The 72,089-nt window shown below is 34.6% G+C and overlaps 11 non-coding genes across 11 annotated transcripts; 8 read left to right on the top strand and 3 right to left on the bottom strand.

Annotated features, from left to right (window-relative positions):
* The first annotated feature begins 26,829 nt into the window (after positions 1-26,829).
* Positions 26,830-26,902, top strand: TRNAA-AGC (transfer RNA alanine (anticodon AGC)). Its single transcript has one exon. It is a non-coding gene; the product is annotated as a tRNA-Ala (tRNA).
* A 2,124-nt stretch (positions 26,903-29,026) lies between these two features.
* On the top strand, positions 29,027-29,099 carry TRNAA-AGC (transfer RNA alanine (anticodon AGC)). The gene has a single exon. It is a non-coding gene; the product is annotated as a tRNA-Ala (tRNA).
* A 1,203-nt stretch (positions 29,100-30,302) lies between these two features.
* On the bottom strand, positions 30,303-30,375 carry TRNAA-AGC (transfer RNA alanine (anticodon AGC)). The gene has a single exon. It is a non-coding gene; the product is annotated as a tRNA-Ala (tRNA).
* A 4,778-nt stretch (positions 30,376-35,153) lies between these two features.
* TRNAA-AGC (transfer RNA alanine (anticodon AGC)) lies at positions 35,154-35,226 on the top strand. The gene has a single exon. It is a non-coding gene; the product is annotated as a tRNA-Ala (tRNA).
* Positions 35,227-40,570: 5,344 nt separating this feature from the next.
* Positions 40,571-40,643, bottom strand: TRNAA-AGC (transfer RNA alanine (anticodon AGC)). Its single transcript has one exon. It is a non-coding gene; the product is annotated as a tRNA-Ala (tRNA).
* Positions 40,644-41,063: 420 nt separating this feature from the next.
* On the top strand, positions 41,064-41,136 carry TRNAA-AGC (transfer RNA alanine (anticodon AGC)). Its single transcript has one exon. It is a non-coding gene; the product is annotated as a tRNA-Ala (tRNA).
* A 3,571-nt stretch (positions 41,137-44,707) lies between these two features.
* Positions 44,708-44,780, top strand: TRNAA-AGC (transfer RNA alanine (anticodon AGC)). Its single transcript has one exon. It is a non-coding gene; the product is annotated as a tRNA-Ala (tRNA).
* Positions 44,781-48,482: 3,702 nt separating this feature from the next.
* TRNAA-AGC (transfer RNA alanine (anticodon AGC)) lies at positions 48,483-48,555 on the bottom strand. The gene has a single exon. It is a non-coding gene; the product is annotated as a tRNA-Ala (tRNA).
* A 2,569-nt stretch (positions 48,556-51,124) lies between these two features.
* On the top strand, positions 51,125-51,197 carry TRNAA-AGC (transfer RNA alanine (anticodon AGC)). Its single transcript has one exon. It is a non-coding gene; the product is annotated as a tRNA-Ala (tRNA).
* Positions 51,198-55,831: 4,634 nt separating this feature from the next.
* Positions 55,832-55,904, top strand: TRNAA-AGC (transfer RNA alanine (anticodon AGC)). The gene has a single exon. It is a non-coding gene; the product is annotated as a tRNA-Ala (tRNA).
* Positions 55,905-62,862: 6,958 nt separating this feature from the next.
* On the top strand, positions 62,863-62,935 carry TRNAA-AGC (transfer RNA alanine (anticodon AGC)). The gene has a single exon. It is a non-coding gene; the product is annotated as a tRNA-Ala (tRNA).
* The last annotated feature ends 9,154 nt before the right edge of the window (positions 62,936-72,089 follow it).

Here is a 72,089-nt window from a genome sequence, read left to right as displayed (position 1 = left end):
TGGTCGAAACCCGGGATATTTGCTTAATATGAATTCGTGTCAGGTTATTACCTAGTAAACGTCCGATATTAATGATTTTAACTTACAAAATTATGTATTTTCTGACTACTCGGTAATCCGGACAATTCGATAATCCGGACATCGCCAAAACATGTGGTGTCCGGATTATCGAGACTATACTGTATATACACACATTTATAAATGGTGGTGGTTTATTGAAAGCAACAACAGACACATAGGTACATAAAAAATTCCAAAGAAATACATAACAGACTTCAATAAAAGAAAAACTGAATGAAATAATTTATAAAAAGTCACACTTTTAAAAAGAAAATATTATATAGAAACATCGTTGAACGCTTCTCTTTAGTTGTGAAATAAAACACATTTTCCTCAAAGTTGAAATCATCAACGGGAAATTGGCATCTGGAATCACATGATTATATAATGAAATAAATAGGTACATCCATATTTCAAATATGTATACATATATGTATGTATATGAAAAGTGTATGTATTGATGTAATTACCAATATTAAATGCGATTTTTTCCTTGTCCAATAAAATATTTTCATTCCTTCTTTCTTTTTGATTCAATGATACAATTTCCAATTATAAAATGTTTTGGGCAATTAATTTACTAAAAAGCACAATTTATTTAAGAAAATACAAAACACTGATTTATTCACTCACTTTACCGTCTTTACTCTTTAGTGTATTTAGAAAACTGAAAAAAGAACAACATAATTAATACCATTGGTTAACAACAACAAAGCACGAAACACAGCCGCGAGAGCCCTCTTGTTACTCTCTTTGAAAAAAATCCTCTCCACCCATATGTTGGTACCCAAACAAATAAAATTGAGATATGTTACAAAATTATGTTTGGATCCAAACATTTATTTGTTGGCAATCACTCCCAAACAAATATTTGTTTGGATCCAAACATATTTCTAACATATATTTTTTTGCGTGCGCAGTTCTTATTTCAGCAGTATAACTTTTTGAGGGACATTCGAGGTGCAAATACGCAAATCAATGAAATCATTTCGTCGGTGTCATGCTTTAGTATTCCATGCGCCATTTGGCTGTTTTGAGATAATCGCATTTTAATGTTTTGCGTCACAACTGCGTGGAGCTGGCTAAAGCAAATATTTATATTTTTGACTTGAAATATTAGTGTTCTATATACTAGAACATATTTGCAAAAATTTAGAGGAATTTGTAGTGGAATATGAAAGTTATAGAGATTTTTGTAAAAAAAAGAATTTTGGTCGATTTGTTCCATATCCGCACTTATGACACAAATGTGAAATATTGTAAATCACATGGAACAAAGTGACAAAAAATTTCCATCTTTGCCTCAATAAATTAAATACTTCTAAATCGAAAATTAAAATTCTGATTTTTGAAATGTGTTTTTAAACTTGTAAGTTTTTAAAATATTAATTTTATAACTGAAAAAAGTTTATGCTTTCCCGTCGAGTCGTAGATATCTCGTAGGAGAAAGCCGACTAGAAATTCAGAAAGAGCATACCGGAAAACCCTAGAAACCACCTGTATCTCAAAAAGTCAAAAATGGCGTATGGAACACTTAAGCATGACACCGACGATTTGTCTTTATCTCCGTAGGGTGTTTCTTCTTTCTGACACCCCTGAAATAGTGCCCGTGGGACCAATATAAAGGCCTCGGGTTATAATCGGTTCGCTTTATTGCTTACGTTATTTCTGGTAGATGACTAAAAGGCAACCTTGTTCCAATTTGCTCGGCCGTTCTTTATTCTTGTACCAGAAATTACTAAAGACAGAATACCATGATGCTTATGTACCCAGGTCTTAAGTAATTGACTTTTGTATCTTCATTACGTTATCAAATCATTCCCCGGTTAAAATGCCGATAGATTTTTAAAGTGTAAGAAGTAAAACAAATCAAGTTTTTTTAGTTATTTCTTATTTTACATTCGAAAGATATAGAGCAAAGTACAAGCACACTCAAAAAGTGACAAAATTCACACCACAACAATCTCATCAAACCAAATCAAGTTTTTTACTTATTTCTTATTTTACATTCCCCTTTTTGTTCAACTCGCCCTCGTAAAGTAGATGCTACATTTCATTCCAATGTTTATTTTGATGACTTCACAAAAATCTACATAATCGGATGTATTGAAATGAATTGATTGTATTGACAGTTTTTAAAGTCCATTTCACAATACCAAAAAAAGCAGAAAATAAAATTAAATTGAAGTCTCGGCACATGAGAATGCATTTTATTCACACAAATGTGTGACTTTTTTCCTCAGTTAGTGGTGAAGTGCTTATACAAAACTTGTTGAATGTAATATGAAACTTTCTTTAGATCATAAAGAACTTGTTTGTCTGAAACGATACTGAAAATTGATAAAGTCAATAAAAATAGAATTATTACCATGTTTCATGCGTTTAAATAGAATATTCAAAACAAAATTATCACCGACTTTTAAAAATAAATAGAAATTGCCAATCACTTGATACCCTACAGAATTACATCTGAAGCTGAACCGTCATCGCTGCAAAAACCTCTAAGTTTTTCAATATGTTTTAGTGTTTCAATATGTTTTACCCTCAGCCTATGAAACTTTCATCTACGGACCGATCGAACGTATTTAGGGTCTTTTCCGAATTTTTTGGCCCTTTTTGGACATTTGAAATTGCCGAGAAAAATGTGGATTAGGATTAAAGTTCAAAAGTGTAGCGGAAGAGGTACCTAAAGGAATTTACCAACATATTCCATTATGGAAGTGTATCTTATTTTGGGAATCATATATTTTCAATATATATAGAACCGACTACTTATTTCAGTGGGTTATCGTATAACTTTTGGACCAGTATGCCAGGAAGCATGCAATTACCTAAGCCCCAGATATATCCAAACACATTTTAGGTTTAAGGTCGTACTTCATGTGAGTTTTGGCAAAATTGTCATACAAAGCATCATTTTAGAAGAATGACGCCAAAGACAAAAATGTTCTCCGCTAAATTTCACTATAAGTCACTAAAGAAATGAAATCTCTGTTTGTATTACATACCAAGGAAATATCGGTATCAATTTTGCCAAAATACCAAGAAACTAAAATAGTGTTGCAAGCTTCTACTTAACTCAAACATTTCCAAAACTGTAGAAATGAGTTTTGGAAATGTTTGAGTTAAGATCACTTGGAATCCTTGCACTTTAAGTGTATAATGTCTTTGGCAGCTTTACTGACAAGAGTGCGAGGAATATTTTTCTTAAAAAAATTAACCCTTGGTCGAGTCATAAAAGGGGTCTTTATGGTCCCTTTTTCCACAAATCTTTAAAATCTCCTATAAAATGTGATCGAATCAGATCAAAATATTCTAGAAATTTGTTCGCCATAAAATTTTACTACAGGTCCTAGAATACATCAAAACTCTTAATTGTACCCAAACGCCAGAAAGTGACCCTATCCTATATTCTGACATTCTGGATCAAAGAAAATTTTCACATATCTGCAAGACAAAATATCACATAAAAAAGTGCAAATATGTGCATGATGTTTCGATGGAAATTAGTAAAAATTCCCTTTTTATGAAATGATAAGTTACACTGCCCAACTCGATCTTACTCATAACTATTTTCATCGTTTTTTGTGAAAATTGATCTTAAAAAAATAAACAAACACGAACATCAATTATTAAAAAAAGCGCACTTCATTCGCGACACTGAATGTTTTAAATTCGTTTCACATACCTTTCATTACAATTACAAAAAAAAAATTAAAACCGTTGTTTATTTTGGATATTATAAGGTTTTAATACTTACTTACTTAGTTGGCCCATTACAGAACATTTGTTCCATAGACCGAACTAAGAAAAGATCTCCATTCCTCTCTGTTTTTCGCTTGACTTTTTGGAATACCGCGCCTTTCCATTTCTTCATCCACTTGTATGCTCCATCGAAGCTTAGGCCTGCCGATTCTGCGTGCACCGCCATGTGGCATGTATTCATACGCCTTTTTAGCGGGTTCATCCTCGCTCATTCTCATGATATGGCCTAGCCAACGCAATCGTTGCATCTCGATACGTTTAACTATATTCATGTCTTTGTATAGCTTATATAGCTCGTGGTTCATTCGACGTCGATATTCACCGTCAACGTAAATCGGCCCGTAGATCTTTCGAAGAATTTTCCTCTCAAACACACCAAGCACAGCCATGCTTCGGAGCCATACATTAGCACGGGTAGTATCAGCGTTTTGTATAGTGTTATTTTTGTTTGACGAGATGTGGCTTTGTTTTTAAATTGCTTACTTAGACCATAGTAGCATCTGTTGGCCAATACAATTCTTCTTCTTATTTCACAACTGATGTTGTTTGTTGTGTTTATGGCAGTGCCGAGGTAGACGAAGTCTTTAACTACCTCAAAATTGTAGGTACCAACTTCCACAGTTGGTCCGAGCTCTATGGACGCTTTGCGCGTCGACACCATCAATTTGGTCTTTTCGCCGTTTACAGCCAGACCCACTTTCGCAGATTCTGCTTCGACCTTCCTAAAGGTATCAGTTACTTCCTTTACTGATCGTCCCATGATGTCTATGTCATCAGCATAGGCAAGTAACATGTGGCTATTGGTGTAAATTGTGCCATTTCTTTTGACATTTGCATCTCGTATTACCTTTTCCAGCAAAATGTTGAAAAGATCAAACGAAAGGCTGACTCCTTGTCTGAAACCTCTTTTGGTACAAAATTCTTCGGAGAGGTTCTTTCCAATTTTAACTGAGGACCTAGTATCAGTTAAAGTCATCTTACCAACCCGGATGAGCTTTGCGGGGATACCAAATTCAGACATTGCGTGGAATACCTTTGATCGGTGGGGACTGTCGAATGCTGCTTTTTAATCGACAAAAAGGTTAAATGTGTCGAGCTGCATCTCTTGGGTCTTCTCTAGGATTTGCCGCAGGGTAAATATCTGGTCAATGGTGGACTTGCCAGGTCTAAAGCCACATTGGTATGGTCCAATTATTTCGTTGACCATTGGCTTTAGTCGTTCGCACAATATCCCTGACACTATCTTATAGGCAATAGGGAGACGACTTATGTCCCTATAGTTAGAGCATACAGTCTTATCTCCTTTCTTGTGGACAGGGCACAGGATGCTCAGGTTCCAATCGTCGGGTACGCGTTCTTCCTGCCAGATGGTGCTAACTAGCTGATGCATACACCTTATCAGCGCGTCGCCTCCGGTTTTAAACAGCTCGGCTGGTAAGCCATCGGCTCCTGCTGCTTTATTATTTTTCAGCCGGTTGATTGCTGTTTTTACCTCATCTTGGCCGGACGGTATACATTCTATATCATCTTCTGGGATTGGATCTGTGGTATCATCGTCTTCGCTACTATTGGATACCAGCAGATTGGAGAAATGTTCCTTCCATATCCTGAGCACGCTATCTGTATCTGTTACCAGATTACCTTGCTGGTCTCTACAGGAGGATGTGCCTGTACCAAAGCCATCTGTTTGATGTTTCACTCTTTGGTAGAATTTTCGGACTTCATTTTGGCTCCTGTACATCTCGATTTTTTCACACTCCCGCTTTTCCATTTCTCTCTTTTTCTTGCGGAAAAGACGTTTCTCTTCTCTCCTTTTCTCCCGATATCTCTCTCGTGCGCTACGCGTTGCTACTGATTGTAAAGTAGCACTATATGCCGCATTTTTCTCTTCGGTAGCAGCACGACACTCCTGGTCATACCATGAATTCCTTTGTGGAGGTCTCTGGAATCCAAGTATGGATATTGCGGCTGTTTTCATGGAGTGGGCAATATGTTGCCATTGTGTTGTTATGTTATCGGGACAAGGAGTGCTCGCGTTAAGCAATTGGGCTAGTTGAGTGGAATATGCTGTGGCTATCTGTTGTGTTTGCAGCATATCGATGTCCAACTTCCGCGTTGTATCTGTTCGTGCTTTATTTGCAACGTTTAGACGGGTACTTACCTTTGCTGCAACAAGGTAGTGGTCCGAATCAATGTTTGCGCCTCGGAACGATCGTACATCCAACACGCTCGATGAATGCCTTCCATCTATCACAACATGATCAATTTGATTACTTGTTATTTGATCTGGAGACAGCCAGGTGCCCTTATGAATATCGAGATGATTAAATCTGGTACTGCTAACTACCATGTTTTTTGCAGCTGCAAAGTCTATCAGCCTCATACCATTGACAGATATTTCACTGTGGAGACTGAATTTCCCGACTGTTGGGCCAAAGATATTCTCCTTTCCAATTTTTGCATTAAAATCGCCTAGAATGATTTTAATGTCATGGGCAGGGCAACGGTCATATGTTTCTTCTAAGCGCTCGTAAAATATATCTTTGGTCTGTTCGTCCTTTTCTTCAGTGGGAGCATGAGCGCAAATAAAGCTGATGTTGAAGAATTTAGCTTTTATTCGAATTGCAGCAAGTCTTTCATTCACTGGGGTGAAGCTGGAGACCAGATGTTTTAGTCTCCGACTAACTACGAATCCGCAACCAAACTCATGCTTTACGTCATGGCAGCAATAATACAGTGCGTCACCTTTAGGTGTTGTTGTGACGCCTTTCCCAATCCATCGTATTTTCTGTATGGCAGTAATATCGGCCTTGTACTTTTCAAGTACATCTGCCAATGCGAAGACTGCACCTTCTCTATAAAGAGTGCGAACATTCCAGGTGCAGATTCGCAGATCATGGTCCTTAAAACGTTTGCGGGGTTCGTCAACTTCAGAGGGGGTTGTTTTTCTTATCTTTCGTTTTTTTATAGTAGGATGTTTTTTCTAGGGGAGGGTTACTAACCCGACGCCCAAACCCAAGTTTTTAACGTTCTTATGGGTGAACGCGCGGCACATGTTAGCTCACTACCTTTAACGGGTGTTAAAGGCAGTTCCCCAGGTGACACCACGGGGAGGTCAGTGTCCACTTGAGATGAAAGAGGGACCAAGATAAATCCTGGGCATTGCCATGTTAAAGCCGGTCAAGACCGTTGCTTGGTATCATTCATCCCCTACGTCACCCATAAGGTTTTAATAAACAACTTATATATTGAGATTTTTTTTAAAATAAGGTCTTTTGGACCTGCTTTGATACCCACTTACTAAACAATAAACGTATATATTTTTCCACAACTACACGCATTAGACTCCTATAAACAATATTTGACACTATTTAGTGTAAATTGATAATTTTTTTTTTTTATTTTTGGCCAGGTTTTTCGGATAATTGGCCTCCGTGCTATGTAACGAATATTTTTGAATTGTCGAAATCAATTAGTGATATATGGTGTTAAATGGTGAGTCTAATTCATCTAAAATTATAGTCAATACAGAGTGAATCTTCAACAATATATAGTTACATTCTTAAGTCATTAAAACTACGTACACTACTCTAGTAAGTAGTTTCCATTTCATCGTTACTTAAGCAACTGATACATATTTCGAATTCAATTTAAAATAAACATGTTACTAAACTATTTGCAAACAAAATAAACACATCCCATTTATTTAAATGATGAAGTCACTCCTATTCAATTTATTTCTATTTCTATTAAACTCCAACATGAAAATATTCATTGCTAGAATATGATAAGATAGTCATCACTACTTTACCTTGGCATGCTGAAAAACAATCATCACATCATCATCGTCGTAATACTATCATAGCAATAAGCTGATAGAAGGGAAAACGATAAATTCGATACGTTATCATCGTCATCGGCATCACCGGTAGTTGAGTATGATATTTGCCTTCCTTGTGTCGTCGTATGAGTCGCATTCGAATGCTTTTGGGGAAAACAAAGTTTGCCTAACAGACAAAAAATACTGATACAATCAACAACTCTTCCGCTGGTTTTTTTTTCTATTTTTGCTTCTCCTGTGCTTGTAAACTGGTTGTTGATGGGGGAGTTCGTTGTCGCTGCCACAGCAAAACTGTGCCATTTTATCGGTATTAAGTTCATGAAATTGACATTGATGATGATTATGGGGAGTAAATAGAATTGAAAATGTGTAAAAATTTCACAGAACGCTTCGGCAAAAAAAAGAGCAATTGTCAACAGAAAAAAACGTAATTCGCACACAGACATATGTATACATGAATGTGCGGATTGTCTGGTAAACGATTCGTATGCCACAATAACCCAGTGAACATAGGGGTTGATGCCCAAGTCTCTATAATCGCATATTCAGCCTTTTACATTAGGGGAAAGTACCAAATGTTGAGATCGTACAATTATCTGCATTCCCTTCCAGTCGAATACAGAAAAGGTAGAGGTTAAACAGTTCCGGAGATATAACGCCACTTTCGAAGCCTCGACTTCTTGGTCTTGAATTCCACGTACAAATGGCGTCCACACATACAATTGATAATCGAACGTTTGATACTTAACCACAGGGTAGTCTGCACGATGTCCTCAACCAATGTGGAGTGGTTGACAGTATCAGAGGCATTTGATAAATCGAGTACCACCAATAATATCATATAGCACGGCTTGTTCTGATTAAGTCATTGACTAATACGTGTGGAGATAGCGTACCGCGCTGTTGTAGTGATGCTTTTCTTCCGGATCCCTTACTAATAATCGGCAACCTCAAGAGCAACAAAAGCGAAATCGGTATGTACGATTCACCTTTGCTATTATCCTTGCCTGGTTTCACTAGCTGGACACAGTCCGCATTTTCTAGACTTAAGGAACTGTGTGAGTGGCTAACAACAAGTTGAGAACTTCAGTGATATACTCAACTCCCGGCTCATCCGGATGTTTCAGCTGTACTAGGAGATACCACATTTGCAACTCATTCATTGCAAATTGTGATGGTTCCTTCTCGGCAGGAGGAAATGTAATGTGATTCTCTTCGATTCAAATAACATGGTCAGTCGGTCGGTAGTGATATGACCGTTGCCTAGAATTCACCTATTCCAGCTCCTATGTTGCGTCGGGTTAGTAACCCTCCCCTAGAAAAAAGCAGCCTACTATGAAAATGCGAAAGAAAAGAAAAACAAATCCCTCTAAAGTTGACGAACCCCGCAAACGTTTTAAGGACCATGATCTGCGAATCTGCACCTGGAATGTTCTCACTCTTTATAGAGAAGGTGCAGTTTACGCATTGGCAGATGTACTTGAAAAGTACAAGGCCGACATTACTGCCATAGAGGAAATACGATGGATTGGGAAAAGCGTCACAACAACACCTAAAGGTGACGCACTGTATTATAGATGCCATCACACAAAGCATGAGTTTGGTTGCGAATTTGTAGTTGGTCGAAGGTTGAAACATCTGGTCTCCAGCTTCACCCCAGTGAATGAAAGACTCCCTGCAATTCGATTAAAAGCAAAATTCTTCAACATCAGCTTTATTTGCACTCATGCTCCCACTGAAGAAAAGGACGAACAGACCAAAGATATATTTTACGAGCGCTTAGAAGAAGCTTATGACCGTTGCCCTGCCCATGACATTAAAATTATTCTAGGCGATTTTAATGCCAAAATTGGAAAGGAGAATATCCTTTGCCCAACAGGCGGGAAATTCAGTCTCCACAGTGAAACATCTGACAATGGTATGAGGCTGATAGACTTTGCAGCTGCAAAAACATGGTAGTTAGCAGTACCAGATTTAAGCATCTTGATATTCAGAAGCCCTCTGGCTGTCTCCAGATCAAAGAGCAAGTAATCAAATTGATCATGTTGTGATAGATGGAAGACATTCATCGAGCGTGTTGGATGTACGATCGTTCAGAGGAGCAAACATAGATTCGGACCCCTCCCTTGTTGCAGCAAAGGTACGTACCCATCTAAACGTTACAAATAAAGCACGAACAGATACAACATGGAAGCTAGACATCGGTAAGCTGCAAACCCAACAGATATCCCCAGCATAATGCACTCAATTAGCCAAATTGCTTAATGAAGGCACTCCTCGTCCCGATAACATATCAGCACACTGGCAAAATATTGCCCACTCCATGCAAACAGCCGCAAAATCCATACTTGGATTCCAGAGACCTTCACAAAGGAATCCATGGTATGACCTGGGGTGTCGTGCTGCTACCGAAGAGAAAAATGCGGCATAAGAGGCTACTCTACAATCAGTAGCAACGCGTAGCGCACGAGAGAGGTATCGGGAGAAAAGGAGAGAGGAGAAACGTTTTTTTCCGCAGGAAAAAGAGAGAAAGGGAAAGACGGAAGTGTGAAAAAATCGAGATGTACAGGAGCCAGAATGAAGTCCGAAAGTTCTACCAAAGAGTGAAACATCAGACTGATGGCTTTGGTACAGGCACATCCTGCAGTAGAGACCAGCAAGGTAATTTGGTAACTGATACAGATAGTGTGCTCAGGATAGGGAAAGAACATTTCTCTAAACTGTTGGTATCCAATAGTAGCGAAGACGGCGAAGATACCACAGATCCAATCCCAGAAGATGGTATTGAATGTATACCGCCCATCCAAGATGCGGTAAAGACAGCAATAAGTCGGCTGAAGAATAATAAGGCAGCAGGAGCCGATGGCTTACCAGCCGAGCTGTTCAAAACCGGAGGCGACACGCTGATAAAGTGTATTCATCAACTAGTTAGCACCATCTGGCAGGAAGAAAGAGTACCCGACGATTGGAACCTGAGCATCCTGTGCCCAAGAAAGGAGATAAGACTGTATGCTCTAACTATAGGGACATAAGTCTTCTCCCTATTGCCTACAAGCTAGTGTCAGGGATAATGTGCGAACGACTAAAGCCTACGGTCACTGAAATAATTGGGCCACCATTGACCAGATATTTGCCCTGCATAAATTCCTGGAGAAGACCCAAGAGATACCACCTTTTTGTTGATTTCAAAGCCTCCTACGTTCAAAGGTATTCCAAGCCATGTCTGAATTTGGCATCCCTGCAAAGCTCATCCGGCTTTGTAGAATGACATTAACTGATACTCGATCGTCAGTTAAAATACGAAAGAACCTCTCCGAAGAGTTTGGTACCAAAAGAGGTTTCAGTCAAGGTGATGGCCTCTCGTGTGATCTTTTCAACATTCTGCTGGAAAAGGTTATACGAGATGTGAAGGTGAAAAGAAGTAGCACAATATATACAAACAGCCATATGTTACTTGCTTATGCCGATGACATTGACATCATAGGTCGATCGGTAAAGGAAGTAACTGATACCTTTGAAAAGTCAAAAGGGAATCTGCGAAAGTGGGTCTGGCGGTAAACGGCTAGAAGACGAAGTTAATGGTGTCGTCGCGCAATGCGTCCATAGAGATCGGGCCAACTGTTGACGTTGGTTCCTATAATTTTCAGGTAGTAAAGGACTTCGTCTACCTCGGCACCGCCGTAAACACAACCAACAACATCAGTTGTGAAATACGAAGAATAGTGTTGGCCAACAGATGCTACTTCGGGCTGAGTAAGCAGTTTAGGAATAAAGCCACATCTCGTCAAACAAAAACAACGCTTTAGAAAACACTGACACTACCCGTGCTGATGTATGGTTCAGAAGCCTGGGAACTTGCCCAAGCAGACAAGCCAGTGCTTGGTGTTTTTGAGAGAAAAATTCTTCGAAAGATCTATGGGCCAATCTGCGTTGACGATGAATATCGACGTAGTATGAACCACGAGCTGTATCTGCTATACAACGACATCAGTATAGATAAACGTATCGAGATGCAACGGCCATATCATAAGTATGAACGATGATAAACCCGCTAAAAAGGCGTATAAATTCGGGCCGTTTGGAGGTGCACGCAAAATTGGAAGGCCAATGAATATATGGTGCAAAGTGGATGAAGAGATGACAAGGCGCAGTATTCCAGAAAGCGAAGTACTAAACAGAGAGAGTTGGAGATTTTTCCTTAGTTTGGCTTATGGAACAAATGTTCTGTAATAGGCCAGCTAAATAAGTAAGTATGTTGCAACTCTTCAGCTGATCTAGAAACCTGTTAACTCTTAGTGTCAGATTCCTTACTCTGGGTTAACTGGGTTGGCTCGAACAAGCTCAAAAAGCTCTTTGTTAGTCCCACCACCTCTGCTGGAAAATTCGGTCTCACTTCGGGTATTCGATCTACAGGTATAAAGCCAGTCAGTGGCTGCAGATGTGTTGATGTTTCGGAATGTCCTTTCTGGTACCTGAACATTAGTAGTATTTGTCTGAAACTATGGCAATTAGCTTCCCCATGATTGATGTAAGTGCCGCGTTGTGAGGTGATAACGTCGGGCGGTCTACTGATAGAGACAATTATAGGGAGATGATCTGAATCAAGAGAAACGAGAAACAAGTTAACAGGTGACCTAATTTTTCATACCAGATGATACGATGGTTTTGACTGCTTAACTGTTATACTATTCGCTTATTCTGGTAGGGATGTCCTCATTGACCATGCAAAAGATCGGGCTATCAACATCTTCAACCACCGCTATACTCCTGTGGTCATTACCTGGGGCTGTCACAATTTAGTATGAGAATTAGAGTCTTCAAAGACAAGTCTTTTACGACGTTTCAAAAGCTGGATATATACGATAGTTATATCTACCTCGGCAATTCCACACCTAACTGCTATCCCATACATTGGATGTACTGATCATTAGAGCCAGGCTCAAGCAAACATTCTCTTCCTCCCTTCCTCAATACGCTTGGTTTCCTAAATCGGTGAGACCATGATATTCTTCCGACACATAAAGTCCAATTTTTCCTCGACATTGGAGTCCAATGAAATTAAATTGTACATTTCCAGGAATTTGAACAGCAACGACCGGTGATAAGTGCTGCATGTGCCGTTGTTGTTGGGGGGACTACGGAGGAATCTCGTATTCTGATGATACGACCCATATATCGTATCTATTGAATCTCACCGAAGTTTGATTCTGGGCTTTCCTTCGTCCCGGTACAGACCAAAAGAATCGAGAAAATATATATTACACGATATGCTGCTCCTGACACAGAAAAACGATACAAATACAAACATACTCGTATGTACACTGAAATGGTAGCAGCTTGCCGGAACGATGCTATAGTGTGGAAATTCGTATTTCTGAAATAATGGACCCAAGTGAAGAATTATCTAGCAATTTGAGTGATAGGTAAGGACGATAACTTTTGTTATCGCTGTTAGTTTCTGCGGTTCTGATTACAGCGAATTTACAAACGAAATGCGACGAAAATCCTATTTCCTGCGATAATGTTCCTAAAGTTCCTAAAAGCCTTTCGGCCACCAACTACAATGAATGGTGAGCACTATAACTTTTGAAGCGAGTGTGCAGTTTTGTCCAAACTTTGCGTGTCGTAATATTTACTCAAATAAAGACAAAGTTCGATTGTGATCTATATCCTACTTCGTGACACCTCTTCCACCAATTTCTAAAGCAAGCAAAGCCACAAACAAAAAGTTTAGTGTTTCGGCCAGCGGCTGTCAACCCAGCATTAACCCATTTAGCGCCGAGAATTTTTTTTACGAGAAAACTTAAAATTGTAAAATTATATTTTTGAGTCATTTTATACCCTAAACAGACGGCAGCGTTAATTTGCATTAACTGCTTAAATTCAAATTAATTCGTGCATTATCCTCATTCTTAATGCACAAAATCAAAGGAAATTTAAACTTAATTTAGGTATTTCAATATGGCAATGCTGTGAAAGAGAGCCCATATTCATGTAGGAAAGAGAGCATACTCATGCTCTGAGACACAATTTGCATTGAAAATCTTTTGTCTTTTGTCAAATTTCCATGTTTAAGAAAATAAAAAAGAAAAACAAATCAGAAATTTTCGCGTTTCTTTCAAATAAGTAGTGGTCTCTCTCAAATATAATAGCAGCTAATCGTTTATCGAGCCTTCTATCAAATCTATTTTTAAAATTTTTATTTTCACAAGCATTTCATTACCCACCATACCAATTCTATCGAAAATAATATCTTCCTCAAATGTTCCTTTAGAGTTTTGCGACATTTTTTAATATTAAAAGGACTCAAAAATATCGCGAATAAATTAAATTTATTTTTGCATTATCGTGGTGAAAGGGTCAGTGGTAAAAATTATATTTGTTTCGCATATTTTGGCGAACTTTTGTAAAACTTAATGAAATGGTCTGCTGGGTACAAACAAATAATACAAACAGCTGTTTCATAAATGCAGAAACTATCGTCTGTCAGGGTAAAAAGTTAATTCAAATTAAGGAATGTTTAATGCAAATTAACTCTGCCGTCTGTCTAGGGTATTAATCATTTTTTTCAAAAATAACTTTTTTTCTAAAACTTATAGTTTTCCTGCAATCGGGCCTTCTTTTAAAAGTGGAGGGTAATATAGGTGTATCCTTGTATGCCAATCCCTTGATTTTCGATAGAGAAAATACTCTTACTATATTCCTATCAAATCCCTGACTTTATATGTTTGTAACATTTAGGATTAAACTTTTATGACATATTTAAATTTTTCATCAAAAGTCGAATTTCACAAAAAAGTCGATTTTTTGAATAGCTTGGGTTTTAGGCCAATTGCGTGGAAATGGATAGGTCAAATGAAGCTTTAAAAGCGCGAATGACAGATTACAGACAATATCTGGGTTAAACTTATACTTTTACGTAGGCTTAAATGCTGTCACAACAACAACAAACAAAAACTTTGATTTCATTAACAGCCTGTTTCTGTATGTCGATAAGAAAATGAATGAATGAATGAATGAATGAATGAATGAATGAATGAATGAATGAATGAATGAATGAATGAATGAATGAATGAATGAATGAATGAATGAAGCAAACATTTTCGTTTCGACATACAGAAACAGGCTGTAAAAAATAGGTAAGGATAATTTTGTTTTTGTACCGATTTCTGACTCTACCCACAGGTCTAACGATTAAGCCCAGTTATTATGATAAACAAAATCCCAACACTTCTCCCAGTGTACCTCGTTAAAAGGTTATTCTAAATTTTATTTCCTCATGTTTTCAAATTGTTCACTGGGCTCTTTAAAATATAATGTCACTGTTATTGTCAGTTCTTGTGTGTATGTTTGTTTATGTGTGTGTGTGCGTGGTGTTCATGAACTTTCCTTCTTAACGTAGACATCGTGAATTGGACTTTTTTTGCCCTCTGTCAATCGGTAGGTAATGTGAGCATATAAATTGCAAAATCAATTGAGCGGTAAAATAGTTGAACATTCATTCGATGATGTTGATGATGATGAAGACAGCAGTTTTTTTCTGTTGTGAGACAGTTTTTTTTTCGGTTTGTGTATGCTATTCCTTTTATTTCGATAAAAGCCAAACCGAAAATTGTTTTAAAACTCAAGTGGTAGGTAGAATTGAAACAAAAAACAACCAACAACAGCAAGTAATAGTATATACCACTCTCAAAGGAAGGATTCGTTCCAACTTCATTATGCTTACGACAACATTTATAGGACACACAACCATCACATATTCCATGTGACATTATTTAACATTTGCTCCTTTTCCTCACAGATAATTTAAGAGTTGCTGTAGTGGTAAAAAGTTAAATTCTGTTTGGAGGCGTATTTTTGTGTGCTTCTATTAAAGGGTTACTTTAGCTGAATCGGGAATTAAAGGTAACAATTTTTAAAGAAAAAACAAGTTTGTATAAATACATATATTCATAGCTATTTTATACAACATTTCCCCTAAATATTTGAATGCTTGATTTACCATAGGATCGAGAAGGAACAGACCTTGGAAGTCCGCTAGAGACGGATCCTATTAAAGCTACCATAATAGCATATATCAAAACAAAAAAGGCCTCAGATAGCATTATGGATGTAACTATATTTGTTTCTTGAAAGAAGACGCCCGAGCCGAATACACAATTCTTCTTAGCCGTCTGTGCCGTTTGTGTACACCTTAATATCGTTATCCGCCAGTGGTGATCCTTTATTCCATTCTTTCCTGCTTGGAAATTTGACTTCAAAAGGCAGATCAAAAGTAGTTGTGAATAACGCAGGCATGTTTGTGTTAGGGTTATGACTTTTTGACCTTTTGCCTATAATGACTTGCTATACCAAAGTATGGACCTACATATGTATGCTGACAATTTTGGGATGTAGAAATTTTGTGGCCACTGGGTACCTCAAATGTCAAATTACAAATAATTTGGTCAACACATATACATAGCTTATCGCCTGATATAATTGATATTTTTTTTTTGTGGAGCAGTTTTTTGAACACTTTGAATGTCAAATAAGAGGTAGTTCGGTCAAAAAGTAGTTAAAATGTTCAAAATACCTAAAATCGGGAGGTACCGTTGTATGGGGGCTATACCAAAACATTGACAAATTTCAGCAAGTTTGGTTAAAGATTTTAGCTCAAATACTCAAAATAACTAAAACTGGGAGGTACGGTTATAACAAAACATAAATACCGATAATCGGGAGGTACCATTATATGGGGGCTATACCAAATCATGGACTGTGTTGAAAATTTTTGTGTGGAGAAGTTTTGTAACCACTGGGAACCTCAAATGTCAAATTACAGGCAGTTTCGTAAAAAATTTAGCTAAAGCCCTCAAAATACCGAAAATCGGCAGTTACCGTTAGAGTAGTTTTATGACAACAGGGAGCCTCAAACGTCATATTGCAATTTCTTCTGTCAAAAAAGGTAGCTAAAATAATGAAAATACCGAAAATTGGGAGATATCGTTATATGGCTATACCAAAACATGGACCTATGTTGACAATTTTTGGCGGAGATGTATTTTATGTTTTGGAGACGTTCGTTTACAAAATTTTACTCAAACCCTTAAAATATTGAAAATCAGGACGTACGGTTATATGGGCCTATAAAGAAACATGGACCTATGTTGAAAATTTTTGGTGGAGATTTTTTGTGGCCACTGGGAACCTCAAATGTTAAATTGCAGGTAGTTGGGTCAAAAAATAGGGCTAAAATTTTCCAAATACGGATTATAGGGAGTTACCGTTATATGGGAGCTATACCGAGACATAGACCTATGTTAAAAATTTTTGGTGGATATATTTTGCGACCACTGGTAACCTCAAATGTCAAATTTCAAGTAGTTCGATCAACATCAAACTACCGAAAATCGGGAGGCACTGTAATATGGGGCTATACCGAAACGTGGACTATACCAAAGCATGGACATGTTGAAAATTTTGGGTGGAGATGTTTTGTGAGCAGTGGGAACCTCAAACGTCAAAATACCAAAATATGGCGGCTATACCAAAACGCTGGCCGATATATCCCATCTTCGGACTTGAGCTGCCTATGAAAAAAGACACTTGAGTGCAAAAATATAGCGTTCTAGCTCAATTATTGCGGACGCTAGAGTGATTACAACAAACGGACAGACAGACATAGCTATATCGACTCGGAATTTAATAGCAATCGGACATGTATAGCGCGTTTGATGCAGCAAATATGTGAAATCGGTGGAAAATATAAATGTGAGCTATATCAAAATCTGAACCGATTTCAACATAATTTGACACATTTATTTCTAGACCCAAGTCAGTCACACGTTTCAAATTTCATCAAAATCGACCTATATAGCGTGTTTGGTGCAGCAAATACGGAAGACAACAACCTCTCTTTCGATTGAATTTAATGAAATAATGTCATAATATGTGTTAATGTAATAAAATTCTTATTATTCTTGATTTACACAAACAATAAATTATTTTTATTTATTCTGGAATACTTTGCAATGACTTGCATTTGTATTGCATCTTTGAACTGAATAAAACACACTCCGAAGAGTGCCTTTGAATTTACATCCAAAGCACTGCATCAAAACACGTGCTTTAGATGCAAATTGGACTGCATCCTATTCTACCTTAAAGGGGTTAAAGCGTTAGTTAAAATGCAGTGTCACGTTCTTGTTCTTGTAAAAATCTTAAGTGAAAATGCATAATTTGATGTCTTCCAAATCACTTGTACATATGATTTAACTACATCTTTTGAAGCAAACTTTTTGCTGGGTCCTTGGAGCAATTTTCCCCACAATTTGAGCAATGTTTGGGAAATTCAATGGAATTTTTAAACAAACCGTTACTGCTTTGAGTTGTTTAACCCTCATGCTGTTACCGCGAAGAATATATGATGATTGGTACGCCATAAAGTTGTGTATTTTGTTCTTTGAGTCAAGTTTGGCACATTTATTTCTAGACCGAATTCAGTCACACATTCCAAATTTCATTAAAATCGGATGTATATAGCGTGTTTGGTGCAGCAAATTCGTGAAATCGGCCGATAATATATATGGGAGCAATATCCAAATCTGAATCGATTTTCAACAAAAGCAATAGCCCTCTTCCTATGGCTAAAAAAGTTATATTCTCCAATTTTCAGCTGAATCGGACAATAAATGCGATCTGTATGTTGCGAACAAACGATCAGACGGACGGACGGACATGCATAAATCGACTCGGAAAGTGATTCTATGTATATGCCTAGAAGGAACTGTGGGTCTATCTCGTTTCCTTTTGTATGCTACATACAAATGCACATAGACATAATACCCCCAATATTCCGCACATGAAACTGGCGTGGTATTTTTTTGGTTATAGCCCTACTGGATATGTTTATGCATGTCCCCATAGGAACAAAATTGTCAACATTTTCTTATCGACATTCAGAATAGCCTGTTAATGAAATCAAAGTTTTTGTTTGTGCCTGTGCTTGCTTTAGAAATTGGTGGAAGAGGTGTCAAGAAGTAGAATATAGCCCACAATCGAATTTTATATTTATTTGAATAAATATGACGACACGCAAAGTTTGGACAAAACTGCACACTGCTTTCAAAAGTTATCGTGCTCACCATTCATTGTAGTTGCTGGCTGCAAGGCTTTTAGGAGGTATAGGAACATTATCGCAGGAAATATGATCTTCGTCGAATTTCGTTTGTAAATTCCTTGCAATCAGAACCGCAGAAACTAACAGCGATAACAAAAGTTAACGACCTTACCTATCACTCCAATTGCCTAGATAATTCTTAGCATTGGGACCATTATTTTAGAAATACGAATTTCCACACTATAGAATCTTTCGGAATTTTGAATGTTTTATATAAGTTATTAATTCGAAATGGCCGAAGTGCCACTTAATCTTTCCTGGAGGTAGGTTCCCCCAGAAAATTGTCGATTAATGTAGGTCCCCCCTTTGATGTTGCCCCCATAAATCGGTACCGCCCAATATTCGGTATATTTAGGGTTCTAGCCATTTTGATGGCTGAATTTTCCAAATTTTACATTGAAGACCACATTTTGACGTATCCTTCATATAAATAAACCGCACAATGTCTCTTCTATATATTTAAAAAGCTGAAATGTATCACATGCACATTTGAAAAAATGACAAAAACGCCCTGAAAGGTGCCCTCAGTATTTTGGGTACCATTTCCAAAGTCGCAGAAAGACGCAGCTGATAGTGTGAAAATAGAATCTTTAGACTACTACTGATCTTTTAAAAAAATATATTGGGGGAAAGAGGGGGAACATAACTAAAACTTTACATGAAATTTAATTATACTGAAAAATGACATTACAAAAGTCCTTCAGCCGACACGCATATTCAATAATGAATCCCAAAAATTAACAAACACAAGACCACATACAAATTAATTTGATACATTGTTTTTCAATATTCGAATTAAATTTGGTCAATATAGAGTTCATTTAGTTTGATACTAATATTTTACTTTCACCTAACTTTTGCACTAAATTCACCTCGAAATCCAACCTGTTAAAATTTTTCTTTTTTGCTGCTATTCTCTAAGATACAGTAAGAAGTAATCCATAACAAATTTATTTTAGAGAAATTTAACATGTTAGGAGTAGATATGAACACATTTGGTACCAAAAATTAGACTTTCATTTCTTTAATTTTGGCCAATGGCAGCGGCCACTGTACAATGGGGACATGTATAAACATATCCCATCTTTATTTCAAAATCTTGTGATTTTTCTTCTAATAAATGCTTTTAGGCTATATTTAAACAACACGTAAGTTCTATTAGGCTTTATATCAACCAAGTTTTACTTCATTTTTTGGAGCAAAGGAGGGCAAAATTATGATATTCCTTACAAGAACCCCAATTTTTTGAAGTGAAATCTTCAAAATACCAATTTTTTTCAACCGGCTTTTAGTCTTTTCTTATTTTTGTTAGAAGTTTAGCCAATTCCATTCAAATTACAACTATTCTTACAACATTGCGGTATATTCGAGGTCCTTATAAGGTATTATCTTTATTTCTGGGCCAGCATGGGGTTTCAGTCCCTTCGGGGTCTAAATTGTAATAAGAGGTGCGGAATTTATTCTGGAAATTAATGCTAGGATGGATAACTAACTTTTCATCTAAGATTTTAATGGTCAAATTAGAATTTCCTTAAGAAATATTCTTGTTAAGTTAGGTTGACTATATTATTTTTCACACTTCCTTATAGGCCCAATCATATCACTGCCCTGCCCAATACAACTTCGAACCCCAAATTGGACAAATGTTGATTGAATGTTATTTAGGGGATACTACTTCATTATAAAAATGCAAAATCAGCCATAATAAACTGCGCGGAAGCGTTTAAATAAATTGTGACGACTGTGGCTCAATTATTCCACATACCACAGTATATCGTCACCATAAATGCCAAAAGTCGTAACTAACAAAATAATAATTTTACGGAAGAAGCAAAAAACGTTATAAAATTAAAAACTGTTTTATGGAATATTACTGTTATGAAGGCGAGTATGTGGGATATTATCAATAATATAAGAATGGGAGTAAGTAATGAAACCAATACTGCGGAAACGCTTGGTTTTGGGATTCATCATTACAACAAAATCACATTGCGAAATGCCTTTTCTTGAATAGGACCATTATTTTTTAACGTCAAACTTGGAATTTTGCAAGATCATGTATTCTAGTCGTATGTAGCAATATTAACTGGAAGTAGTGCAATGTAGACTAGTTCTTTCACGGCATGTTTTGATGCAGTTCTAACGGAGTGATGAAAAGGGCACTCCATTCCCCACATTTTATGCGCACTCAGATGTAATCCAACGATTGACATCCATTTCTCACATTTTAATAGTTAATAGCATCCGGATGCAGTTCAAACGGAGTCGTGAAAAAGGCACTCCGTTCGTTACATTTTATTATCAGTTGGTAGAAGTCCCTACAAGTACATAAGTCAGTTTGTACATCCCTACAATTCTTTTAAAACAGACAAAAAAACATTTCCAGAAACTTGTTTGTTATAAAATAAAATAATTTGTGAACTTTTGCAATAACTCATGAGAAGAAAATTTCCTGACGGAGTGCTGCTGGAGTACTTGTCGAAATCTCAACTGGCGATGGGAAGGCAATGTAAAAACCCCTTTAGCAGATGAAGCAAGAACAGTTTAGTTGTATTGAATGGAGAGCGGAAGACAACAACCTCTGTTGCGATTGAATTTAATGAAATAATGTCATAATATGTGTTAATGTAATAAAATTCTTATTATTCTTGATTTATACAAACAATAAATTATTTTTATTTATTCTGGAATACTTTGCAATGACTTGCATTTGTATTGCATCTTTGAACTGAATAAAACACACTCCGAAGAGTGCCTTTGAATTTACATCCAAAGCACTGCATCAAAACACGTGCTTTAGATGCAAATTGGACTGCATCCTATTCTACCCTAAAGGGGTTAAAGCGTTAGTTAAAATGCAGTGTCACGTTCTTGTTCTTAAGTGAAAATGCATAATTTGATGTCTTCCAAATCACTTGTACATATGATTTAACTGCATCTTTTGAAGCAAACTTTTTGCTGGGTCCTTGGAGCAATTTTCCCCACAATTTGAGCAATGTTTGGGAAATTCAATGGAATTTTTAAACAAACCGTTACTGCTTTCAGTTGTTTAACCCTCATGCTGTTACCTCGAAGAATATATGATGATTGGTACCCCATAAAGTTGTGTATTTTGTTCTTTGAGTCAAGTTTAAGCTCAGTTTCCATTAGCACCTTATGTAAGAACCCGTCAAAAATGCGTATCTTACAAGGCATTTTTTCCTCGACCAAATAATGTTTTGAGGTCCTCAGGATGCAAGCTTTATGAACACAATCAATTTCGCTTCTATTCAAAAACTTGTTAAAGCGTGATCACCTGAAATGTAGTTATACACTATCTTGTGATATGGAGGATTTGAGTACACTAGGTTTGATATACACCGATCGTAGGGCACCTGCAAAAGTATTTCTTTACAGTTTGCTTTTAAACAAAGCGTGTAGAAAAATGGCTCATATCTGCCAATAATCCAATTTTTCAAATATAAACAAAATAATTGTTCTGCGTGCAGTTAAGATGCTGAGGGCCTCAAAACATTATTTGGTCGAGGAGGTTTTGTTTAAAAATTCCATTGATTTCTCTAATAATTGCTGAAATTGTGGGAAAAATCGCTGCAATGACAATAGCCTGTTTGTGGCCACATCCAAAGGACCTTTTTTTGTAACAGCCTTGAAATCTATTGGATTCACTACTAACAACTAAAATATTGACAATTTTGGTCCTAACCTAAAATGTAAATATTTTTTTCCACACTCCTATTTTTTTAACAAAAAATTTGAAGACGAATTATAATGTTAGTGTAAAAAGTAATGTTAACAATGTTAGAATAATGCAAAAAAGGCCAAAATGGATAATTGTTACCATGTTTATTTGACCATTCCATGGGTGTGTATGGGCACTCCTATTATTTTGTACACAGCTGTATGTATACCTTACAAATTGATCGTAAACCCATACTTATATATAACAAAACGAATGCCTCGACTAGCTAAGTCCGTCTAAACCTTATATCACGCTTCAGTTCGCAATTTTAATCGGATCGTCGCAAAATTTTGGTGTGGAGGGGATGCCGGAGGGGTTATAAGCATAATGATTTTGGTGATGGTCGGATAGGCAAAAAGCTTGTTTCTTTTTCCAAAGCGAATGTCTCAGTTTCTATAAGGGATATGGCAAAAACCAAAAATCCTTTGCAATTCCATTTGAAAAAAATTAAAAAAAATTTTTGCGAGCACATCTATAATTTTTGGCATAGAGGTTAAGAAAAAACTCTGGTTTAAAATCTGTTCGCGTTCACAAATAAAGAATATAAAGAAAAAAGAAAAAATATTTAAAAATATTTTATTTGTTGTTATGAGAAAATGTATGCATAAATCGTTGATGTAGATGTTTAAATAGTTATTAAATTTATTATCATTTTCATTTCAACAAATAATAAAAAAAATTGAAGTAAATCCAAATTATCCTGTCCCAGAGTCCGTACAAACCCTCAAAAAATAAATTAAAAAATATATGCGGAATCTAGACAATGCGTAGAAAAATATGATACCAGATTTCTCTTTTTGTTGGAAAATATTGTTGCAAATATATTTTTTGGTTTGATTCGAAAAATTAGAAAAAAAAAAAAATTGGGAGTTCTCCAACTATTTCTCTAAAATCCCATTCAATAATTAATGTGTACTGCTAAAACGTCATCAAGAAATAAGGTACCATATTTACCATCGTGAAAGCTTATTTGCTTACTGTGATAACTTATAACGATAGGAAATTAAGAGTAATATTGAAATTACAATCATTCAAAAAATGTGGAAATTAAAAAGCCTATTATCGTGAATTATGCAGTTAAAATCAGTTGATGCGCATCCGTTTTTGGATACAGCGAATCAATCTCTTTCAATATTTATGCATATTTCGATGTTTCACTCAGCGGTCAAAGTGTGCCGCCAGTTGCATCACACAATGCAAAAAAACCTTAAAGTGGGTAAAAATCTCGCAATTTGCATACGATTTTGATGCGCATCCGGTTTCATTAGCACCTATCACAAATACGTCTATATACACATATTTCAAATAGATTCTTCAAGAACCGCGGATGTGCCTCCACATTCTATTGCAAAAAACTCATATTACTCGCAAATCTCTGTAATTTATGACACGCGTTTTCGTACATATTATAATCGCGTATAAAGGATTCCATTTATGTAAAATATGTTAAAGAAAATCGCGGTTTAATACGCCGATTTGTCAAAATACATTTTTGCCGATTTTAGTATTTCCAAGGTATCTACGAGTATATCCGCGGTTTTAGTGGATGGATTCGATCGCGGAAGGTCTCATTAGATCCGTCGCGTAAAAAAACTAAATTCACGCGGGGTACAAAGGAAATTGAATGACACTTGTAAATTTTAAAAGCAAAAAATAGGTTTTTTAGAAAAATTCACGCATTAAATATTGGCCTTTAGACTCCAATTACTAGGATGCTGTAAGGAGCACACTCATGAGATATGCATTAAACGACGTAAAATCACGAGTTCTATAATCCTATTATGAGTATTGATTATTATCTTGTTGCGCGTCCGAATTATTAAAAAAATACAAAAAAACCGAAATTCCGGCGTCAAAATGTCAGCATCAATTTTAGGTGGATGCAGTCGATATATCGAAAAATGATACACTAGTATCATATTGCCCATGAAGTATTCTTTGAGTCTTTTTTTGGGCATATGTCTATAAAACGTAAGGTTAAGCCAGAAATCGGAAGGGAGCATAAAAAACTTGTTGGCTTCAACCCATTTTTACCTATTTTTCTACATTGATGCCAACACAGCTTCCACGTAAATTAATTTAAATGGTCGACCTTATGGGATTCCTCCTAAAACACTTCATTTTAAATAATTTCAATCATGCTATATAGAATATGTTAACAGTTCGCGAATTCTGAATGGGTGAAACTCGGATTCATCGATTGTAAAACATTTTTGATTTTCGCCATATACCCAAAGTAAAATCTGACAATGAAAGTAGAAAATATCACCTTTCTAACGATGGAAAGTGGGTTGTCGTAGGTGGTCGAACAACGAATATATCGCAACAGTCGCTAATAAAGCCCAAATTTTCATTTTTGCGATTTTAATTATAATGACGAATATCACAGCTTTTGTGGATGACCATACAAAAGCAAAGCATGCCTATGAATGTAGAAAATCCCATCCTTACAATGATGCAAAGTAGGTTGACGTAGGTGGCCAAATATCGGAGATATCGTCTGACTTTAAATTTGGCTCAGGCGCACCGTGCTTATACAAATATACATATATTTTTGTCAACTATCCCCTAAATTTATATATAACGAATAAAGCTGTAGTATGTGTCTTGTGTATGTTTCATTACACGTACAAAACTATGATTATATTTGATGCACTAAGTAATGAGATTTCATACTTTACGTGTAAATATTAATGCCGTCAATGTTAATATTTAGGTTTGTAAACAAATGCATTAACACGCGTACAAACAACGCACGTAACTTGTCGTTGTCTATAACTGTAGATATGAGTATTAGGCTATAATGACATATTTCCGTCGAGTGTTAAACAATAAAAATATAATAAGCACATAATGTAAAATTTAAAGGACCCTCATACTGTCTCCCAAAACAAATTTTTGGGATTTTTTCAGTATATATAACTCGAATATATTGTACAGCCCAATATGTTGTGTCCATATCGTAGGCAGTAATATTAAAAATATGTCTAATATAAGTTTCTAGCATAAGCCTAGTGCGTATGTGATTATGTATACGTAAAAGTATAAATACATATGTATGTATTTACATACGTGTACGTGTTACAATATTCATTTTTAGTTTTCATCATAAAAACGCATAAAACGTGATGTGATGATGCAAAAGTTTAACGAAAGGATTTGTAAAATGTAACCACGTTATAACGCGCGCGTTAGTCAATGTTTATTTTGTTGTTACCGCCATTGCTGGGGTTGTTATTTATTTTGTTTGCGGTAAGGACGAAACGACGGTAAAAAGCTTATTTGCATATTTTTTGGTTTTGTAATACATAATGACGATCGCTTTAATAAATTTGCTACATACAAACATATTTACACAGGCCACATATTTACAACTATTTACAAGAGTTTTAATAACAAAACGATTTAGTGTACACTCAGAAATACAAAATACACTAAGGAAAATTACACTGGGTGTATTTTTTTTTTAAACATGAAAAATTAACCATTTTCCAACGTCATGCACTTTGACTCTTATTAGTCCCCAAAGATTTGGGGTTTGGAAGGGATCATTTAACAGATTCATATCTTGCAAACCGTCTTGTCATATAGAGCAAACATTATAAACATATAAAATCAATGAATCCACAAAATCACCATGGTCAACTTTTGTACGTTCCAGTCCGTAAATACCAAAACGTTCAAAATTCAGTCACAGAGAAAAAAGATCTCAGAAAATAACTTTGTAGAAAAGGAAAAAATGATTAAAAAGTTAAATGCTTTAAAGATTTTTTATTATTTATTTCATAGAAAGTTCATATCATATAGAGATTTTAGGTGAATTTTGAAATCTGAACTGTTTTCTTTCCAATTTTGAATACCATCAACTTTAGAATTCTTTGATTACTTGCTGAAGCCATCGGCCTTTCCGCTATACCTCCGTATTATTTATTACTCCTTTAAAGTGGGCGCTTCATTGATCATTCTCATGGCATGGCCTAGTCAAGGCAGTCATTACGAGTAATTATGTAAATGTCATTGTATGGACGATGGGCCAAGTCGACAAAAACAAGTCCGGGTAGGTTATATCCTACTTAATGCTATTTAATCAGTAAGTTATTTAAACTATTTGAATTTGTGATCAATATTATTGATCTACCTTCATTAAAATGCACAACTGATATTGATTGAGTGCAATTTAATTTGTGATGTATTTCAGCCATTTTGGAAGTAACACTGCAATTAGAGCTATATTCAACTACCAATTTGTATTAATTTCAAACAGGGGATGTAGCTCAGATGGTAGAGCGCTCGCTTAGCATGTGAGAGGTACGGGGATCGATGCCCCGCATCTCCAGACATACCTTTTATTTACCTAAATATTATCTACATATTTCTGGTGCTGGTGAGAAGAGATATAGATTGGTGGGTGTAGCCTTCTGAGGCATAGAACAGATATGTTATCGGAACGAGGATTGTTTTCATTTCATCCAACAACAAAGGTATGCTCTGAAGGATTGTGTAATATATTCAAGCGAATATTTTTTTTCAAAGATATCATTACGACAAATTTTAAAGTTTGGGAGATAAAAATTGTGGTATTTGTAGACATTGCATACATGTTGTAGGGCTAATGCAGTTTAAGGAATTGATTTTTTGTAAAAATAGTTTCTTCGTTCTCTTATCTATGGTAAAAAGAATCAAACTAAATTCGAATCGGTTTCCGAGATATAGCCCCGATTTGTTCGAAAAATTCAATATTTAGCCATTTTTAGATGAGGGCATAAAATCTTAGCTTGATCTGACTTAACCCTGCTAATACGTTGGGGTCATTTGATGACCCAAATCGTATATATCATCACCGTATGTCTTACTGGTGGGACATAATTAAAAGTCCTTACTACTCAGTGCATGCATTTTTGAGATATACTGAAATCAATTAGTTTCATCAATATATATAGCATATTAGGGTCATTTTATGTCCCCGTGCGTATATAATGAGGCATGTAAAATTTAATTTCATTTTTTAGCATTTCCCTTACCTTTTTTGTCTTGTTTTAGATGACAACAAAACAAAAAATAAACAAATAATACAAAAAATTGGCATTCAATGTTGTAATTTTTACATCCAATAACAACGAATCCTAATGCTTTCAGTTCAGTGGCAGAATTCTTATCAATAATATTAACATGGAATTTATGTAAATTTGTAGTTTTTTACTGAATTTATTAGTGATCAGACAAAAATTTTCGTTAACATACACTTCAAGCTTAAAAACATTTTAAAAATGTAGACTATATAATATTTTCAATAAATGGGTCATCAAATGACCCTAACTTCGCGTATGTAATTTTTTCTAACGTAGTAGCAGGGTTAACAATACCCAACTATTGTTTTAGTCGTTTGGGGTCTGGACTTTCATAAAATCCTCGGTAGAAGTTGTTTCGGGCCAAACAGCCACAAACTCCGTACATGCGTACCAGACACGTCTATCAACGGACGAATATACTTCCTGCCACCATCAATAAAAAGTATGTCTGGAGATGCGCGACATCAATTCCGTACGCCTCGTATGCTAAGCGAGAGCTCTACCATCTAATAGTAAATGTTACATCCATATAAATTCACGAATTTGTTAGGAATGCAGTAAGAGTATTTTGCCAACCAAAATCTTATGGATTGGAAAAACATTATACTCCTATATTACCCTGCAGAGTTTTCAGCTCTTTTAAAAGAAGTCGTTATTTCAGGAAAACTCTACGTTTCATACAAAACATAAAGCTGAGTACACATTGCCAGTTTTGAATGACAGGTTTGTTGGTGCTTGATAGTGTGGCCGTTCATTTTTGTCATTCATCATGCAACCACAAAATGTTTTGTGGTTGCTGGACGGTTGGACAGTTATCGATAACTGCGAAATATCGACATTCAAAACTGACAATGTGTACTGCTCTTAAGTAACTTCGGTGAAAATTGAAAATTGTTTACCTATATCGGGAAAATACCTTTAACAGGGATGCGAACTGTTCCGAGGTAAAAATCACCACGGAACAGTTGACATCCCTGCTAAACAGTAATTTTTCTACGTCAAAAATCACCTCAAGTAACGGGAAAACCACCAACTTGGTATCCCTGCCTTTGAAGGATTTTATACAACTATATTAACAAAAATTGCTATGTTTTTCCATAAGAGACGACGAAGCGTAAAGCCGGACTAAAATAGCACAAATACATTATATGATAGACATATTTTATAAGTTCAACTTAATATTTCAGTTTTAAACTAGAGCAAATTAATAAACGTGACTTCCATTTTTATGATTTTTCATTACGTGTTCATAAAAATACACTGTCGATGCAGTTCGTGTTTTGATTGCACATCAATACGCGTACGTGATCTTCCCCAACATATTTTTTGTGTAATGCATAGTTCAAAGTGAAAACTACAATTTGAAATTGTAAAAATCTGAGTCTTCAACAGGGGATGTAGCTCAGATGGTAGAGCGCTCGCTTAGCATGTGAGAGGTACGGGGATCGATACCCCGCATCTCCATACAACGTTTTAACATATTACCAAGATCTAGAATTATGGCGCCCGATGCATCTGCCGACTATGAGGCCACCTTCGACAGAATAAGCAAATCAAAGCCATGTTTCAGTTTGGTGTTTCTGTGAAATTCATACAATAATGCATGATTACAGTTACGGATACTAATACTAAAAAACTTCAACCATACAAGTCTTAAAACAGTGACAAAGTGCCTAATATCCCACGGAAAAAAATCTTACGAGATCCAAAGAGTATTTATTACGAATTTTCAGGCAGGGAGACAGTTTATAGTGTTACGTACTTAACATGCTAGTAAGAAGCAAAATTGATGGTGTGTACCCCGCTTGATCAATTACATAAGTTAAGTGGAATCTGCTGCGGTTCTCCGTTGTGATAATATCTTGTCCATTTCCAATATTTTTGTGAGTCTACTCGAACTTTATTCTTTAAGTTAAATAGGATGTGTACCGACAAAATAACGTGACATACATGCGTAACACATAAATGTCAATGACATCGACATCACTGGATAAACGCTAGGAGCGCCAACATTCATGCCGACATCATATGCCAAACGATCTTTGAAAAGTCGTAAAAAAATCTTATAATGTATTTCAGGTAGTACTTACGAACTTGGTCCTTTAGAGAACATGACGACCTATAAGGTCAATGTCATTAAACCTTTGAATCTCGAAAAATTGCTTCTCACTATCATGTTAAGTACGTAACACTATAAACTGTCACATTGTTTGGTATTAAAAGCCTCGGAATGCTTTTTATTCTTTTAAGTGCTTATATCCTATGAGTTCATGCAAATCTGCATAATCTTTGATCTTATTAGGCTGTCTTTTAGTCGACGAATAGGTGGAATGAGTCTATCTTTTTTCGCCCTATGTTGTCGCTAACGATTTATGTTGCTGCTTGAATAACACTTCTTCTATTTAGTGGCATCAAGACACTCCTAATCGTAGCATGGGTTTATTGGTGTAAGTTTAGAGGCTCATACTTTAGTTGTTCATACTTTTGTTACCTTCCATCTTACAACATGATCAATGTGGTTGATTACTTGATCTAGTGACAGCTAAGAGCCTTCTATATGATATATGGATATATCCAGATAGCCTCACACCTGTTTTGCATGGTCTCTGTAAGCATATACATCGGTCGTCATAACTCCAGACCTGGGTAATATGTTAAAAAATTGTTTGGAGATGCGGGGCATCGATCCCCGTACCTCTCACATGCTAAGCGAGCGCTCTACCATCTGAGCTACATCCCCTGTATGTGAGCCCAAATTGTTACTCCTTCAATTATTTTTCTATTTGAATTATACATTACAACGATTATAAACATAATATGTTGAGCACGGGTCACGTATTGAGCTGCAATCAAAACACGATATTTTTATATCTGCTGTGCATTGTAATGAGCATGACTTACCTTTATTAAAATGCACAATTGGTATAAGCAGGTCATGATTTCATTGCAATATAATGTGTAATGTGTTTTAACCGTTCCCAGTACTGCATTTAAATCTATTTTTAAACTTATCATGTTATATCTTTTTCAGCAGGGGATGTAGCTGGTACAGCGCTCGCGTAGCATGTGGGAGGTACGAGGATCGATACCCCGCATCTCCAGATATATCTGTTATCTACATTCAATTCTGGTGAAATCATGTATTTTTATACATATGTTGTTGTTGTAGCAGCATAGGTTTGATGCTGGGTCGGAAGCCGCTGGCCAATCAACTCCCCGCCATTGGATTGATATCGCTCATTTACTCAAAGAGTGACACATCTCAAAAAATCTACTTTCGAGAATAACGCGTTTTAAGTTGGCGATTGAAATTTGTCTTTCCAACTTAAAAAGATTATTACACAAAAAATAAAATAACTACTTGAACCATACAAAATATGTTTGGGTCTTTTTAGTCCCTATTTTCAAAAACGTTTAAAAACTCCTTTGATCGTATCAGATCAAAATATCCTACATTCAAACAAATGTTTGTTTGCACCAAAAAAATATTTGTTTGCGCCGAAACTTATATTTGTTTGCAGCACCCATTCGACATAAAATTTTACTATAGGTCCCCGGATACACCAAAACTCTAAATCGTACCTAAACGCCAGGAATCTGCCAAAAGTAAAATCACGTTATAGGGTTAATGTTGTACTTTATCTGAGTTTATTAAGTTTTGTCCCGAAAAACTTTATTTCAGATAAAAGACGTCAAAGACAAAAATAATCTCCATCAAATTTCAATATAAGTCGCCGAATAAATTAAATATGTATTTGCAATATATATCAAGAAAAATTTGCCAAAAAAAGAAGAAAAAAGAAGAATTTGCCAAAAAAAAAACCCAAATATTTGTTGAATAAATTTGTTTTGTTCTTTTGAGCAGGAGTAGATGCCATCATTATAGCACCATGTCAAACCATGGATGTTAGGACTCCTATGTCAGATATATTTTCACTGGACAATAGCCGTATACTATCCCCGCATGTTCACATACAATATCAGGAATCTATGACTTATCCTGATGAAGTTATTTTAGTTTATTGTACAGAAATACGTAATTTTTCAAAGTCCGATCTGGGTTATCAATATTTTCCCAATATATATTCATCATAGATATTTCAAAAACAGTTTGGATGGAGCACACATAATCTTCTAAAAGAATTTATTATGAAAAACATCAATAAAACATATTTTGTGACCGCAGATAACGAAAATGTTAATAAAAACGGTAGAATATGGTTTTAAATCATATACATATAAAAAGCGAAAGCTTCGGGAGATGTTAAATATTATAGCTACCAATTTATTTTGTTTAGAGACTCATAATGAAATTTGATTTGGAACATTTCTTCCTTTGACACAATCCCCAAAAAGTGAAGCATTTTAGGAGATTTTGACTCAGTATGGAATAAATTTTAATTAAGAGTCTAAAAGTTGAACAAATCATTTCTACCTATAATATCTAATTTTGTAACGTCAATTTCTTAACAAAGTATTTTACTTATGGTAACATGGGGCGGCTTCGCCACTGGGGCGCCTTCGCCAGCACCGATTTTCTTGATAATTTTAACTGCTACAGAAATGCCGTTAAAGGAAAAATTGTGAGTTTAACGAAGATCTTTCATCTCCCAAAAATTGGCATTTCTATCAAATATATGATTGCTGATGCACGCGGTTTCATGTTTTTGGGGTATTGCGAAAAATATTTATGGTACATATATTTTGTGATATCTTGTATACCTTTTGTGATATCAAAATTATATTTTATACCGTTAATAGACAACAACTGAAGAATATAAATCCAAATAATTTGCATGATAAAAGTAATTATAAATGTCAATATATTCATATTATGAACTATGTAGGGGGTGGGGCGGCTACGCCATGATAGGGGTGCTGTGGGTTAATGTGAGAAATATGTCAGGTTTAACTTAAATTGTTTATGGTATTGATATACCACGCTATAATGTGAAGTTGAAATCAAATATTGTGCTAAACCTATCTAATTTGGCAAAAATTTCATTTTTATGCCTAAATTCAAGGTGCCTACTTCAATTAACGGCTAGAATATCTTTCTTTTTGTAAATTTTAGAATCATTTTTGATTATTAAATAGAAAACATGTTCCTTTTATGTATAATGTTGATATTTGGGGAGGAAGTATGGTAAATGCCAGTTTTAGAGTCCGTTGATATATGTCCTATGTCGATGGCGAAGCTACCCCATGGGTGGGGAGGCTTCGCCACTTTTTAGACATTTTGTAAATGCTCAAAAATAATATTCTAAAAACAAAATTATAATCATTTATATATCAAAACTTATAGTCAAGACATGCTAATATTCTTACCAAAAATAATATTTGGAAAAACTTTAATGATGTCGATAAGAGAACAATTTGAAAAAAACGTGGCGAAGGCGCCCCATGTTACCATATATATCTAGTTTGTTCTGGGACTTGCAAATAATTTTTGTGTAGATTCTTATTTTAACACCCTTCGTCTAAAACTAAATTTCATGTTACTTTCATGCATAAAATCGAAAAAAGAAACAAATTTATTCAAAAAATAGTTGGGTGTTTTGTTGGCAAACTTTTCTTGATTTATATTGCAAATACGTATTTCATTTATTCGGCGACTTATACTGAAATTTGATGGAGATTATTTTTGTCTTTGACGTCTTCTATCTAGAATAAAGTTTTGTGGGACATAACTTAATAAACTCAGGTAAAGTACAACATGATTTTACTTTTGGCAGATTCCTGGCGTTTAGGTACGATTTAGAGTTTTGGTGTATTCGGAGACCTATAGTAAAATTTTATGACAAATAATTTAGTTGAATATTTTGATCTGATACGATTACATTTTAAAGGAGTTTTTAAACGTTTTTGAAAAAAGGGACAAAAGGACCCCTTTAGTGACTCGCATGAGGCTTAATTTTTTCATAAAAAGATACTCCGCATTGTTCACAGTAATATTGCCAAAGACACTTTACAACTAAAATGCAAGAATTCCAAGGAATCTAATGTCGAATATTTCAAAACCTGTAGAAATGGGTGGAACTTGCCACGCCTTGCCACTTCCCAACGTAAACTGTCAAAACGCCGATACACGTGTCTTCTTTTTTCAGTCCTCTTTCATAATCTGGCCGAATTATCTTGCAATTATTTTTTGTGTTGTACAGTGTTATTAAGAAAATGCCATTAAACCTTTGAATCTCGTAAGATTTTGTCCGTGGGATATTAGGCACAATATCACTGTTTGAAGTCTTGTATGGTATTGAATGCATCGGAAATTTTTTTTAGTATTGAACTAATTAGTATCTGTTACTGGTATCATGCATTATTGTATGAATTTCACAGAAACGCCAAACTCAAACATGGCTTTGATTTGATCATTCTGTCAAATGCGGCCTCAAAGTCGGCAATAAAGTGGAATGAGTATAACTTTATCTCATGGGTCTTTTCTGGGATTAGCTCCTAATGGTACCAAGGATTTTTAAGTAATAGTTTTTGTTAGCCAAGTGAAGAGTTTGGTATCTCCCCGTAAAGCAGATGCATCGGGCGCCAAAATTCTAGATCTTGGTAATATGTTAAAACGTTGTATGGAGTATGTGTGTTCTCCTAGGTGTTGACCTCGTATCAGTTAATGTAACCCATAATAATCGCAATCGTATTCGACTGTCGAAGACGGCCATATAGTCGACGAATAGGTTGAATCGGTCGATCTGGTTTTGATGGGTCTTCTCACGGATTTGCAGTAGCGTGAACATCTGGTCAACCGATTTACCACGTTTTTTCTCTTACCACGCATTTCTCTTTATTTTTTTTTTTTCGCTGTCAATTCATGTTGCTTCTGATTGCTGTGTATTAGTACCCTCAGGACATTATTAATACCAGCATGGATTTTTATGTGGGATTTTTTGCATCCAAGTGTAGATTTTGTGGCAGTCTATTCTTTTCCATTGCGATTCAATATTATCGGGAGAATAAGGCGCGTAGCTTAACACATGCACAACATGATCAGTCAGGTTGCTTCTTTGATGTGGTGCCAGCTAAGAAGCCTTGTATAGGGAAATATACATCCACATATATCCTACTACGCATGGTATCCATATAAAGCAAATACATGGGTCGCCTTAATTGTAGACTTGGGTAATATTTTAAAACATTGTTTGGAGATGCGGGGCATCGATCCCCGTACCTCTAACATGCTAAGCGAGCGCTCTACCATCTGAGCTACATCCCCTGTGTGTAAGTCAAACTTTTTACTCTTTCAATTATTTTTCAATTTGAGCTATGCATTACAATTATAAACATAATATGTTTAGCAATGTCACGTAATGAGGTGCAATCAAAGCACGACATCTTTATATCTGCTATGCATTATAATGTACACGACTTACCTTTATAAAAATGCACAATTGGTATAAACAGGTCGTGCTTTTTTATTGCAATATATGTTATGTATTTTAACCGTTTGGAAACTAGAACTGGATTTAAATCTATTTTTAGCTTTGTCGAGTTATGTATTTTTCAGCAGGGGATGTAGCTCAGATGGTAGAGCGCTCGCTTAGCATGTGAGAGGTACGGGGATCGATGCCCCGCATCTCCAGATATAGATTTTATCTACATCCAATTTTGGTGAATTCATGACTTCTGGGTTTATAGTTGTTGTAGCAGCATAGGTTTAATGGCGGGTTGGCAGCCGCGAAACGCTTTGGTTTCGGGTCAATCCGGTACAAAGACCCCTTTATCGTGGTATTGATAATGGGTTCATTGGTTCATTTGCAATACTTTTAGCTGATAATTTATCGGGGATTGCTTTCATTAATCGATCGCGTAATGAAATATGCTGTAGAAATATGCCAATGTATAGCTTCATACCTTCGCTTTAAAAAGTCATTAATCTGAGTAGAATTTACTACACGGATAATAGGTAAATGCTTGCGACTAATAAAATAATTCGATCATATCAAAGATGTCTTTAACACTTCAAAGCTACTATCGATCAGTTTTTGCCCTTACTCCCGCAAAGTTCGTTCGTCTTCACTGATATAGGATGCGCTGTAAAAATAGAAAATATTTTCTCCGAAAATTCGAGTCAATTTAGCAATGTCCGTCCGTCTGTCTGGCTGGCTGATGCCCACTATAACTCTCGAACGGATGAACCAATTTGGTCCAAAATTTGGTATTCGTAATATTTTGTCCAAACTTAGTTTATGTTCGAAGATGGGTACCTCCCCCACAAAAGTTCGAACATGTTCGGAATCATTGTGCTCACGATAACTCTTAAAGCTAGTAACCGATTTGGTCCATACTTTACACATCGTGAAATTTTTACGATACGCAGCTGATATTCCAATATGGACTCTATCGGTCCACACCCTCGAGTACCTCCCACACAAAGTTTCGGAAAAGTTCGGTATAGGGCTTGCTCTCGAATCGCTTCGATTTTTATTGTAGCAAGTTGTGTTCGCTGCCCCCATTACGACGGTGCATGTCCAAAGTTCCTGAGAAAAAGGCTGAAAGCTGTAAAAACACGCTTTGGCACCATGCACAGTGTCCGATTTTCCAAAAACCTGGCCAAAAATCGAAAAAAATATCAATTTACACTAAAAAGGGTCAGATATTGTTTATAGGATCCCAGTGCGTGTAGTTATGAAAAAATATATACATTTCTTTATTTGAAAATTTTTTTGCCTTTTTAGGCGAAGATCATTTTTTTTAAGATTAATTTTTTAATTTTTTAATCGAGCTTTATAATAAGTGGGTATAAAAGCAGGTCGAAGTGACCCTATTTGGAATTTTATTTTTTTTTTTAATATTTAAGTTGTTTATAAATCTATGATAATATGCAAAATAAACAACGGTTATTAAATATTTTCTTTTGTAATTGTAATGAAAGGTATGTGAAACGTATTTAAGATGTTCAGTGTCGCCAATGAATTGTGCGTTCTTTAATAATTGATGTCCGCACTTGTTAATTTTTTTCAAAATCAATTTTCACAATAAATTATGAAAATAGTTGTGAGTAAGATCGAGTTGGGCCGTGTAATTTATCATTTCATAAAAAAGGAAGGGTTTTTTTTACCAATTTCCATCGAAACATCCTGCACATATTTGCACTTTTCGTTTTTATGTGATATTTTGTCTTGCAGGTATATACAGATTTTCTTTCATTCAGAATGTCAGAATATAGTATAGGGTCACTTTCTGGCGTTTGGGCATAATTTAGAGTTTTGATATATTTTAAGACCTATAGTAAAATTTTATGGCGAACAAATTTCTAGAATATTTTGGTCTGATCCGACCACATTTTATAGGAGATTTTAAAGATTTGTGGAAAAAGGGACCAAAAGGACCCCTTTTATGACTCGCACGAGGGTTAATTTTTTTAAGACAAATATTCCTTGCATTTTGTCAGTAAAGTTGCCAAAGACATTATACACCTAAAGTGCAAGGATTCCAAGTGATCTTAACTCAAATATTTCCAAAACTGTAGAAATTGTGAAAGCTTTCACACCTATTTTAGTTTCTTGGTTTTTTGGCAAATTTGATACCGATATTTCCTTGGTATGTAATGCAAATAGAGATTTCATTTCTTTGGTGACTTATAGTGAAATTTAGCTGAGAACATTTTTGTCTTTGACGCCATTCTTCTAAAATGATGCTTTGTATGACAATTTTGCCAAAACTTTGATGAAGTATGACATTAACCCTAAAATGTTTTTCTAATTTGCATATTTCTGGAGTTAAGGTAAGATATAGAGTTTTGGTGTATTCTAGGACCCATAGTAAAAATTGATGGCGAAGAAATTTGTAGAATATTTTGATCAGATAAGATCACATTTTATAGGAGGAGGGACCAAAAAGACCCCTTAAATGACCGCATGAGGGTTAAATAATATCAAAAATGTAATCAGCGGCCCGAAAAAACATAAGAACCAAAGGTTAGGTCAAAATCCATTCATTTTTAGAGTTTTAGCCAGATTTTTCGGAAAATCGGACACTGTGCCATGTGTTGTGAATGGAGCGCGCGGTAACTCTCGAACGAATAAACCGGTTCGATACAAAATTTGTCTATGGTATGAGAGATGAGAATTATTCCAATATGGACTCTATCGGTCCTCTCCCTCGGGTACCTCCACACACAAAATTTCAGAAAAGTGCAGGTTAGGACCTCCTCTCGAATCGTTTTGATTTTTCTTGCAACATGTTGCATTCAAGGCCCCTATTACGATGGTACAAGTTTTTTTAAGTGGCAAGTCCATACTTTCTGAGAAAATGAGCTGAAAACTGTAAAAAACCCGTATGGTCAGCATGTGTGTGGCTAGTGCGCACGATAACTCCCGAACCGAATACTGCGTTTGTCCACACTTAGTATATCGCAATATTTCTTCGAATATTAGATGAAATTCGAAGATGGTGCTTATAGGTCCACTCCTTTCGGTTCTTCCCCCACAAAAGTTCGAAAATATTCGGTGAAATGGTAAAATGGTATTTCATAAAGGTAGCAATCGATTTGGTCTAAACTTTGGATCTCGAAATATTTTGTTCAAACTTAGTTTAGGTTCAAAATTGGGTTCTGTCGACTCTATGGTAAACATTATTGTTTAAGTGCTGTTAAGAGTCTGAGCGATAATCATGTGGAAATTTACCGAAGGTAATCCTAGCCCTGTTTTTCAAGAGCAAGCCCATGTTTCCTGATATAATGGTCCTATAGAGAGGAATGAATCCCAAAATAACATACACTTCCAACATAGACTATGTCGGTCCAGACCTTTAAGTGCCTCCCCCGCAAAATTTGAAATCTTATCTTAATCCATATATTTGTCGGCTAGTTTTTTGGGAAAAGGGTGATTCAATTCACACAGGCTGATGGAATACCTCTGTCGGCAAAGCCGACTGAGTCTTTTTTACTTGTTTTGTTAGGGTTGCATCATTTTCAGTGACAGTCACTGTAAATATCGATGATATCGACATTGTTGAAGTGACTTCAACAAATAGTTGACCCAAAGCTGCGACCGTCAACATCTATCTTTGAAAAGTCGTAAGAGAAAACACTAATATAGTTCCCGGGACGTACTATTATGTCGATGTTATTAAATTTTTGAATCTCCCAAGATTTTTCGAGTAGTCACACTATAGATTGTCACACTGTTTGAAGCATTGTATGGTATGGAAAGCGTCAGTGAAGTTCTATTTAGTACTAAACAAGTTATAATTTAAAAGATTTCCTTATTGTATCAATTCCACAAAACGCCAAACAAGACATGACTTCCATTTTATTATTCTCTTGAAGGCGACCTTATAATCGACAATTAAGAGAAATGAGTCGAACTGTTTTTTCATTGGTCTCTTCTGGAAATAGCTCCTAATCGTACCAAGGATTTGTAGTTAAAAGTCTTTTGAACCCAAATGCACAGTGGATCCACCTGTATGAAGGAAGTGGCCAAAAATATTTAGAGTGTAAAAATCAAGCCAATGCGCCGGTTACAGCTTTGTGCTGTTGCGAAGAGTGTTTTAAGAAACCACGAGCGTAACATTCTCCCCCCTTTCCCCTCTGGAGGGGGTATACGGTAAGAATATTTTTATGCTATTAATACAAAATGACATGAACAAAGGTCCCGATTATCTTATGATGCAAAAATAGGCTTGGGGAAACAAAACCCATCTCCAAAACAACATAAAATCCAACCAATTTAGCGGATTAAAAAATCAACATTTTTGTCTAAAATTTTTAATATAGATCTTATAGCGTTCTTCCTGGAAGGCACGTACCGCCAACGTGAGACAAATTTGGAAGAAGATTTCTTCATCTTGCCAATGATACCAACTATGTTAATGTACGTGGTCAGATAACAGAGGTATACGCTAATATATCCATAGAAACCCAATTCTATGTCAGCTTTAGTCAGCAACCAACCATTTATAGTCTGGCACTAGATGGCAGCTGATTTTAATACTGAATAATCTTAAACCCATGACCTACTTTGGAAAATTATTCCCGAGGAGGGCACAGGTGGTCATCATGACTAAAACATTAGGTCAAATTTAAGTATATGATCGAATTGGCATTATAAAATACGTTCGAAAAATACGCGTTCGAATGAAACAAAAACTAATATATTTTTAAAAAGGTCCATGTCACAGCTGTCAGAGTTGCCAGATGTTGTACCAAATTTTTGACATTATTATTTTTTTTTTTTTTTTTTTTTTTTGTGAAATGTAGAATTTGCAACAATGTATGGTAGTAGGAAATTCTTTCAATATTATCGGGACAGGAAGTCTCACATTGAGACTATATCAACAAACCACAACACACACATACTCGTACACACCATAACCACATACCTCAACTACCACTGTTGGTCGCAACAATTGTTGTTAACTGACAAACCAAACAACTACAGAGCGTTTGGTGTCAAAAGTTCGCATCTAAAATTTTTTTTAATTTCATTGTTATTGTATTGTTCTGCTATGCTCCCAAGACGATAACAACTGCAGTGAAAATCATTAGAAGAAACGGTAAATTACAATAATACAAAATAAATAATAATAATTAATAAAAAGCAGCAACATTTATCTCTGCTTTGATTGGTGGTGTTTGGTGTGGTTGTTAGTCAATAAAAACAAAAACAACTCGCCAAAATTGTTTTTTTTTCTATCTCTCAGAAAGGCGTTCGTGAAATGCAGAAATTTGAACCTTGGCAAGACTTTATGACCACTATTCCAGAAATGCAGTAATTATTTTTTTCTGTGTAAGTACCTTCCGTCTGTTACAACATGATCAATCTTGTTGATTTCTTGATTTAGTGACAGCTAAGAAACTTTCTATGATATAGGAAATTATACAACCTGATAATAACGTCATCTGCAATACATGGTTCCGCTAAAGCAAGGAGATGCATCGGGTCCCTTAATTCCAGAGATTGGTAATACGTTAAAACGTTATATGGAGATGCGGGGCATCGATCCCCGTTCCTCTCACATGCTAAGCGAGCGCTCTACCATCTGAGCTACATCCCCTGTTTAAATATTAGATTTTTACAATTTGAAATAGTTTTCAATTTAAACTATGTATTAACATTATCAAAAAACATATATAGGTCACGTACACATATCGAGTGCAATCAAAACACGATATATATGGACTGTGCATTTCAATGAAGAAGTAATGAAAAATCATAAAATGCAAGTCAGGTTTATTTATTAGATCTGGTTTAGTAATCAAATATTAGGTTGAATTCGATCAACTTATAACGTACGCTTGTCATATAATGTATTTGTACTATGTTAGTTCTGCTATACCATTGGTACTGATATCTTAATTAAAATGCACTACTGGTATGGACAGGTCGAATGTTTATTGCAGTATTAATGTAGTGTGCTTTAACAGTTTTGGAAGTAGTACTGCATTTAAAGCTTTCAGTTTGTATTTTTTCATAAGGGGATGTAGCTCAGATGGTAGAGCGCTCGCTTAGCATGTGAGAGGTACGGGGATCGATGCCCCGCATCTCCAGATATACCTTTTATTTACCTGCACATTATCTACATGTGTACATCGCTGGTGATGAAGTCAATGCGTTCGTTAGTAGAGGCATCTGGTACGCAAATACGGATTTTGCAAGTGATTAATAGGTTAAAGCCTACCATCAATAAAATAATCGGATCATATAAATGAGGCATTTGACCCCTCGAAGCTACTATCGATCAGATTTTCACCTTCGCCAAAAAAGCAAATCATAAGTTTTTTTACTCCGCAAAGTTTATCCAGCTTTTTTAACTGATATGCAGTCCCAATTGACTTCAAACAAGGCGAGAATATACCATGTGATCTGTTTATCTAATGAAACACGTTACACAAAATGACATGATTTGTACGTCAATGACATCGACATCATTGGTCAAACGCTTACCGTTTTGCCTTACCTGCACTTTGAAAACTTGAAGAAATTTTTGTGCACGTAAACCAAATAGCAATTTGTTCTACGCAAGAAAAATGAAATTGGTCAGCTAACGCCAAAACGCATCTAAAACCAATGGAGCTAAGTGAAAACTACTGTAGTAAATAAAGAAGAAATGACCTATAATTTCGATGCCATGAAAAACTTTGAATGTCATAAGATCTTTCTCCGTAAGATGTTAAATAGGTCACACTGGAGACAGTCACCTTTATTTGAAGCCTAGTTATTCTTTTAGGCGTTGATTTCGCATAAGATAATGTAACTTTGCATAATCGTAATCTTATACGATTGTTGAAGGCGGCCCTTTAGTAGACGAATGGATGTAGTATACGATCGGTTTTTCATGGACCTTGTCTACGATTTGCTGTAGTGTGAAGATCCGGCTTACGGATCTGTCACATCTTTCGTATCTGTTTTGACCTACACTTCTTCTCTTTTTTTGACATTTTCGCTGACACTTCATGTTGCTACTGCAAACTTGCGCTAAATGCGTTTTTCTATTTAGTAGCCTTAAAACACTTCCAACTATACCATGGATTTGCAGGTAGGAGGTTTTGGAACCCAAGTATAGATTGTGGGGCAGTTCAATGGTAGCTAGTGGTTTACTTTGTATCTCATTCAATATATTTTGTTTTCAGCTTCTTCGCACTTAAGCAGTCACCTTTAAAAAGTGTGTGCGTACCTAAGCTGCAAATGGATCAGTGTCTTCTGTCTATCATACCAAGATCAATCTAGCGGATTCCTTGATTTGGTGACTGACAAGAAACCTTCTATATTATATAGGGAGTTATACAGATAGTCTCACCTGCTTCGCAGATATATGGGTCGCGTTAATTGTAGAACTGGGTAATTTTTTCGTAGACCCACCCCATGTGGTATACCGAAATTTATATCACTACGAGGTCGCAATCTTAACGAAATTTTGTATGGGGTTCCCACCGAAATAGAAGCCATTAGTATTTGGTGATTGTGGAATGTTTAGGGGGTGAAATGAACCGATTGTCTGATCGACTCGAAATTTTAAGTAAGGTTTGGGTTTTACGACAAAGAAGAAGATTGCAATTTAACATGATGATCAGATAATAAGTAGCGGGTGATGATGCCACTTACGCTGATGTACGAGGTCAGATAGCAGAGTTACAGCCTAGTATAAAGGAGATCCCAACGTTTTAATAGTGGGTAGTGCAACCAGGTCTCAGTTATATTTTAATACTGACAAATGTTCGCAGAAAGTAAAAGGTTTGGTCAAGGCAAATGCCTAAAAATATCCAAATTTTATTTTTGGTCCAATATTTTAATTCTGGGGCATATTCTGACACATTACGAAAACGAAACCTGAAAACCAGCTATTATTGACCTCTCCCTTGGCTTCAAGCTATATCAGTAATAATTTATTACTGATTTATTATTACTAATAAATGATGCAAAAATATCAATTAATTATATCAATAACATAACGTTTCGCAATAATGTAAAATAAATTCCGTGTTAAGCAGTGGCCATAGAAATTGGTGTATGGTATCACATGATCGGCCCCGTCCAACAATATACCTCTCTTGCTGATTATATCTAATGTACATTATAATGAACACGACTTAACTTTATTTAAATGCACAATAAGTATGAGCAGGTCGTGTTTTCATTGCGATGTGTTTTAAACGTCTGGGGACTAGCACTGCATTTAAATCTATTTTTAAACCTGTCAAGTTATATTTTTCAGCAGGGGATGTAGCTCAGATGGTAGAGCGCTCGCTTAGCATGTGAGAGGTACGGGCATCGATGCCCCGCATCTCCAGATATATTTGTTATCTACATCCAATTCTGGTGAATTCGTGTCTTTACGTCTCTCATAATTCCGACATGGAATTTTTTTCTTTGAACAAACTGCGTGTACTTAATATCACACGTTATATTTCACAATGTTACTCATATGTTTTGGAACTAGTACAAAGAACTAGGAACTAGATTACCCAACTCTAGAGTTTTTTGCATCCATGTGTAGATTTTAGGGCAGTTTTGTGGCAGTTGTCGATTATTTTCCATTGCGATTCAATATTATCCGGACAACAAGTAGCTAAGTGTAACTTTAAGACGGGTGCGTGCGATAACTGCAACTGGACGAGTGCTTCGGTCTATCACAACATGATCAATATGGTTGATTCCTTGATCTGGATCTGGTGGCAGTTAAGAAACCTTCTATATGATGTTGTGAAATATTAATCCGGATATCCTCACCTGCTACACATGGCATCTGTATAAGAAACATGCGTGGATCGCAATAATTCTAAACATGCCCAGCAAAAAGTTTGCCTCCAAAGAGGCAGTTAAATCATATGTACAAGTAATCTGGAAGTGCATCAAATTATGCATTCTCACTGATGATTTTAACAAGAGCGTGAGCTACATCCCCTGGTGAAAACATAGATTTTTACAATTTAAAAAAGTTTTTAAATTAAACTATGCATTAAAATGTTAACAAAATTTTTGAGCTAGGTCACGTACACGTCTTGAGGTGCAATCAAAACTGTGCACTGTAATGAGCACGTAATGAAAAATCATAAAAATGCAAGTTAGGTCGATTTATTGTCTCTGCCTTTGTACATAAATTACAGTTGTGCCAATATCGTTCAATTGGACGATCCAGTTCACAATCTCGTTCAATGGATTCCGGTAGTTTGTATGACAAAATTGTGTATACCTAATTTCACACGTTGGTTTACCATTGGCCACTGTAGGAAAAATATCCAAATTTATTTTTTTTTAATTCTGGGGGCATATTTCGACACATTACATACACGGAACTTGAAAACCAACTATTTGACCTCTCCTTTGATTCAAATTATATCAATAATAAATTATGCAAAAATATCAATTAATTATATCAATAACATAATGTGTCGTAATCATATAAAATAAAGCCCGAGGTAAGCAGGTCGGCTCAGTCCAACTATAGACCTTCTTTGCTTGTTATATGTAATGTGCATTATAATGAACACGACTTACCTTTATTAACATGCACAATAAGTATAAACAGGTCGTGTTTTTATTGCGATGTGTTTTAAACGTCTGGGAACTATCACTGCATTTAAATCTATTTTTTAACCTGTCATGTTATATTTTTCAGCAGGGGATGTAGCTCAGATGGTAGAGCGCTCGCTTAGCATGTGAGAGGTACGGGGATCGATGCCCCGCATCTCCAGATATACCTTTTATCTACATCCAATTCTGATGAACTCGTTTCTTCTCAAATATGTATAATGGGATCATTGTTGTTTTGGAAACATAGGTTTAATGCTAGATTGGCAGCCGTTAGTCGAAACGCTTTTATCTTCGGGGCAATCCGAAAACCTCTTTGCTATACTTTGCGCTGACATTTTATCGGATTGCATTTTTTGTGTTATCGTGCAAATAAATATACTGCGGCTGTCTGTTATGTTTACAGCTTTCCGATGTCTAGCTTTGTACCTTTTCTGTAAAGAGTTATAGATCCGAGCAGATATTCACTACTTGGATATATCATAAGTCCAACACACTCGGTTAATGCTTACGATCAATAAAACAGTCAATCATATTAATGATCCCTTTTACATTCAAAGCTACTATCGATCACCTTTTCACTTTACGCCAAAGAAAATCCAAAAGTCAAGCATGAGTTCGATACTCCCTGAGTTTGATACTCACTCAACGTTTTGTCCGGTCAAACAGGCGCTGCACACTGGTCGAAATTACTGATCTAGCGGCGCGAAAGTAATATAATCGAACCATAAAATTGCGAAATATTTCCCATTGTATCGATTACAGACACTTTTCAGACAAAGATTTTGTTTTTACAGTGTTTTTTATTATTATTATTATTATTATTATTATTATTATTATTATTATTATTATTATTATTATTATTATTATTATTATTATTATTATTATTATTATTATTATTATTATTATTATTATTATTATTATTATTATTATTATTATTATTATTATTATTATTATTATTATTATTATTATTATTATTATTATTATTATTATTATTATTATTATTATTATTATTATTATTATTATTATTATTATTATTATTATTATTATTATTATTATTATTATTATTATTATTATTATTATTATTATTATTATTATTATTATTATTATTATTATTATTATTATTATTATTATTATTATTATTATTATTATTATTATTATTATTATTATTATTATTATTATTATTATTATTATTATTATTATTATTATTATTATTATTATTATTATTATTATTATTATTATTATTATTATTATTATTATTATTATTATTATTATTATTATTATTATTATTATTATTATTATTATTATTATTATTATTATTATTATTATTATTATTATTATTATTATTATTATTATTATTATTATTATTATTATTATTATTATTATTATTATTATTATTATTATTATTATTATTATTATTATTATTATTATTATTATTATTATTATTATTATTATTATTATTATTATTATTATTATTATTATTACAGTGTTTTATTTAACTTGCCTTGGTGTGTGTTTAGTTCAAATCTGGTAACTCATTTTTAACACGGTTGCAGTTGACCAATCGAACTAAAACTTTGCACACTTCTCAGATTTGGATGACAATACACGAATATGAAATCAAAACCAATATTGGTCCATTTTTACACTGTTTTACAGTGTTTTATCTAATTTGCTTTTCAAATCTGGTAACTAATTTTTCACACAGTTGCAGTTGACCAATCGAACTTAAAATTTGCACACATTTCAGAATTGGATGACAATACATGAATATGAAATCAAAACCAATATTGGACCATTCTTACAGTGTTTTTCAAATCTGGTAACTGATTTTTAAAGCGGTTGCAGTTGACCAATCGAAGTAAAACTTTGCACATTTTTCAGATTTAGATGACAATACGTGAATATGAAACCAAAATCAATATGGGTCCATTTTTTCATATAGCCACCATATAACGGTACCACCCGATTTCCGGTATTTTGCTTTTCAAATCTGGTAACTCATTTTTCACACAGTTGCAGTTGACCAATCGAACTAAAACTTTGCAAACTTTTCAGATTTGGATGACAATACATGAATATGAAATCAAAACCAATATTGGTCCATTTTTACAGTGTTGTAGAGTGTTCAATTTTACATGCTTTTCAAATCGGGTAACTCATTTTTAAGACAGTTGTAATTGACCAAGCGAACTAAAACTTTGCACACTTTTCAGATATGAATGACAATACATGAATATGAAATCAAAACCAATATTGGTCCATTTTTACACTGTTTTACAGTTTTTTATCTAATTTGCTTTTCAAATCTGGTAACTCATTTTTCACACAGTTGTAGTAGACTAATCGAACTAAAACTTTGTACACTTTTCAGATTTGGATGACAATACATGAATATGAAACCAAAATCAATATGGGTCCATTTTTTCCTGTAGCTCCCATCCAGCGGTACCACTCGATTTAAGGTATTTTATTTCATTTTAAGCCCGTATTGGCTGCTTTTTGACAACTACAACAGAAACGTACCCATTAAAAATTATGGACATAGGTCCAGGTTTTGGTATAGCCCCCATATAGCGGTACCGCTCGATCTCAAGTGTTTTATGGATTTTATCTTCATTTTTATACTGAATTCCCTATAGTCGACTAATAGCTGGAATGTGACAACTCTGTCTTTCATTAAATAGCCTTCTCACGGATTTGCAGTAGCGTGAAGATCTGGCCTACAGATTTGCCACATGTTTGAACTAGGGATGTCGAACGGGACAGGTTTTCAAAACTCCCGGGATTCGGGATTTCAAAATTCCTTTACCCGGGTTTTCGGGACAATTTCGGGACAGTTTAAATTTTTATAGAATGTCTACATAATTAAAACAAGTACCTTAAAATAATAGCGTAGAAAGTAAAAATATAAAAAAGATATTCATCCTACAAAAATTTAATTTGAAGAAACGACAGCCTGCCAAAATGCCTACTTCAAATAAGGTTTTTACGCTTCCGAGTGTTCAGATTTGGTTGATGCATCGTATAACTTTTACTTAACGCTTAAAAGGCAGTTCACATTTGCGTCCTCTTTAATTGATTTAATATTTTATTCTGGAAAACACTATGTCTTAATACTCTTCATAAGTATCCTCTAAGGAACTTTCTTTGGAACACATACCGTTGTAGAAAAAATTACGAATTCTTAGAATTGGTTCAGTAACATTTTTTTAAAATTAAAATCTTCATGGCGGAATTGGTAAATTATGTTTCTGCCAATTCATTTTGGTTAGGTTTATTGTTCCATATATGAAGGAATACCCATTAAAAGTAACTTGAAAAATCACGGGACTCCGAAAAAGTCAACCCCGGGATTCGGGATTTAAGAAATCCCGAAAAAACCCGGGTTTTCGGGATTCGGGATTTCGGGATCGCCATCCCTAGTTTGAACATAAGCTTCTTCTCTTTATTGTCTCCCTAAATTTGTTGCAACTGAAGGGTTGCCCTGTAGTAGTATCTTTACGACTCTCATAATTCCGAGGAGTTGGAGTTTTTTGCATCCTAGTGTAGATTTTGTGGCAGTTGTATGGTAATTGTCGATTATTTTCCATTGCGGTTCAACATTATCCGGACAACAAGTAGCTAAGTGTAACATTAAAACGGGTGCGTACGTAAACTGCAACCAGGTGAGTGCTTCGGTCTATCACAAAATGATCAATCTGGTTGATTCCTTGATTTGGATCTGGTGGCAGTTAAGAAACATTCTAAATGATGTTGTGAAATATAAATCCGGATATCCTTACACGCTACACATGGTATCTATATAAGAAACATGCGTAGATCGCAATAATTCTAGACCTGTGTAATATGTTAAAACATTGTTTGGAGATGCGGGGCATCGATCCCCGTACCTCTCACATGCTAAGCGAGCGCTCTACCATCTGAGCTACATCCCCCGGTGAAAACATAGATATTTACAATTTTAAAAAAGTTTTTAAATTAAACTATGCATTAAAATGTTGAAAAAATTGTTGAGCTAGGTCACGTACACGTATTGAGGTGCAATCAAAACTGTGTAATGAACACGTAATGAAAAATCATAAAAATGCAAGTCAGGTCGATTTATTTTCTCTGCCTTAGTACATAAATTACATTTGTGTCAATCTCGTTCGATTGACCGATCCCAGTTCACTATCTTGTTCAATGGTCTGTGGTAGTTTGAATGACGGTACACATACGTTTTAGAAAGAGGACAGTGAACGATGAACGAAATTGTCCAACTATAACATAAATATTAAGTTGAATTCCAACATTTCTTATGTCTGCTATATAATTGTGGACTTGGCCCACGTTTTGGTATTGCAAATGGGGTATATAGGTCCACGTTTTGATATAGCCCCCTTGGACCGGTACCACCCGATTTTCGGTATTTTCAAAAAGCTGAAATTTGGTATTTAGTCTTCGCTGAGGCTATAAAACTTTCCCCCAGAATTTTTTGGTATAGGTCCACGCCATCATATTGCCCCCATAGAACAGTACCTCCGGATTTCCGGTATTTTGAAATTTGTAGTATCATTATTCCACCGAAATTGTTGAAATTTGGTATTTTGTCTTCATTGGGGTATAAAACTTTCCATATCATATTTGTCTGTATAGGTCTACGCCTTCATATAGCCCCCATAGAACAATACCTCCCGATTTTCGGTATTTTAAAGGTTGTGGCCTCAATACTCCTCCGATATGGCTGAAATTTAGCATTTAGTCTTCGTTGGGGGTATAAAACTTTCCCCCAGAAATTTTCGATACCGGTTCACGTATTAATATAGCCCCCCATGGAACGGTACTTCCCGATTTTCCGTTTTTTTAAGGTTTTGACCACAATAATCCATCGAAATGGCTGAAATTTGGTATTTAGTCTTCGCTGGGGGTATTTCCCCTCTATAATTGTCGGTTTATAGCCCCATAGAACGGCACATCAAAAATTTTGATATTTTGAAGGTTATGGCCTCAATATTGCAACGAAAAGGCTGAAATGTAGTATTTAGTCTTCGTTGGGGTACAAAACTTTCCACTTGAAATTGTTAGGTATAGGTCCACGCCTTTATATTTTTAGTTTTGTTAAAAATTAAGATTGCCAAAGTTTGAGCTCAATCGGAATTTGTTAACACGTGCCACTGGGGCCTCAAAGTTCCCACGGCCCCTTTATATAGCTAATATTAAAATTTGACCCGATTTTCAAAATTTTTTGTAGGATTACTTGTTTAGCCATTACAAAGAACTGGAAAACTGTTTTCATCGGTTGGAAAATAAATGTGGTCTGTAGATTGATTTTGTGAAAATTCGCCTTTGGCCTCATAGAAATTTTAAAGAAATCGCACTACAGACCACATTTATTGTCCAATCGATGAAAACAGTTAACCAGTTTTTTGTAGTGGCTAAACAAGTAATTTTACGAAAAATTTTGAAAACATCGATTTTTTAAAACCACTCTAGTAAATATCCCACCGAAATGACTGAAATTTATATTTATAAAATATTCCAGAAGAGAATTATCAGTACAGATCCACGTCTTCCTATATTCCCCATAGAAGCGTACGTCTTGATTTTCGGTATTTTGAAAGTTGTACCCACATTGGTATTTAATATTCTTTGAGTCTAAAAATTTTCCGCCGGAAATTTGTCGGTATAGATAAATATTTGGTAGAAATTGCTGAAATTTGGTATTTAGTCTTCTTCATAAATGAAAGGAAACTAATACATAGTTCCATTTTACTTCAATACAACTCATGATTGAGGGTATAAAAAGTTCGGCCCGGCCGCATTTAACGCCGTTCTTACTTGTTATCTTTATAAAAGGCTAAGCTCAAGAATTCTGGCTAAACATAAATAATTTCTTGGCCATAAAACGTAGGCAAGAAGTATTTTTTCTGCATTATTACCAAATGTGCATGTCACCAATTGTTCAAAATACTTTGAACAGATTTTCAAATTTTCCATTGATTTGATAATGGAAGTGTTTTAAGATAAGAGTTGAAGATCCCCCATGCAGTGGTAGCTGGTATCGCTAGTTGTTTGTGTGTGCGCTATGCACTTAAGATTTTATGGCACATGCATTGTGGGAAAACTCTTCAACTATGAAATGTTCGAATTTTTGGAACATAGAGTTTAGTGATAAGAATTGTAATGTAAGAGTAGCCTAAGAAATATTTTGTATTGATACAGTTAAGCAAAATATTATTGAAATATATCAGTGACTTACAACCACCCATTGTGTTAAGACTCGCGGGTCTATCCTTATTTTTTTACAGACGAGCTGTGGCTGTCTGTTGGATGCTGCGGCATCAAATTTATATTTATTCACCAATATTATATATCTAAGTTTGTAGGTCACGATAAGTCTTGATCATAGCATATCTTTATCAAAATGCACAACTGCTCGTACTCGTATTTTGATTGCAATGTGTTGAGTGTTTAAACCGTTTTGGGAGTAGTGTTAAATTTAAAGCTATATTTAGATTTTCAACAGGGGATGTAGCTCAGATGGTAGAGCGCTCGCTTAGCATGTGAGAGGTACGGGGATCGATGCCCCGCATCTCCAGATATATCTTTTATCTTCCTACACATTGCTACATCCATTTTCTGTGCTTTGTGGAAAGAACCTTCAAGTGTCCTTCAACGATTGAATATCTTTTAGAAGCAAAGTATATTAAAATATGTTAAAATTTAGCTGATGGCCATAGTAGCCAATGCTATCTCTTATTAACATTGTATTTACTACATGTTAATATAATAAATAAAATAAAAAATAACAACTTTTGGAAAAATGGCCATTCAGGAAAAAACCCGCAAAGGAAGCTAGAACAAAAATTTGTTTAAAATATTAATCTAATCTGTTATTCGTCTATATGTATACGAGTATTTTGATCATGATATTTTTGTAAGTGTATTTACATAATTATGTTGAGTACTATAGTGTAAATTCTCTCGTAAAAAAGCAAGTTCAAAAACCAAAGTTAAACCAAATAAAAAACAACAACAATTTTTCATAATCACGCATCCGTCCGTTAGTTCCAGTATGTAATTATAATGTAATGTTTACTTTTGTCGAGGATTATGACCGCGTGAAAATGTTTTGCATTTTTAGTTGTTTGTGTTTTCTAATGAAAAGGGCTTTAAAAAAGAACAGAGTTTGCATTAATATATGTAAGTGCGGTTTTAAATTTCATCGTTAAACCTTTTCATGTCTAACAACATTAATTGAAATCATTATCATGATGTTTTTCTTTATTGGCGTTTAATATTAAAAGGGATTGGGATGCAACTTTTACTAAATGAAACGAACTTAATTCAAAGCTGCTATTAGTGAGGTAAACGGTGGCCTTTTGACATTTATAAGGTGTGTAATGAACTTAGTTAAAATTTTTATTTTTAGTTTGCTTTAGTATTATATCTATATCTATTCTATAGATATATAGAAATATGTGTTGAAATTTATCGCAACTTTTGGTAAAATGGTTGCTCAAAGGAAAATGCGGTGAATAACAGAAACATATTTATTACATACAAAAACAAAACATTGTAAACAATATTTTCAAAAACTATTTACAAAGAAAAGTGCAAAAAATGTTGTCCTATGTTCTGATTTTTACGTCTATCAGGGCAACGCCGTTAAAGACTAGTATAATATAGGGCAAGCCTGGCTAATATAGGACTTTCCATATATCATTAGATTGTTTGTACGTACTCTGGACATACCCCTTAATGATTTTCCATAGTAAATTTTTGGAAAATAACTTCAAAAACCAGAAATTTCTAGCCAAAATGCCTACAAAGGGACATTAATTACAATCATGCCAAAATTACGTCAGGAACATCATTTTTTCTATCGAAATCAATGAAAAAACTACTGAAAACGATAGGGAACCAATTATTCCACCATTATTAAACCATTCTAATTACTAAAATTACAAAAAAACGAAAATTTTGGAAATTATTAATCGATTATTGTGGTGCATCATTTTTAATGCTCAATTCCAAAATGCCCATTTTTTATTTTTTGAGAAAATTTTAGTATATCGGTACTGTAAACGGAATATTTTTGTATGCCATCTTGAAAACAACCTTTCAGCCTACAAAATTGTTTTTCGAATTGTTAAAAAATCTTAACTCAACGTTTACATTTTTATTTCAGGTTGAATCATTTTCAGTGACAGTCACTGTACATCGACCACCGTGTCTGTGAACTAAAGGATTTGTTTTGGCACCAACCATAAGTTCCTCACATATTGGTGTATAATTTGTAAATTCGAAGGTTTTGATACATTGTTTTCTTTTTTCAATCAAACTAATCAGCCCAGGTAAGAATTAAACATTGTTTTTCCAAAAGTCATAAATTATGCATGAATAGCGCGCTTGCTATTAGTATTGACTCCCACCACTATATCCTCTTAAAACGCTGTTAATAATTTTATCAAGACTAAAGTTTATTATACCATCCACCATAGGATGGGGGTATATTAAGTTTGTCACTACGTTTGTAACTACTCAAAATAATCATTGTAGACCCCACAAACTATATATATTCTTGATCAGCGTGCAATTCTACATCGATATAGCCATGTCCGTCCATCTGTCCGTCCGTGGAAATCACTCTAGCGTCCGAACGGATTGACGTAGGTGGATGAAATTTTGGGAAATTTATTATATGTACGTAGGACTTTTGGTATTGAAAGCGGAAATCCTAACAAACCCTAAAAATGTGAACATTGACCTCGATTTATTTAAAAACTCCTTCGTCGATTTTTTTGGTTTTTTGATTTTTCTCATCTATGAACATTGCAGATTCAGAATCTGCAAAAACTTCCCAGATGTAAGCACCTTGCATATAATGTTAGTTCTAGTTCTAATTCCTTCATCTAACTGCTACATTGATATAATTTGCATCAAGTGAGAAGTCAAGAGTTGGATTTCAAGTTTAGTGTTCGTTAGTTATCCGAATATGCCCAAAGAATTTAAATTACTGATTAGAACTTAAATTTGGATATTTTTCTCACAAAGTTATGGCCAATTTTACACGCTAAATACTGTCCGATCATTATCAACAAGTAAAAAAGTATCAGTCGGCTTTGCCGACAGAGGTTAACCCCCAACCTATGTGAATTTAAACTTTTATCTACGGACAGATCGAATGTATTTAGGGTCTTTTCAGAAATGTGTGGCCTTATTTGAACTTTTGAACTTGCCGAAAAAAATATGGATTAGTATTAAAGTTCAAAAGTGTTGCGGAGGAGGTACTTAGAGGAATGTACCAAAATAGTACATTATGGAAGTGGATTTTATTTTGGGAGTCATTTCAGTGGGTCGCCGTATAATTTTGAACCAGTACGCCATGAAGCATGGACTTGTCCGCAACAAACAGCATCTATATACATTTCCAAAGGATCATCGAAGAGACCCTAAACTGCACTAAGACACAAATTTTGAACTTGCGTGAGAGGTACCTTAAGGAGAAGATCGATATCGGCCATTTTAGAAGTTAAACTAAATTTGGACCAAATATTAGGATATCCAAAGTTTAGACAAATTGGCTGCGCCGTTCAAGAGATATCGTTCGTGTGTTCAACTCGGACAGGGAGCGAAATAAAATAAAGTAAAATAAAAGTAAAAAGTGTGTCGAAATTAAAAACAAATTCTCCACAGTTGATACTGTTCTAAAAATAGAATTTTTCGCCTTCTATTGACCACAGAATAACTAGTTATTCTAGTGGTCATAAAATAACTAGAAACTGAGTGCGACTTGCCCTTGTAAAAATAATGGGGAAGAAAGGGGATTTGAGAGTAGTTACTGCCAAAAATCCCTTACGAAACCCATGATTTTGGGAGGACTTTTTTGCTGGGTATTAACTCGTGCAAACATTTGCCAGTATTGTACTAAAACTGCGACCTATAACGTGATTAAGGTTACAGTACCCACCAATAAAACTGAGAGATCCCTGCATATACTAGGCTGTAACTCTGTTATTTGATCACGTACATCAACATAATTAGCATCAATGGAAAGGTCAAGCGTTCCTCTTCTAATTATGACTTACATTGGTTTAACGTAGTTTCCAGAAATAAAGACATAGTCATTTCATTATCATATTTACCAATTTTCACACCAAAGTTCTGGTCAAGCCGGTAAATATTATCTGATCATCACATTAAATTGCAAGCTACTTCTCTGTTGTAAACCCTAAACTTACATAAAATTTCGTGCCGATCAGACCGCCATTTCGACCTACAGAGTCGCTAGAAAATTGGATAAATTTTTTTGTTCATTTCACCCATCGCTTTATCTCATCGAGGTATGCATTTTGGTATAATATTTCGCGGTTTCACATGAATTTTTCGAAAAACAAACTTATAATACTCCTTCCACATTGTGCTGTGGGGTCTAACATACGTAATATTTGAAATTGCTGCGCCTCCCATTAAAATTTATTGGGACCACCTAAACTCAAACAACTGTACTTGTAAAGAGGACAAATATTTTACCGTTTCTATTCGGTTTAATAACAAATCAAACTGCAAACAATAAACTTCAAATACTTGGAATTCCCCATGAATATATAAAAACTGAATTAAGGACTGCAATTGCTGTTATATTGAGGTACACTGAGCTCAACTGAAACTATATACATAGATGGTGGAAAATTATTGGTCCCCGTACTTTTCACTGTAAAAAGCTTTCAATAGTGCAAAAAGGTTTTCAATTATGATAATGCGTTACGCATGCAATTAATTAGTGTTCTTTTAATTTAAAGTTAAATTTGATTTTGGTATAGGAGAACTCAACTAGAGTATATTTCTTAATTATAAGAAATGAGACAGCTGACACTATGTTTTAAGGAATTTAGATCCCGAATAATTTCATAAATTTATTATACGATATACTGTCCAATTTTAATCGAGGCTTTAAGTTGAGATGTTCGGGATGCGGTTTTACAATTACTTAAGCGTTGCATATATACAGAAAAATAAGTATAACGAACGATTGACGTTTGGTAGGTGTAATTTCTACATCGTTTAGTGTACAAAGTATGTTTGAAACGATCATTAAAATGCACACCTAAGCTCATGATGGCATGCATGATTGCAGTTCAATACGTGACACTTTTTAACACTTTTTAAGTCAGTCTTCTCGTATAAATTGAAAATAATTTTAACACTGATTTTGTAAATTTATCAACAGGGGATGTAGCTCAGATGGTAGAGCGCTCGCTTAGCATGTGAGAGGTACGGGGATCGATGCCCCGCATCTCCAATTAATCCTTTTATATGCATGAAAAATAGTTCGGAATTTTACCTATAAATATTGAATTCATGCACAGATGCGAAAATTGTGGCAGTGAACACTAGAATATTGATATATGTACGCACGCCTTCTTGGCTTTTACCTGATCAAACACCAAAAAACCTTATTGGTATTCATAGGATTCTACCCGGTATTTACCAAAAACATGGGTTTATTTGTGTGATTTCAATTTTGGGTGACGTAGGGTATGAAAGATACCAAGGAACGGTTTCATCTCAAGTGAACACTGACCTCCCCGTGGTGTCACCTGGGGAGCTGCCTTTAACACCCATTAAAGGTAACGAGCTAACATGTGCACCTGCCACTCTTTATAGAAAAGGTGCAGTTTACACATAGGCAGATGTAATTGAAAAGTACAATGCCGACATTACTGCCATACAGGAAATACGATGGATTGGGAGAAGCGTCACAACAACACCTAAAGCTGCCACTCGGACTCGGACTACTATCTTGTTGCAGCAAAGGTATGTACCCGGTTAAGCATAGCGAATAAAGTGCGAACAGATTTGATAGTGTCGACGCGCAATGCGTCCATAGTGCTCGGACCAACAGTGTAAGTTGGTTCCAGTAATTTTGAGGTAATAAAAGACTTCGTCTACCTCGGCACCGCCATAAACACAACAAGAAGAATTGTATTGAACAACAGATGCTACTTTGGCTTAAGTAAGCAGTTTAAAAACAAAGCCACATCTCGTCAAACAAAAACAACGCTTTACAAACAAGCGTTGCGAAGCCTGGGTACTTGCTTGGTGTATTTGAGAGAAAAATTCTTCGAATGATCTACGGACCAATCTGCGTTGACGGTGAATATCGACATGGTATGAACCACGAGCTGTATCTGCTATAGAACGACATCAGTATAGATAAACGTATCGGGGTGCAACGACTGCGTTGTCCTAATAACGAAAACGCTTGTTTTAGTTCGATTCGGTGAAAAAAGTTTCCGCGCCGACTGCGATTACTAAAGCACTTTTGATATTTTTTCTATTTAAACATTTAAATTTGTTTTGTTTGAATAAATATCAGTGTGCAGCAGCATTTTGGGGGGAGGGGCGGTGTGGAAATTCCATTTGGAGATGAAAGCCCTTGGTGAGTATATTAAGAACCCAAAAGGAAATTTTCGTCATAGGTCAAGTTTCTGAGATATCGCGTGATGAATTTTCGTTTGATTTTTGTCCCTATCCTTTCATATTCTTTTCGTCCTTTATTTCTTGAACCGTAGTAAAAGTACCACAAGATGAGATTTTTCAACATTAAAATATTCTTCAAAAATGTGGCTCAGAAGATTTTAGGTACAGTTCCCTTTGGCAACTGATCAATATTGTCCCATTTTCATTGTCCTTTTTGATATTTACTCGGTCTTGGTTCAGAAAAAACTATGTTTGGTTTTTCTGTATATTCGACATTGGTTATTTATTGGTATATAGACTTACCAATTGTTTATTGCTTATGTAGACATCTGGGGTACTAATGAAATATTTAGCACAAAAAGCTCCTGTAATGCAGTACAGATCCGGTTATCTCAATTTTTGAACAGGATATTCGGACATTTAACACTATTTTTGAACCAGTTTTAAGTAAGCGATTAAGCTTATATGCATACCATTACAAACATTATAGAGCTGTCAATCAAATGAAATTATTTCGCTGATTAAAACTTTGCGAGTTGCAGTGCAAGAACAAAAAATCCGTTTTTTTGAACCGATTTTAAGGCAAAATATCACCACGCGCAAATATGAAGATCAAAGGCTGGGGAGCGAAAAATTCCTTTTGGCGATGAAAGTCGAAGAAGATAATATTACAGGAGCTTTTTGTGGTAAATATTTCAGTAGCACCCCAGATGTCTACATATTATGTAGTACATAAGCAATAACCAATTGGTAAGTCTAAATACCAATAAATATCCAATGTCGAATATACAGAAAAACCAAACATAGTTTTTTTCTGAACCAAGACCGAGTAAACATCAAAAATGTGGGCTTTGTTGATATAGTCTCAATGTGATGGTGAGACGATGGTGGGGGTTGTGTTGTGGTTTGTTGATACATTGTCAATGCGATGGTGAGACGACGAGACCATTCAAAAGAAAACGAGAACAACGTTGAGAACATTTACCAAACAAGAGAGGAAATATGAGAGCAAATAGGGAAAAATAGGAAAGTGATTTTGCATCTCATGAAAATCTTACATATTTTTGAAAAAAATAGTGACTTTCGTATGGAAATAAGAAACTGCACAATATCTTATGTGAGGTACCCATACAGTATGAAAAAACTACATCACGAACGAAAATATGTAAAAATTCTTGAAATATTTGTTTCTGTGTATACAAAGCATACTGTTTAACTTTACTAGGTACAACGTTTTACTTTACTTACGTTACGCATCACTTCTTTACTAACTGACGGTTATCGTTCGCGATCTGATTTACAGCTAAACTCACTCACCTGCTATTCTCCCGTATCTATACTCGCTAGGTGAAATATAGACTGATCTAGAATTCTCAATATAAGATGTTCAGACGAAATTCACATTCAAATAAATTCGCAGATGCAGAAACAAACATATGCAAGAGGACGGATTGTTATTCAGGAGAGAGTACAACAAAAACAATATCAAAGTAAACAATAATTTCATGATTGAAAGCATGGACTTGCCCACGAAATAATTTATTTTCCTGTAAACAAGACCACACGAACGATTCTCGGACAGTCCATATTCGAAGCTTATCAATCGGGTATGTCCTGAGACACACTTTACCTCCACTCACTTCACGCCTCAAGCGTTTTGTTCACACCACTTACGTTTATTATACCCTATACCACAATGTGGAAAAGGGTATTATAAGTTTGTTTTGGTAAAAATTCATGTAACACCGCGAAATATTCGTCGGAGACCCCCAATGTGGTATACCAATCTTCATATCTCGACGAGATAAAGCGATTTTGAGATGTGTGTCTGTCCGTCCGTCCGTCTGTCCATTATAAATTGTAAACACGCTCCAGGCCGCAATTATGGACCGATCGTCACGAAATTTTGTGTGGAGGTCGGGTTCAGATCAGAATAGATCCCTATTCTTATTGGTGATGATCGTTAAATATTTAGCGGATGAAATGGACCAAAAACATAATATTTATCCAATTTTGTAGCGGCTCTGTAGGTTTCAATAATAGTCCGATCAACGCGTAATTTTAAATAAGGTAAGAGTATATGACAAAGAAGAAGCTTGCAACTTGAGATGGCGATCGGATAATATTTAGAGGGTTAAATGAACCAAAACTTTTGGGTGAAAATTTTTAATATACAGCTTATATCTTAATTCCTGGAAGTGACATTCCGGACAAGTGAGATAAACTTGAAAGTGGATTGCTTGACCTTTCAATTGATGCCAATTATGTTGGTGGGCATGATCAGATAACAGAGTTACAGCCTAATATATTCCGTTATTTGTTTGTAGTGTAATAATAAACTCGCTAGAAGTCGCAATTATACATCAATAGTCACGAAATTTTGCACCGGGTAAGAGTATGGGTCGAAAAAGATGCCTACAATTTTGAATGATGATCTGATATTCTTTAGCGGGTCAAATGGACCATTACAGTTGTATGAAAAATATAAAAATGTTATTTTTGGTCGATATTTTAATTCCTTGAGGACATATATATTTCGCAAAGTAGCCTACATATGGGAAAAAACTACTGACCTTTCCTCTGATGTAAATTGCAATAAAGTGTTTGCTAGATAACGGGCCTAATGCCTAATATATAATGGGTTCTGTGTAGAGAACCACATTTTATCCCATGCTACATATTGTCCCTCCAAAAGTTTATGTAACACCACGAAATATTCGTCATATCTCGACGAGATAAAGCGATTTAGCGATGTGCGTCCGTCCATTAAAAATTGCAAACAAGCTTAAGGCCGCAATTATGGACCGATTGTAACGAATTTTTTAAGGAGGTTGGGTTCGGGCCAGAATAGAAATGATTAGTTTTTGGTGATGATCGTGAAATGTTCAGGGGATGAAATGGACCAAAAACAAAATTTTAACCAATTTTGTAGCGGCTCTGTAGGTCAAAATAATAACCCGCAAAATTTTAAACAAAGTTTGAGTTTATGATGAAGAAGAAGCGTACAAATCAACGTGAAGATCAGATAATACTTAGCGGATTCAATGGACTGAAACTTTTGTGTGAAATTGGTAAAAATTTCAATAACGTAGCGGTTAAACAACGGAAGTAGTAGTACTACATAAGTGGGTTTCATTACATTTTAGTTTGTGTGAACTAAATTTTCCTTTCCTGCTACAAAAATGTCTTTGTCATGCTAGATAACTTTTTGGTTTTGGTCATAAGTATTATACATTACATCTCTGATATTTGATAATTAAATTTTCACAATCATTGAAAAGAAATTCCGTGGAGAGCGATGGTTCAGGGATAGTGGTATAGGGTATCCCATGGTCGGCTCCGTCCGACTATAGACTTTTCTTACTTGTTTTTCGAATATATTATGGACGGACTAAAGTGTACCCTTCTTTTTAAATACCCTAGTGAATCTTATCCCCAAAAAATTCGCAAAAATAGGTGTAAATGGGGCGAACAAAATGCTTGAGGCGTGAAGTGAGAGGTGAAGTGTGTCTCAGAACATACCCGTATGTTTGGTCCAACAGGTTACCGCTCTCGAGAGTTATCGTTTTAGCGAACATTTTTTAACTTTTGTGGGAGAGGTGACCGAAGGAGTGATCCCACGTTGCCCATCTTCGAACTTCATCTGATTTTTACTAAATATTACGAGAACTAAATTTTATACCAAATCGTTTCATCCGTTCGTGAGTTAACTGGGCAGACAAACAAATCGACTCAAAATTGTCTGCAACGAATTTTGTTCAAACATTAACCCCATTATTTCGATAAGACACATTTCCGTAGTATCAAAGTGTATATACCCTCTTTAGCTTAAATGCTGAGGGTATAATAAATTAAAAAATAAAGCTAATGTGAGGAGCTAAATCACAATATGTTTCATATTTACTTAACCACTACTAAATACATATGTATATTACCTTCTTGCCACTTCTGTTTAACTACAAGCAATTTATTTAATTAGCAAAATAAACATTTTTTTCTGAGAGGAAGGCACATGTCATCTGTTTATAAAACGGAATAAGAACATAATTTCCTTAATTATGTTCTTACAGAAAAGTTATCGAACAATAACTCCTTTCAGCACATTTTTGTCTGCAATAACCACATTAAGACGAATTAAAATTGCTATTAAAAACACAAACAAACATATCTCTTAAAACAAATGCGTCGCGTGTGGTTGTCTATTAAAATTCATAATTGGTTATAAAGTCAAAACAATGGCAGTAAAACTTTTTAAATAAATCCTTTTGTTTTGCCACTACCACAAACATTTTGGCAAATAAACCAATTATAACTCATTTAACAAACACATATGCCGACTATGTTTCATTAAGCCGTTTGCATGCGTAGTGTTACGTAGTGTGTTTAAAATGAGTATCCTGATTGTTAATATAACTGGCAAAACATTGGTATAGGCAACAGTTGTTATGATGTTTATTAGCCCGATGTGTGTGGGTTTTACACAACAATCACAAGTTCTTAAGCATAACTTTGAATGTGGTTATTAAGGTTTTCAAAATGATATTGTTATTATAAACTGTTAAAAAATATGTGGATGGTATTTTTAAGAGGATTAGTTTTTATGTAACAACTGTAGAATAATATGATTATAATTGTTAAAATTTCTTTATTTCTTTTCAGAATTGTTGGTGAATGACAACGCAAATTAAATATTATTATAATACCCTTTCGACATCTTGCTGTTGGATATACAAAATATTTCAAATGTACTCTAGTTGTAGGCAACATAAGCAACACAAGACCGAACATAGGCAAAGGATTTTCTTAGCAAATAGGGATATAATAATATTCCCTATTAAGCATTTGTTTCGTATGTAACGTATTAATAGGGTTTTGGGCAGGAAATTCCCGCACCGGTTTTTTAATACGGGATTTTCCCATGAAACAAAATCAAATCTACCGGGATATAGGTATATCGAAATCTGATCCGATTTTCACATTTTTTTTATGATTCGTTTTTAGCCACAACAATGATCTGATAAAAAATGTTCATAGATTGGACCGTAAATGCGGCTTTTAGAGAATTTCGGTGATATTCACTTTTGGCCTCATGCAAATTACTATGGAAACAAAGATCGCCCAATCGCAATATAATTTCATATATAATGTTTTTGGATCGAATGGAATCAAATTTGGGGGTAGGAGTTCCAAACAAAAGTTGGGTCTGTCTAATGTACATACATATATAAGTACAGTAATTTCTGTTTACCTGTATCATATTTAGATGCATTTTGTATTTTCCAGCTGCATTATATGCATGTAAGTAATATTAGGGATATCTGCATAACAAAGCAGGTAAACAAGATGTCGTTCAATTTTTTAATGTACACGAAAGCAAAAAATACTGTAATATATAAACTGTTTTGGATTAAATATGTTTAGTGAATACACTCATACCTCGATTTGCGTTAATAATTGGTTCCGACGCAAAGCGAAACAACGCAACACCAACATGTTTTGAATGACTTTTTCACAAAATTGAAAGCCAGAAATATTAGTTATTAATAATGCAAATCGAATCAGTAGCACAAATCGAAGAAATCTATTATATTTTTTCTTAACGCAAATCGAGGCAACGCAAATCGAGGTATGAGTGTAATTAAAATGCACACCCAAACAAATCGTATTTCGATTGCAGTCCAAATACGTGATTTGGTTTAATACTTTTTTAATGAAATTGTAATACATCGAACCAATTGACAACAAATTTTGACAGAAACTTTGTAAATTTTCCAACAGGGGATGTAGCTCAGATGGTAGAGCGCTCGCTTAGCATGTGAGAGGTACGGGGATCGATGCCCCGCATCTCCAGGAAATACTTTTATATATGCAGAATTTGTTACCAGTCGATCGAGACTGTGAACTGTTCTATAAACCTAAGAGTAACAGAATCTTACAGATCGCTACAGATTAACAGATGATGTAATTTCGAGACACAAATTGTCCAATACTTTGCCATTGCGCTGATATATGTATGTCCGGTACTAAATGTTGGTTTCCATAGCGTATACTTTAAATAAAATCCATATGATTTATGAGGACTTATTTGTTATCTGATCATGTTCATCAACATAATTGGAATCAGTGGAAATGTAGAGAGTTCCTCTCCTAAATGTAACTTGTTTGACAGAAATGTTTACACAGACCTCCCGAACTAACTTTAAATGTTCTTTACACCCAGAAGTTTTTGCGGTTTCTGAAAATACAATGTTCGTAGATGAGAAAAATAAAAAATCGCTGGAGGTATTTTTAAATATACAGTGACTGCCACTGAACATGATGCAACCTGAAATAAATAATGTAAACGTTGATAACTTGGAAACGATTTGAGATTTTTTAACAATTCAAAAAACAATTTTGTACACCGAAAAGTTGTCTTTAAGATGGCATACACAAATATTTCGTTTACAGTACCGTTATACTAAAATTTTTCCGGAAGACACGAAATGGGCATTTTTACATTGAGCATTGAAAATGATGCACCACAATAATCGATTACTAATATCCAAATTTTTCGCTTTTTATGCCATTTTAGTAATCAGAATAGTGAAATAATTTGTTCCCTATCGAAGAGAGTAGTATTGTTTGTCTTGAATGGCAACAATGCACAGTGGTGGCACTTACATGGAAAGGTGTGACAAAAATACTTTTAGATATTATATCGAACTGAAATTTTTATTTTGTTTTATTTGGCCTAGAAACACTCTGACAAAAATATTAGAGTCCGAGTGGGTCCCATGTAACGAATCATTCTTAATTCAAGTATTTTACTGTTCACAACACATTGTTTAACTGAATACTCTCTAATCCGGTACTAGGAGTTGTTATTGCGTAGTAAAACTCCCCGCGAGAAACTGTCAATATTGGTCCATGATTTGCTATACCCCCATATATGATTTCTATCTCGATTTAATGTACTTTACAGATATTTAACAAATTCTAAACGGATTAGGCTTTAATAGTGAACTCAAAGTTTAGAACATGATTTTATAAATAAATGTGACATTCGTCCACTTTTGACCACAGCCTATATATAGGGTTACCATCTACTTTGCGCACTTTATAGGATTTAATAAACTTTTTTAACAGAATTGCCTGTAAAAGTATTTCTGGTTCTCAGTGTAGGAAATCCCCCTTAAATTGTTCAATACAGATCAACATTTCGGCCAGATCTAACATTAGGTTGTCCCAAAAAAAATATTTTTCGTGAAATCTTCATATACGATAAATTAATCCTATCGATTTCAAATTTGTAGATTGCCTAAGTTACCAAGAAAAATGAATTCGCCAGTAGCATCAATAATAGTCTTATTACAATATATAAACACAAAAAACATTTTATTGGACATATGTACATATAATAAAGGATAACAAAAATAATTTTAAAAATTCAAAAAATTTAAATTCAGTAGCTAAAAAAGGGAATTAAACTTTTGGTCATAACTGCCAAAACCGCAAATTTCCGCAAAAAGTCTATACAGTTTTGAAATCTACAGGTGCCAGGCTTCAATTTGGTACTAGTGGCCATTCTTGCGTTTTTTTTGGAAAGTAACTAAAGCTTTAAGGAAATCCATACATCTATTTTAAATATTTTCATTTTGACTAATATAATAACCAAAATAGTTGCCAGCCCTTGCAATTTAGAGGAATTTTCATAACCAGAAAAATGAAGCTTAGGTATTTTACTAAATGATTCAAATTAAGTTAAGGCGTTAATAATAGTCCTTTGTTTCACAAATTCGCTTAGAATATAACTATTTTTTTCCTTTTTAAATACATTTTTTCTTCAAAATTAGTCATGTTTATGAGGACTTTTCTCCTTAAGAACCGCGAAAAATGGAAAAAATAGGTTGAGTTTCGAAAAATTTGGAATGTTTTCAAGCGACTTGCATCTTTAAATTTTTAAAACGATGACATGAATTATTTGAATTTTGTCGTTGGGCGCATCCATTTTGTCGTTGGGCTGTTGAAAATCTTTTATAAAAGCAAACATGATTACGAAATTGTTAACAATGTTTCTAAAAACTATTTTCAAAGAAAAGTGCGAAAACTTTTTTTTCTATGCCCCGATTTTTTCCTCTATCAGGGCAATGCCGTTAAAGGCTTGTCTAATATGGGGCAACCCTGGCTGATACAGGACTTTCGACTTTCCAAATATCATTGGATCGTTTGAACGTACTCTGGACATAACCCTTAATGATTTTTCATAGTCATTTTTTGGAAAATAACTTCAAAAACTAGAAACTTCTAGTCAATCATGCCAAAATTACGTCAGGAACATAATTTTTTTTATCGGAATCAATGACAAAATCATTTTAGTATAACGGTACTGTAAGCGGAATATTTTGTATGTCATCTTAAAGACAACTTTTTAGTCTACAAAATTGTTAAAAAATCTCAACTCGTTTCCAAGTTATCAACGTTTACATTTTTTATTTCAGGTTGCATCATTTTCAGTGACAGTCACTGTATATGTCGTACATTTTCAGAATGACTCAGTTGTTCCACGAGACATAAATTTTGTTAATATTTCTCGGATTTACATAAATCTCTTAAAGTTTTTGAGGACCTTAGAATTTTTCTAACGTACTTTTTCGACTTTCGATGTACTTTTTTGACTTTGTAACACATCGAAATAATGGATGTTGACATTTACAAATATTTTGCAAAATTGATGTCTCGACGAACTGAATCCATCTGGCTATTTGTGTACCCCCGTCAGTCTATGCATTTAAACCTTGTATTCACACTACATTTCGCAATTTTAATCGGGTGTTGATGGGGCTTCCAGTGAGGAAGAAGCATATTGATTTAAGTGATGGTCAGATGATTTTAAAAGGTCGGAATGGAATCTCACCTTTGCAATAATGTAAAGTTGGTTATAGCTGGTTTACGTTACGAAATCGAGGGGATTTCAACTGTCAATTCCTTTGTGTATACGTCAAATGAAAACTCATCTGAAGTCAATTGAATTTAATTTGACATTTAAGCAATGCAATTGACAGTTGAAATCGAGTGGATTTCGTAAATCTAAACCAGATATTAGCGTAGGCAGTCAAACAACGAAGATAACCATTTGCATTCTGATGACGAATATCCCAGTTTTAGTTTGGCGCATTTCAACAAAAACAACTGATATTAAATAATACCTTCTGAGCTTTTAATTAACCCCAATAAGAGGTAAAACCCTAGAGATATAGAAAAGGATGGTCAGCTATGCCAATTTCTAATTTGTGAATTTTTATTTCCATGGCGGATAACTCTGCTTCCGCTGGGCGTATTTATGGGAACATAATGTAAATTAAAGTAGACCCTCTGAGCTTTAAACCAAAACCAAATATGTTGTTGATGGAAATCAACAAAACATTTGTCATGTAACCAGTGATGCAAGATAAGTTTGGTCGAAAATCGTCAATTTTCGGGAGCCAAAATCGTCAAATCGGCAAAATAGTTTTTTATATCGTCAAAAAATCTGCTAATACAATAACTTGTGTTTCAATTCAAATTATTATTATATAAGATACAAAATAAAATGTTAAGTAAAGAAAACAATTACCAATTCATAAAACAAAACAGTTTTGTGACAAGTGACCACGAAAGAAACACTGTTAAAAAAAAACGGTGTTTACTATACGTCGAGAAGGACTGTACCGATTACTGTGCAACACTGAAAATGCAAGCAACTTCTAGTATGTATTTTTGGAAAGTACATATTGAGGCTACAAAAACCCTCGTTGCGTTTGGTCCTGTCAGATCCACTTCGGATTTTATGGCCTCGTTTGAACAGGGCTAAAATTACACTTTTTTGCATTTACCGGGCCTTTATCTCAGAAACGAATAAAAATTTGGACTTTATGTCTTCAGCAATATTGTAGCACCAAAGAAGTAGAAATTATCTGGTTAACATACAGTACAAGAAAAACTCCATCCAGCGCATCAAAATCGATAAAATATAGAAAATTTTACATAATTTCTGGAATTCTGGTCAGTAGCGGCTAAACTATTGGGAGTTGAACCAACTAATCTGTTGCAAAAGTCTTCCAAATAATGTTCTCAACAATTCTTCAGAACATTCTGAAACTTTAAAATGCTTATTTCATGTTGTTTCAGAAGCATTTTGTATCATATCTTTTACAGCGCGTATTTCGAACACAGTTTACACCAAAAGTTTATTCTCGCATTTCGGATTTCACCACATTATTGAAATAAACAACGCGACAGAGGCATTTTACAACAATGGAATGTTCTGAAGAGTTATGTATTAAATTCGTGCGAATATTTTTCTCAAAGATAACATCACGAAAAATTTATCAGTTTTGGAGATATGGTGCTAAATGTATACAAATTATGGAATTTTTAGATATATTATAAAATTTGAGATAATAAAAGTACTTTTACGAGTTCATTATTTCTCCAAATATTTTATTCTTGCCCTTATCTACAATTTTGCTTGAGAAGTCAAAAGAAAATTCGAATTAGTTTCAAAGATATAGCCCCGAATTTCTTCAAAAAGTCAATATTTAACCATATTTAGATGGTGCCATAAAATCCAAGCTGGATCTGATACAACAAAACCCAAATAGGGTTTTTGTCGCTTGGGCCTGTACTTTCAAATATTCTCAGTTCAAATTGTTTGTGTTATCATATATTTTTGTGGATTTATTGAGTACAACACCACCCCAACCCTCACTTGCCGCTTCTGGGATGTTTGTGGAACAATTATGCAATATTTTTAAGTACATAAAAATCTTTTCTTTAAAGAACAGATTTTTTAAATTTTGAACCTTTTTTGGACAAGAAAACTATCCAATTTTTTAACAAAGCTTGAATTTTAAAAGTTCACAATTTTTTATTAATATTTTTAAAATTCCTTCCTCTAAAAACAAGATTATTAGATACTTAATAAGCCAATAGAAATTTGTGATGATCCGTCCAGTCGTTTTCGACTTTTTTAATAATAGGGTCTCAACAAAAAATGTCCGAAGGCAGATCAAAATGTGCCTTTTCTCATGAAAAAATATCTGTTAAAAATGTCTGATACTTTTGTTGGAAAAAAGCATACAAAATTATGTTTTTTTTTATCTGCACGACTAAACGTGTCCTTTTAAACAAAACTAATACAAATATTGTTTTAAAATGTTAATTAATAGCCTGCTTATATAATAGGGGTTTTCGGGTTAACCTTCATTATGAGGATATACTTCCACTTCCATTGTGTATACGTCAAACACAATGGAAGTGACATTTAAAATCCAGTGGCTTTATTAAATTTGATCGATTTATGTATAGTTGCATTTCAGAGATCAGTGCTACCAATCACAATATTCACACAAAACGCAAATTTTATATATTTAATGTATAAAAAACATAACTGTTCTAATAAAATATGTAAAATATTTTTCTCTTTTTTACAGAGAGGCGTACAAAAGAATTCATGTCACAACATTTCAGTATTTCGGAAACAACAGCTATAAACCTATGCGCTACAATTATATAAAATATATATAGCATATTAATTAATGAAATAATTATGTAATTAAAACAAAAGTCATAAAATATTAAAAAATATGTAATTGTCTTTTAAGGGGAGTACACACTAACAGTCAAAACTGACAGTCAACGTACTTTAAGGACAATTTTCCGGCAAATAACAATTTTTATTTAGCAAAAAACGTTTGAAATACAATATTTACGATATTATTTAGAGATTATAAAAGAAATTGTTCAATTAGGCTTTGATATTCACGAAATAGACCTCGATGACTGTCAGTTTTGCTTGTCAATGTGTACTATACTTTACTTACGTGTTTCAAGAGAATGAGTAAAACTTGTCAATGTTAAAAATGTTAACATACCTTTAGGAGCCAAAATTTAATATAATGTCAATGTAAAGTCGTATATCTGGTGCATACATTATTTACTTTCAATAAACGGTTGGTAGCACTGGGAGAGCGCCATCTATTGAATGGCATGATCGCTTTGAGCCATTTCATTTTAAATACAGTATAGTCTCGATAATCCGGACACTCGTTAATCCGGACACTAGAATTTTTTACATTGTAGATTCGGTAATCCGGACATCTCATATTTTTCGTACCTCGATAATCCGGACATCAATAGTTTTTCTATCTTGAGCATTATATTTTTATTTATTTCATTGACGTTTTCGTTCTTAGCAATAGCAATTGGTGTATAAATAAAAAAAATTAAGTTTTTTCGATCCACATCTCGTCTTTCTGGCTAGCCACTGGAACTAACTAGTTGAATCTGTAGAATGATTTTCTACCCTTCAACCATCCATGGATGACTATGATAAGCTACAGTATTTTAAACCTATCGTCAAGTAGACTAGTTCCCTTAAAATCGATGCCGGGTGCTCCTTTCCCCTAAAGGAATTAGTTTATAAGGCCTCCGATTAGTGAGATAGTCCTTTGGAACTGTGTAATATACTTCAATGATATTTTACCTATAAATGTTTAAAACATTTAAAGCGTTGGGATTAATAGCTCAGTTTTAAGATATATATATTTATTAGATTCTTTAAATAATTTTTTGAGTTACCAACAAAAATTGGTAAAATTTAAAAGCCAAATGATGAATGAAAAGTTTATATAAAATTTGACAGCACTCTTGCTATATGCAGAACTTAACGACCTTTTTTTGGTCACAAACTTACTGAAAAATATCATTAATTACATAAATTGTAAGCAATTTAATGTTACCGATTTTTTTCGGTAACGCAAAAAAATGAGTTGGAGAATCGCATTTTTTGTATAGAAATTTCAATAAATTATTTAAACAACGTATGGACTCCTTTTATTTTCAATCTTTGGTATACAAAATCAGCGGCAACTACGGATTGTTGCATTGTATTCTTGTAATTGTACCACCAATAGATATAAATTCCATTGTCTAATACCCCTATGAACCCCTATACTATGAAAAAATATACACCAATAATAGAGAAGTTTTAGACTACCTGTGTATTGGGAATGTCAGCTAAATTACGCTGGAGAAGTAAAATTAAGAAGTAAATTCGGTAGCAAGAAAAGCTGCTTAAAATGGTCGCAACCCGTCATATTTGCCTAATTTGAATTCGTTTACTTAAAATGTCAGGTTATTATCTAGTAAACTTTCGATATTAATGATTTTAACTTACAAAATTATGTGTTTTTGTGACTACTCGGTAATCCGGACAATTCGATAATCCGGACATCGCCGAAACATGTGGTGTCCGGATTATCGAGACTATACTGTAACTAAAAATATTTATTTTTACATGCCCTTAAAATGTTAAAAAGTCGATTTTTTTCAAATTTTAACGGTTGTACACCAAATACTTGACTCCTCGATGAAATATAGGAACGTAAGTACATTTAAGACTAGACGTTTGTTTATTAAAATATACATATAAAGAAAAATATGGATATTCTTGTTCTTAGTTGTTAATAAACATTCAAGAGGGAAATAATCATTGACTTTGCGACTTATTAATTTTGCATTATCATTGACAATATTTAAGGGGTGTTTACACTAGCCATCAATGTCATATTGCATGAAATTTCCATCTTATACAGTTGCTAATGTGTGCAATATTGGAGATTTTCCTTGTGCCATTTACCCGTTGGGTACACACCAGCAAGAATGCAGTGAAATTACGTCTCCACATTGTCTGTGTGGGCAGATAGGGAATGTTGTTATTTCGGGTCATATGATATTGATGACTAGTGTAAACTCCCCTTTAGTAGAATATCGACGTTACAAAATAGTAATACCCCAAAACCAAAACTACACGTAAGAAGAACTATACTATCAGATGAGGCACCTCCAGAGAAAGCATATAAACCATTTTGAAAAAAAAAAATATTGGAAAATCCTATGAGCTTATCAACAGCGGTGATTGTTAATATTCTTGTCGTATGGATCAGGAGCGGTACTAGCTATAAACCAACATCGATATAAACAAACGGAAGTGTTTTTGTTCGATGATTAATTTTGTTAGGTATTTATTTTTCAAATCTTCCTTAAGTTACAAAACAAAATCTAAAAGAGACAGCCTTGTATACCATTAGCGTATTTAAGGGTCTTCTTTATTATAGAACAAGAAAAACAATCTATTTAAACGAAAATGTTGGCTAAAAATAAGATTTTAAAAATTTTAAGGGCATGTAAATTTTGAAAAATGCCTCGTTTAAAAAATAAATGGCATGATTTGGATCATGTGTTTCAATAGTTACCAACCCCTTCTTGAAAGTAAAGTCTTATACACCAAATATTCTGAGCATTCTCTTAGGCGCTAAATATCAATGCTATGTCATATAAATTTACATTGACATAATATTAAACTGTTACTCCTAACGGTATGTTAAAAGTTTTACCTAATCAAAATAAATACTTTTAAGTAAAACAGGTTTAAATACATAGTTTAAATTTTATGTATTTCTTCTATATTTACTTTGAATATAATTTTATTCTTTAGTAGGAAAAACAAAAGTAAATTTTAATATAAAATGTACATTCACAAAAAAAAACAATTATTAATTAATACAAATAAAGATATACAGTGCTGCTCAAAACATTTGCAACTCGGAGGCCTATATCACATTCAGTGTATTTATAGGGACATTTTGAGTTTTGAAATATGTTTGTTTTTGTTATTTGATTATTTATTGACCATATTTTCAAGATTTAAAATGATTATTCAGTTATGAACACTTATGTTTAAAAAATGTGTGAAATATCGGAGGAACACATGTTTTAGCCTGCTCATAACATTTGCAACTCGGTGGTACGTATATCTATTAGTTAATTTTTTACGAGTTTTTTGTATTGATTGGCATCAAGTTGTTTTTAATCAGAAGAAGGGGACAACAAACATTCATGAGGAGTAAATTTTATCGCACATATGTTGACTTTTGATAGACAAGTATGTCGAAAACAAGACATGTCTAAATTTTCAAGAAAA

This window comes from Musca autumnalis, unplaced genomic scaffold, assembly GCF_047663935.1.
Source record: "Musca autumnalis isolate F117 unplaced genomic scaffold, ASM4766393v1 scaffold_3, whole genome shotgun sequence".
Lineage (NCBI taxonomy): Eukaryota > Metazoa > Arthropoda > Insecta > Diptera > Muscidae > Musca > Musca autumnalis.
The sequence above is the reverse complement of the archived record's forward strand: the minus strand, read 5'-3'. Positions and strand labels throughout refer to the sequence as shown.